Below are 72,089 nucleotides of genomic sequence, written 5' to 3' on the forward strand. Positions count from 1 at the left end.
TTAACATTTTTCTCTCAAGTTTTCCAACTCTGACATTTGTTGGCTCTGTTATGATTAGTATCTAGTCATTCTTGGGCTGAAGTTTCTTTGTGTTGTCTAACATAGTTAAATCACTCATTCTAAATTAAATAGGCTAATTCATGTACTTGTTTACAAAATGATATGTTTTTCATCTTGGTTTTCACAGCTGGTGTAGGTGAATAGGGTTTTTGCTTTAAGCTTGATTCTGATTCCAAAACATCATCCAGCTTTCACTCTTTCTACACCTCAACTGTGAATTTTGCTCTGGTGTTTGCACTTGAGATAGAATTTGGTACAGTTTTTACAAGCTGCTACTAAGTTTTTCCTCTCTCAAGCTTTAGTTTTTTAAAAAATATTATTGTCATTGTTGTTACCAAAAGGAATACTTAGGTAATATAAATACATATGCCTAAGAATTAAAAGTAGGATTTTAGTGGGTTTATTAATAGTTATCTAAATATCTGAAAAAGTGACTATGTCATGGCTCAGGTAACTTAGATACCAAATAAACACATCAAAAAAATCAGAAATGCTTTTCTTTTACAAAGGAAATTTCAGATGTTTTGTTTGTGACAACCAGGGAATTTTTCCAAGTAAAGACTACAGAATTTTATTTCTCCTTAGCGCATTAGGTCTAGTCTGAGCTTCTTTAAATTGTCTACAGTGCATCGTTTTATACTGCCGTTATTTTTTAAAAGTTCTCTATTGATATTGTTGGTCATTTATGACACAGCAATTACTCTTGCTTGTGCTTAGAATTAAATAATGAATCCTTTATATAGCCTAAAAAATATTTTGCAACATGGCCTCCTGCCTTTCCAACCTCATGCTACCCTGTCACTTGCGTCACTTTCCATGTATGGAGTCACACTAGTCTTTCACTTCCTCCAGTAAGCCAAATTATTTCTCACTACCGTTTCCCTGTCTAGGTTGTTCCCTTTGTTTTCTATACGCTTTTCCTCCTTTCAAAATACCACCACTGATCATTTATGTCTCAGAGAGGCTTCATAGCTGCTCCTCACTCAAATATATTTCCTGTTGTTTTTTCCTCCATAGTATCCCGCTTTATTTTACATATTACTTGTTGAATATTTGGTATTTATTGTCTAATTTAATTTCCCCAAAGTGGAATTCTATGGTGACAACAATCATTTTTACTTTCCCATCTCTGTCTCTGGAGCAAAGAAAGGCTCCAATCAGTGTTTGTTGAAAGAAGACTGATCAGCTTCAACTTAATTTCATTGAGTGGAATTAGTGCGGAAGTACATCAGATCCAAGTAAAGACCACCCAAATCACCTGTTTCCTCCAACATTCACAGCTTCTATGGCTAGAAACAGTACTTGGTACTGGTGACTGCTACACCTCTTGTCATCTTGTGAGCACTTGAGCTGGTACCATTTACTGAATGCTTGTTTTTATAACGTACCATTCTAGCCACTCAGTGAGAAATACTTTTAGTTTTCCTAACTTTTCTCCCATTTATCATTTTTATAATAGCCTTTCCTTTATTCCTTTAAGAAGTGTTATTGAATGTTGACATATAAGTCATTGATCAGTATTATGAAATCTAAAATGAATAAGAAAATATAAAAGCTTCAGAGCTGGAGAGGTTGGAAGAAGGCAGAAGACAGAATATAATACCAATTCGTCATTCTATATATGTATATATACACACACATATATACATATATGTATATATATATAAATACACACACATATACACATATATGTGTATATATATGTATATATAAAATTCGGTGCAGATGTACATACATACACGCATGCCTGCACACACACACACACACACACAAACACACACACACACAGAAATACACCCAGAGGTTAATGATGTTTATCTATATGTGCTAAAATTACAATTAAAATGATATATGTTAAAAGTTATTTTTTACACAATTTCCATTTTTCAAAGATTTTAGTTCCTAAATTAAAAAAAAATGTTATCTGCCTTCAACCCTTTCTAGATCTGAGCAAATTACTGAACTATGCTACCTGGAAAATTCAAAGCTCTTGAAGTTTTCATGGTTATAATTTATTATAGTATTCAGATCAGTATTAAAGTCAAAAATCTCTGGAACGTATTAATTATTTTACAAATATTTTTCATGATTATGATGATTATTATTAAGAAACAGGCCCTCACTTTGTTGCCCAGGCTGGAGTGCAGTAGTGCAATTATGGCTCACTGCAGCCTCAACTTCCTAGGCCCAGCTAATCCTCTGGCCTCAGCCTCCCAAGTAGCTGGGACAACAAGCGTGCACCACCATGCCCAGCTAATTTTTTTATTTTTAGTAGAGACAGCATTTTGCCGTGTTGCCCAAGTTTGTCTTGAACTTCTGGGCTCAGTCTACCTGCTTCAGCCTCCCAAAGTGCTGGGATTACAGGCGTGAGCCGCTGTGCTCAGTTATTCTTATATCAATAGCAAATGTAATATTTTACTCTCTTGTCTGATTTACCCTGTAATTGTACTTCTCAGTTACTATTGAGTATTACCAGGCTTACCAAACAAAAATACAGTATACGCAGTGAAATTTGAATTTTGAATAAATGACTTTTTTTATAATAAGTATGTTCTGTGATATATTTGGAATGTATTTGTACTAAAAAAATTACACATTGCTTACCTAAAATTCAAATTAACTGAGCATGCTTCATTTTGCTGTCAACTTTAATTAGTTCAGCACTTGAATAGGAAAGAGGAAAAATAAATTTTTTCACACTCTAACAATTCACTACAAAGATTACTCATAGAAGCTTGCAAATCTTGGAATTTCTAGAATGGCATGGAATATAAAGTTCATTAAAAAAAAGCAAATGTACAATACTTAATACCTCTCATGGGGAATTCAAATGAAGTTTCATTGAAGGTAACTGAATCTAACTTAATCAAGGAGAATTTGGGAGCATATGTGTAGAGTCTTGGAGTAGTGGGAGTGGGTCTCTTTACCCACTCCCTTGACCTTTGAAATCTCCCTTTTAATCCTTTGAAATGTAATGTGATATCCTTGAAGTAGCCTGAAATCTTAAAGGCATGTTTTTTAAGGCATAGCAGAGCCTAGAATTTCTGTAAAGTGTGCATAAAGAATTTTCTGTGGTTTACAGTGGCTAGTATGAGTCAGTATGTAACATAATAAGGTATTTGTGGGTTCTGTTATAGCAAAGTCTATTTTAAGCAGATCTGTGACCAACATCCTCCTGTAACAGTTAGCTAGGTATATGATATAACTCAGGGTAAGTGTCAATGTCCCTTATGTCAGGGTTCTTCTAAGAAACAGAACTGTCAGAATGTATGTATATATCTCATAGAGATTTATATTAAGAAATTGGCTCACAGAATTGTGGGGACTGGCAAGTTCCAAATTTCTAGGGCAGGCCAATAAACTGGAAACAGGCAGGAGTTGATGTAGCTTTGAGTCTGAAATTTGTAGGGCAGGATGTCATACTGGAAACTCAGGCAGAATTTCTAGATTACAGTCTTAAGGCGGAATTCCTTCTTCTCTGCCAAACCTCGGTTTTCCCATTCAAGGTCTTCAACTGATTGGATAAACCTAACCTATGTTATCGAGACTAATCTCCTTTATGTAAAGTCAGCTGATTGTAGATGTTAATTACATTTATAAAATACCTTAGCAACAGCTAGACTAGTGTTTGCCCAAACTACTGGACATTTATAGCCTAGTTAATTTGACACATAAAATTAACCATTACACCAAGCTAGATGCTGACATCCTGCCTTGACCACTATTCCTCTTCCTGGTAGATTTTCCCAGGGAGTTCCACATATGAGGAATATTGAGAAGACAGAAGTTAAATACAACATTATTATTAGCCTGTATACTTCCTGATAACTTTGGTAAGCTTTTTGGATAATCTGAGTCCTCATCCTAAAATGTGACCATTCAGAAGAATAATTTACCCTTTTGGGGTGGAAGGGCTAGAAGAAGATGTGGAAGAAAGTGTGGGAGAAGCTTCAGATGCATGCTTTTAGCAGAGATGTCTATGAGCAGCCTTATGAGGAGACAACCTCTGCGTGCAGGGGTTGCAGAATATAAGTAAAATTAGAATGTATTCAAGACCCAACTTGTCACTGCCTTCCTTAAACAGGCCACTCCTTTTGTAAGACCCTAAATCCAATTAAAACAAGCTAACACATAGAATCCTTACGTTTTTCCTCCTGCAGACCCTCTTTTAAGTCAGCAGTGTGGAGCTGCCTTGCTGAGGGCCTGAGTTCCTATTTTCTTAGTTGAAGATAGTAGGTAAACAGTGGCAGGGATAGGGGTCTTACAGGATATTTGGAGAGAGAAGCCATGGGAAAAAACTGTTTGGGAAGGTAAGAGATTGGGATAGTTGCAATCTGAGTAATAAAGAAAGGTAATCTCATTTTATAGTTACAGACTATTGTGGCTTAGTAATTCCTTGTTTAAATATATGAATCAATGCAATATTTACCAAAGTTCACTATTTCCAGACCACTTTAGTGATTTTCATCATATCCATATAAATCAGTTCTGTCACTTAATCTTTTATAAAATCAAATGCAATTTGATTCCTTTGAAAAGTTAGCCTCATACTGTCTAACAATTTATGTGAAATCATGGGTGATGTTGTGAGTGTAGGCATCACATTAAAACATAAATTTTAAACTTATAAATGTAAACTACCTAAATCTGTATCTCATACAATGAATTGGGAATATACCATACTTTTTATAAAACATTGGTTTTATTTAAGTGAAAATTTAGGTTTTAAACAGATATTTCCTAAACTCTGTCTCAATAAATATCTGTCAGTTATAATGTTATTAGTTTTCCTATGCACTGTAAGTGCAGAACAACTGAGGCAGTCAAAATTCCTGTTTTAATTGAGTTTACTTTTCAAGTTGGGGTAATATACACAAAAGAATATTTTAGGTAATGATATAGTCTATAGAAAATAAAACAGGTTAAGAGGAAAGTAAGTTACTGAGAGGGTGAATTTTTATATTTAATGTGGCTGAGTAAAATCAATATTCCCTTCTTGAAAAATCATTCAGAGGCGACATGAGGGATAAGAAATAGAGACATTAAGTCTCTTCTATAAAAATGAATTAACAAAAGCATAGATGTATTAGCAAGAACTCTAATATATTAAAGAGAAGAAAGGATTGTCCAAATAGTGTATACCAATAGGGGTATAGAGAAAGCACCCTTGTGGTTATACAACTTAATTAAAAAGCCAAAAGCAGGGCTTATTGTTAAGTAACTGGCACAATCCTAAGATTCAAAAGAAACAGTTTCTTGTTTGCAAAATTGGCAATAGGGTGCCTGGACTGATGGGAGTGGGGGTGCTTCTCCAGGTCTGGCTTAGTTTTGAGAATGAAAAGATGCAGAATGAGGAGTGGAAAATCTTACAGACAACACGCAGGCAGGTTAGTCCAGGGGGGATGAGAGATTCTTCACATCATTGTAAGTTGCCTGCCACTGTTAACCTCAATATTTTCGGAGAAGTAAAAGCTAATAAATGTTTCGCAAGCACCAGCCTAGGGAATAAAAATCATTTCCAACCAGCCTGAAATATACCACTGGTGCATCCTTCAGAAAAATCTCCTTCAAATAATCAAGCTAGCAGAAAAATATGTTATTCAAACATGAGTTATCACAATGGAACCAGCAACAATATAAACTCTAAAAATTCCAGGCTACCTATTCTAATCCTTAGAGCAACCCCTAATAATACAACAGAAAAGGTTGGATGACTAAAACGTAAATAGATACATTAAAATAGAATTATAAAACACACTCAAATAATCAAAATGAATAAGGAATAGAGGATCAAATAAAACCAGAATACAAGTAGAAAATAAAGAGTAAAAAAGTCATAGACCAAAAATTAAGTGCATCAATTCCTTTAAATGTGAATCAACTAAACAAATAAAAAGCAAAGGCAAAGGTTGTCAACATAGATTTTTTCAAAAAGGGACAAAATACTACATAATAACCAAAAAGAATGGATTATTGGCAAACTCACATTGAACATTTTTTTTAAAAAAAAGCATTATACTGATTTAAAGAAGGCTTATTTTGTTAGTCTGTTTTATGTTGCTCTAAAGAAATACCTAAGACTAGGTAGTTTACATAGAAAAGAGACTTCTTTGGCTCATGGTTCTTCAGGCTGTACAAGCATGGCACCAGAATCTGCTGAGCTTCTGGTGAAGCCTCAGGAAGATTTTAGTCACAGCAGAAGAGAAGGGGAAATGGTGTGTCACATGGCAAAAGAGGGAGCTAGAGAGAGAGAGAGAGAGACAGGGGAGAGGTGTCACACTCTTTTAAACAATTAGACCTCACATGAACTCGTTACCACTTGTTACTGCAGGGAGGGCACCAAGCCATTCTATGAGGGATCCATCCCCATGACCCAATATCTCCCACTAGGCCCCACTTACAACATTGGAGGTCACATATCAACATGAGATTTGGAGGGCACACATCTAAGTCATGTCACTTATACAAAGGATATGTATGTTCTATGATTATATTCACATCAAATTCTAGAACAAGCAAATTGTCTTAGTCTGTTTGAGTTATTATAGAAAATACTTGAGACTGGGTAATTTATAAACAACAGAAATTTATTTCTTATAGATCTGGAGGCCAAAAGTCCAAGATTAAGGTGTCTAGTGAGGGCCTTGTCTCTGCTTCCAAGATGGTGCTTTGGTGCTGCATCTTCTGGAGGAGACAATTGCTGTGTCCTCACATGGCAGAAGAAATGAAAGGAGATGAACTCACCCCCTCAAGCCCTTTTGTACGGGTCTCATCCCATCCATAAGGACTCCACTCTCATGATTTAATCGCTTCCTAAAGCCCCACCTCTTAATATTACAGGTTGAATATCCCTCATCAAAAACTGTTAGTACCAGGAGTGTTTTGGATTTGGGATATTTTTTGAATTTCAGAATATTTGCATATATATAATTGAGGATGGGACCAAATCTAAACACAAAATTTATGTTTCATATATACCTTATATATATAAACTGAAGGTAATTGATATAGTTTGGATATTTGTCCCTTCCAAATCTCATGTTGAAATGTGATCCCCAATATGGAGGTGGCCTGATGGCTGGTGTTTGGGTCATGGGGGCTGATCCGTTATGAGCATCTTGGTGCTGTCCTCATGGTAGTGAGTGAATTCTCATTCTATTAGTTCCCGCCAGATCTGACTGTTAAAAAGAATCTGGCACGTCCTCTCCTCTATATTCCTCCTCTCACCATGCAATGCCTGCTTCTCTTTCCCTTCCACTGTAAGTGGAAGCATCCCGAGGCCTCCACCAGAAGCAGATGCTGGTGTCATGCTTCTTGTACAGCCTACGGAACTGGGAGCCAAATAAACCCTTTTTCTTCATAAATTATTCAATCTCAACTACTCATTTATAGAAATGCAAATGGACTAAGAGTAATTTTATATAATACTTTTAATAATTTTGTGTATGAAACAGTGTTGACTGTGATCCATCACTTGAGGTTAGGCATCAAATTTTTTACTTGTGGCAATGTGTCAGCACTCAAAAAGTTTCAGATTTTGGAGTACTTCAAATTTCAAGTTTTCACATTAAGGATGCTCAGCCGGTATCACATTGACAATTGAGTTTTAACATACAAATTTTGGAGGACATATTCAGACTGTACCACAAATAAATCTATAATAGAAGAAAAGTAGAAGAGTGGGTGTTTATAGGAAATTGAGGGCAAGAGACTGGGAAGGCCAATGAAGGAAATTTCTGCGTTGTTGTTAATATTCTATATCCTAGTAATAATTTGATACACAGATGTATATGTATATTAAAATTCAGCAAATGCACACTAAATGTTTACGTATTTCATTGTATGCAGACTTTATAACAAAAGGAAAAATACCCTAAACTACAGATAATACTCTAATATATAACATATATCAATATATAGTTATTATATATGCTGATATAATAATAATATCAGTATCCTCATATCTGGGATTTATTTTGAGAAGTGACAAAAAATGAAGTGGTTAATGGATGGCTAAAAGAATTTACATATGATAAATATAAAAACAAGTAGGTTAGAATGTTAATTCTGAAATCGTGGTGAATATATGAGTATTCAATGTAAAATTCTTTCAAATCTCTAGTATATCTGGAAACTTTTGCAATAAAATGTCATAACACAGGCCAACACAAAGTCTATAGGAGGATAACATTTTGAAGCAATATTGATAAATTCAATGTCCAAGTGCATTTTTGGTGAATTAAATTGATATGGAGAACAGAGATAAATACTAGTAAGGATTTAGAAAATTTGAAGAACAGAATTGCAACAGCTAGCTATTATCACAATAACGTCACATAACAGCTCACTGAAAATTTCATAACTTAAAATAGCAGTTATTTATTGTCAGGGATCTGAGGTTGCCTAGGACTCCTTCAGGTTGCTTTAGGTGTAATGGCTTTGCCCTACCTTGGAAGGATAAGTTAGATGGAATATGCTTATTTCATGAGAATGGAAGAAATTACAACAAAACAATTGGGAATTTGTGAGATTTTTAAGGCCTAGCTCCAAACTGGCAGACTATTCCTTCTGCCCACATGGCATCCACCAAAGCAAATTATAAGACCAAGGCCAAAATCACCTGACAAAGACATATATTCTATTCATGACGAGGCCGTGGAAAAGATGAAGATGAAGAGGGGGCAGAGGATTGGGGCTAATTGTGAAGTCTACTACAAACACAACATAACAAACATAGAACACTGCACCCCAAATAGCAGAATACAGATTATTTTTAGTTTCATACATTATATTTACAAAAATTGAACATTTGTTGAGCCATATAAGGCATGTCTGAAGACATTTTAAAGCACCAAAATCATGTGTAATATATTCTCTGACTAGAGGAAGTAAGCTACAAATCCATAACAAAACAATAACTAAGGTAATGAGAAATTAGGAAATATATTTATAAATGACTCATGGGTCAAATTAAAATATTTTGAACTCAATTATAACAAAATACTATATATCAAAGCCCATGGGATGTAGCTAGTCATTAGTAGGAGGAAATTAGTAGCTTAAAGTGCATACATTTAACCTGAAGAAAAGATAAAATATCAAGGATGTAGATATTTATGTAAAGTGTTTAGATACAAGACAGAAAAGTTCACCAAATGAAAGAAGGTAGAAAATAATGAGAATATAAAATTAAATAATAAAATACAAAACAAAAATAGAAAAAAATCAAGAACACTTAATTTGGTATTTGAAAAACTAATCAAATTGACAAATTTCTTATGAATTTGATCGAGAAAAAACGTGAGAAAGGAGACACAATATGAGGGATGAAATGGAAAAAAATTACACTTCCCATAGATGTTCAAAAACTAAATGAAGATTTTTTAGCAAATTTGTGTCAATACATTTTGTTCACGTCTTTCATCATTTGGCTAAATAATTTTCTACGTTTTGTGTCAAAAACATTTCTAAAGTGTTGATTGACACATATTATCTCATTTAATTCTCACTAAACCCCTATGAGGTAGGTAATTTTATTATTTCTACATTAAAAATAAGAAACCTGAGGCATAGAGAGTTTCAGTAATTTGAGATTAACTTGACCTAAGTCACAGAATTAAGCAGAATATAAGCAATCAAAGAAAAAACAGCAAGACAACAGAAGAGCAGAGCTAAGGAAAGCGAAAACATAAAATAAGTACCTAAATAAAGACAAAGTGAAAGCAACACAAAGCAAAGCAAATTCATTATGACAAATAAGAAGGGACAGAGATGCATGAGGAAAACAGATGTATTAATGTGTCACAAACAAAGAGAAGACCGTGATTCCATAAAAAAGACATTGTGAATCAAGCAAAGAGGTTGCATCAGTTAAGGATTCTATTATACTCTATGTAAAAAATGATTTTTCTGTGAAGCTGTAGTAACAAAATGCTTCACCACCTCTAACTTTCTGTTCATTTTACAAGCAGAAAAAAAGATGGAAGCAACAAAACGATGGATATGGTGCCTGTATCTGTAAATCTTAACATACTCTGAATGTTGTCTTCAATTTACATCTCATCGGGCGGACATTATGTGAGGAAACACTACTGCATTGAAACCAGGAAATGTAGCGGGTGGCGGGTATTGGATAGAACATTGCCACACCAAAGAAAATTGCAATTCTCTTAGTACAGAAGGAGAGAATAGATACTGGAAAGAGAATTAACCACCACAGTTCAAGTTAAAGATAGAAGTTAGCAACATGGATGTCCCTGGTGATAATCAGTTCCAGTAATACAGTAGGATTAGGAGCCAAATTAGAGTTACTTGGATTAAAGGAAGGGTAAAGAGAAGTGAAGAAGTGTAAAAAGCATGGGAGGACAAAATTTTCATGAAATTTTACTCTGAAGGTAAGAGTAACTAAAGAAAATCTGAAGTACTGGATGAACTTTAAGCACTACACAATTATACAGACATACAATGTTTCACTTTTATTTGTTTTAGGTTTACAATGTTTTGAATTAAAATTTGTTCCAAAATCTCAACATATGTTTATATATTCTCAAATGGGAACATTTATGTGAACATAAATGTATATATGCATAGACATTTCTGACTTCAGTTGCAAAATTTTCTATCTCTTAAATTGCAAAATTAGGGAAAGTATCTCATGAAATGAAATAGAGATCATGACTGATACAAAAAACAATTTACCACAAATGTTAACTTTGAGAATATTAATGCAGCAGTGGCCTCTGGCCTGCTTGTTGACTTGAAACCACATGGTCTATCGGGGAATCACTTTTTATTTCTCATTTGTAGAAGGGAATATGTGATCCCTACATGAGTATTTTGTAAATATTATGCCTAAGAAATGAAATGATGATGTGGCTCTGCTGCTGTTTTAAAAGATTTGTATTGAAAGTGTCAAATTTTTAAAAATTGGGGAAAGTTGATAGTGACAGTTGGAGTCTTCTGTTGCTGTTTCCCACTGAAGGTAAGGGCTGTGGAACATTTCAAACATGTGGATTGGGAAGTAGGGTGAACTTTTTATGAACTTTATGAAAAAACTGTGTTTAGACAAGTGTTTATGATTAGTAAGTAAATCAGTCCAACTATATCTTTTATTGTAAGGAATGCATGAAGAATATTTAGTTGAGGAAAAATAATTTCCTTTTAATTTTACTGAGCAATTCAGAATTATTGAATATTTAATTTATAACTTAGATTTCCAAGTTAAGCCTTTTCTAGGTTTACAGACAGAAAGGAAGGAAACATTTGTTCTGTTTTGTGTTTTGGTTTTTGAATGTAATACTTTTTCTGACTTGGCATTCAAATCGTGATGCCCCAATTATTTTACTGAAAATGCTTAAAGATAAGAAGGATAATTGTACCCTGTTAGTATCCTATTTTGTATTAAAACCAAATAATTAAATATTTTGTGTTTTACTCTTTATTTTTCTATGCATTATTCTTCTCCTGTGCAACAATACTCATCATTATGCTCAAGATGTTTATGAGTCCAATAAATACTAGCTTATTTGATTTAAATATTGACATATTTTTACTGAACACTAACATATGAAGTTATAAGGTCATTCAGAAGTTTAATGCACATTGGAGTTTAGTAAAAAATAGTACTACAGTAATTCTGTATGAAATTTATTCTATCTAGTTATTCTGTATGAAATTTATTCTATCTCTTCCTGTGTCTAAGTGGTCATTTTTGCATAAGGGTTATCTTTGGTTTCAATAAAAATTTATAATTCTGGAATTGTTTAATTTTATGGAATGAATCGCAGTCAATCCAGGAGTCCAAAATGTTCATTTTAAAGAGACAATTTGTTGGATACAATTATCTTACTTCTCCAGTCCACCTAATTATTAACCCTAATCAAGCAGAGCTACATGCCATATTATCATATTTATAAAATGTCACTATCTTATAGCTGTCGTTGTAATAAGAATTAAGGCACCAATGTATAAACATATTAAACAGACATTTGAAAAGAGTAATGATACATTTGGAATTTATAATAGAAATATAACCAACTGACTTTATCTAAAATAATATTTATTCAACTAGATATGACGATAATGATATTGGCCAAGCCCAAGACCACTTGTAAGGGAAGCAGGTTCACTCAGGGCTTTTATGACAGTGAAAGCCTACACTTAGTTGAGTACAGTGGGACACCACTCCTAAGCAATGCCTAGTTTTGTGCAGTGTGACTCCTCTATGTCTAGTTTTGTACAGTGTGACATCACTCATAAGCACTTATTTTCAGACTGTGACTGAGTGTTGCATCCAAGAAAAGTACATCCGTGAGAGACTATGAGAGTGCTCAGTGGAAAATACTCTGAACAGCAATGTGATCATTGTCAGAATCCTAATTAGGTACTACAGTGTATGGTTGCTTTCTTTTCTTTTTGTTATTGTCTAATAATTATTTCCAGATTTTTTTTATAGCTATAGAACAATCTTACTTATGAGAAACCTGCTGAATATGGTTCAGGAGGGTCTAAAACTGGTCCTGCCCCCACTGCTACAGGTATGACACAAAGATTGGTTCAGAGACAGGCTCATAATATGTTGTGTCAATTAGAGTCCATCAGAATCCTCCTTGAGGATATTACGTTGAAGCAATTGGAATATACATTCCCTTCCATCTAGGTCACTATACGAAATGCAATTCTAGAACTGGTAGCGTCAATCTAGTCCATTACATGGAACAAGCTTGTTTGAGACAGAGAAAGAGATTATTTAAGCCCCTGTTACAACTATTTCAGAATTCAATAATAAACTCTTACATGTCTGTTCTGTACACCAATAAATTGTGGTTTCTGACAATGCTAATGTTCTCTGGGTTTCTATTAACTAACTGCATATATCTCAATTAATACGGAATCTTTATTCATAGGCAAAGTGATCTGAAGCTTAAAAGGCACAGAAACATTAGAAATCATAAGAAAAGCAAAGTTAGGAGGAAGCAGAAGCAATTCAGGAAATAAGTTGGTTCTGGGGAAAGAATGAAGAACAGATGTTTAGAGGTAGTAGCAGTAAATTAAAGGCTAACCAGTACTGAATTATCTAAATCTTCTTAGAATCTACTTCCAGTCTTTGTGATGCCTTGCACGACTATGATTTTTCTTATTCTAAGATTGTATGCCGTAGTTTCATATTAACTCACAATATATTCCCCATTGGATCCTTGTAATAAGCTACCCCCAACCCCACTGTTTGCAGCTAACTTGAAAACTTAAATTTTACTTGCATCTACAAGGGATAAATTAAGATAAATTATTTCAAATTTTTTAGCAAAATACTCAAAATTTCCATACTATGAATTGGTGCCAGTTATAGAAACATTTCAAACAGAAATCGCCATTTTTTCCTGAAAAATTTTATTTGATGACAATTTATAAACAATAAATTTTATGTAAAAATTCTGAATCTTAGCAACTTAATTTTTATCAACATTTTTGTTTACATATTCTTTAGTCAAAATGCTATGAGACAAACAAAATTTTCAATTCGACTCAAATTTATGATTGCTAAGGTAATATTATATAAATCACAACTCAGAGTCCAGAGGCAGGCCATGGAGCAGACTCTGTATGATATATCACTCAATAGTGCAACCAAAGGCCCAGAATATATACAAATACATTTTTAAAAACGGTGTGAAATAAACAAGTACTTACAACATACAACTTACTAAAGACCACAAAAAAAGAAAAAAATGAGAAAATTTAATGGGTCCAAGGCACTCTTAAGTTGATATATAATACAAGCTGGAATTTTGCTGAGTTGAGAAGAGTAAGAAAGGAGATCCTGAAAGAAGGAATAACAGAGAAAAGAGCCCCACATCTGTACATGTATTTCACCAAAATCATTTCCTAACTACTGAGCTGCACACATGCAGGGGAAACTTCAGAGAACACAGTGGAAAGCAACAACTGGAAGACTGAGATAAATGCATAGTTTCAACTGATGCCCACTTCTAGAAAATCAGAATTTTGAGTTTGAACCAAGCAAGTTAATAATTTATTCTACTAGAATAAAAAAAAAATCTTAAAAAAAAAGGTAAACTGCAGTCTCTACAATGTGTCGTTAACAATATTGATGATGCAATGAAAAGGTAGTAGACAGCAAAAAAATATAAATTGCAACTCATATTTAAGAGAAAAAGCAGTTAACAGAAACCAATGGTGAAATACCTTGAATATTAAAATTAAATTGCAAAAACTTAAATAATTATAGATAAAAAAGTTTGAGAACTTGAATGAAATATGGTCATAATAAATAGGTAGATAAGGGATCTTTGCAAAAAAAAAAGACACTGTAGAAAATAACCCAATGGAAATTTTCCAAATGAGCAAAACAATATGTAGTATTAAAAATGCTCCTATATATGGCAGAGTAAATGGTTACTAAGTTTGAGAATATGTGAATTTTAAAAATATATCAGATTTGAATAGGAAAGACAGACGAGAAGCTGGAAATAAAAGAGTAGTCTCCGTGATTTTTGAGATTATATCAAGGGGTCTAAGATATACGTAATTGAAATCCAAGAAGGAAAGGAGAGAAATAACGAGTTGGGGAGATATTTAGAGGACATATTAGTGTCCTTGGGACACAGTACCACAAGTTGGGTAGCTTAAGCAACAGAAATTTATTTTCTCACAATTTTGGAGACTAGAAGTGCAAGATCAATGTGCTGTCAGGTGACGGTAGGTTTCTTTTGAGGCTTCTCTTCCTGACTTGTAGATGGCCATCTTTTCACTGTGTCCTCACATACGGCCTCTTCTCTGTGTGAGAAGAGAGAGAGAGAGAGATCTGTGCTGCCCCCCTCTCTCTTTGTTTTTTTTTTCAAGGACATCAGTCTTATTGAATTAAGGTCCCACCAATGACATTATTTAGTCATTGTTACCTCCTTATAGTGCCTATGTCCAAATATAGTTATATTGGGAGTTAGGGTTTTAAGATATACATCTGAGGAGAACATAAATTAGTCCATAACAGAGGAATGATGCCGGAAATTTTTTCTAAAAGTGGTGACAAACAACTACTGTCATATAGAAGATTCTCAGCAAACCCCAAGCAAGATAAGTACAAACACACACACACACACACACACACACACACACACACCTAGTTTTATTAAGTGATAAACTATTAAAAATAAAAAATAAAGAATATCCTAAAAGTAGACAGAGAAAAATATATCAGATTTGATATATTGTCTAGAGGGGGTGAACAATGTAAATAAAAATGGACTTCTGATAAAAAAAAAAACAATAGAGGTCAGCTGACAGTGGACTGACATCTTTAAGTGCTGAAATGATGTCTACTATGAAGTTAATATACAGACAAAAGTAATTATCCAAAAATACAGGAAGTAAGCCAGGCAGAGAAACACAACTATCACATGCTCTCACTCGTATGTGGGAGCTAAAAAAAAAAATCAAACTCACGAAGATAGAGAGTAGAATAATGGTCACCAGAGACTGGGAAGGGTCATGAGGAGACAGGGATAAAATGAGGATAGTTAATGAATACAAAAATATAGTTTGATAGAATGAATAAGATCCTGGATTTGGTAGCACAATACCGTGACTACAGTTAACAGTAATTTATTATGTATTTTAAAATAACTGAAAGAGTGAAGTTGGAATGTTCCTAACAAAAAGAAGAGCTAAATATCTAACGTGATGATTACCCTGATTTTATCAATACACAAAATATCACATGTACCTTATACATATATGTAACTATCATATACCCACAATAATTGAAAAACCAATGTAAAATAAAAGTAAAATAAAGGCATTTTCAATAAATTTTCAAAAAGGGTAGGTCGGCAGTGTTTAGTACTTCTAGAAGAAGTGCTAATACTTTTTTTTCAGGCTGAAAGAAAAGCTTGAAGCTGGAGAAGGAAATGTGGAACATCATAAATGAAAAATATATACATAAGCATGCAATAATATTTTATTCTACCTGTTTAAAATAATTATATGTGACCCTAAAGCAAAACTTATAATGCTCTTGTATGGGAGTTATAACATATGTGGATGTAATACATGTGATAACAACACACACAAAAATGGGGATAACTAGAACGATATCCTCTGAAGCAAGAATCTAGAGTTTAGACACGCTACACTTCACTTCCCCCATCTCTTTGGTTGGTTTATACTGTATCACTGCTTCTTTTTGTAGTCTGTGAAAAAGTCATTCAACTTTCAAGTCATGCGACTCTATCCAATGCACCTTCTTGAGAAATTTTATAGTAAACAAATGCTGTAGGCTTCATTAACACCAATGATATACTTATTCCATTGTGTTGTAACTACCATACATGACAATCCTCTGCTAGACTCCTTAAGAGCAGGCCCTATAATTTCATTGTTCTGTGTACATGCTGTAGGCTTTATATCTACCTTCTGGAAGACACTAAATATTCAATGACTAAAGAGATGATTAACCGAAGGAAAAAATGATTGAATGAAAATATGCATTATTGATTAAAAGGGAAATTAGCAAGAATAAAGAACTGCTAGGGAAGAAAAAAAGCTAAGTTTGGGCATACTAAATTGGTGGTGCTTAAGTAGCAATCATGTCAAGATATTACAAAAGCTCTGAAATGTGGATTTAAATTATATGAGAAGGGCAGAATTTAGAGATATAGCTAGTGGTGATAATTGAGACTAATCTCATTATAGGACAATAAAGTGAACAAAAAAGAAAGCTCTTAGAAATCTCTTAAAAGTAACTTTCTTTTATCTTTAATCACATGGCTGCTAACCTCTGGCAGCCTAAAACTCTATCCAAAATTTATGCATTTCCCCCAGCACAAAGGATTTTGACTATATAAACTATGGTTGTCAATGGAAAAAAATGTTTTCATATGTTACAGAAGGTTTATTGCCTAACCAGACTTGCTCTGGCTCTTTATTTTCATAAGTTAACTTCCTACTGTTTAAAATGCAGCTTTCTCTCTCTATGAGTTCTTTATTTTCTGCTTTCATGATTAACATCTGGCATCAATAATACGGTATTTTGGGAAACAATTTTAATCATAAGGCTTTCTTGAGGATCTGGGTTTGTTTGAGTTTTTTTTTTTTACTTACACATGCTATCATTCCTTTTCTTTTTCTCTTTTTCAAATTCAAAATGAAACATTGAGTAACTTTTTTTCCAAACCTTGAGGTAATATTGCTTGTACTACATGAACTATCATGAACATTTGTGAACCTGTACAATTACTTTAACAGATGATTTGTCTTCTCCTGTGGAGAGATTTTGTTTTAGCAGTGATAATTTATTCACTTTTCAGATGGTTTCTTGACATTGGAAAAGTATTCTGTTTTCTATTTAATGAAACAAAGTAAATGTGGACATGAAGATTTTTGGGCCCAAACAAGAAAGACTAGAATTATTGTCAACCTCCTAAAAATGTATTTAATCAAATACCCTTGGAACTTAGAACTGGAAGAGCAGTTAGTTTCATCAGTGTTTCAAGCTCACATTCTTTTAATAAAAAAAAATTTCTAAGGCCCAGACAGAAAGACTATTCCATTTTGCTATCAGCAAGTGGCAAGGCCAGAATGAGTTAAGAAACTCAGGTACCCTATTCAGATTCTATATTGTACCTACTACCAGGACAACTTTGCAATGCTATATACGCATTAAAGCACATGTTTTAACATGACATTTTTCAGACTGTACCTTCCCCTCCAGTTACTCTTGATGCAGTCGTGTTCAATTGCCCATTTTATACAGGAGAGAAATTGAATTGGTAAGAATGGAAGTAATTCTATCAAGGCCATAGCTTCTCTACTCCACACTGGATATTTCCAAGAGGCGTCCCACATAGCCTCTCAGACGGCCCCCACTGTGTTTCATCCTCAGCTGTCCAAATTCATTACCACATTCTTCATTAATTTTTCTTGCTTTTCTGCCTCAATTACCCCTTAATTTACTCCAGGGATAACTTACGTTAGCTGTCGACACCCAAATCCTTGTCTTAGAATCTAATTTATGGATATATAAAATTAGGACAAAGGGAGAATGGGATGTAAGTAATTTATCCTTTCCAGTCTCTATAGAGATATGGGAAATAGAAAATGGGATTTGGGAATGGATTTTGGTGTAGCCAATCGACCATTTTTACTATAGCATCTGTTATTAATCACACTTAACTAATGAAAGCATTATAGTCTAGATATGTTATAAGGAGTCTGAAATCAGACAAGAAGTGAGTCAGTGGTGTGACTGACAAATAATCTATTATTTACTTGTCACCAATTATAGGATGTGAAAACACATTCCCTGTGGCTAAAATAAACTAGGAATAGAAGTGGACAGAATTTCTTTTGTCTTATTTGATTCTACAATTAATTTTTTCTCCTTTGAAGACTGAGAATTAACATCTTTGATTTCTTATTTATAATAATTTTATTGGCTTATTTATGTAGTTAAAGGTTCTATTACTATTTACTGGGCAACATGAATTAGATCCATGTATACTTACAAAGTTATCTATACATTTTCCAGTTTGTTTTTGGTGATTAAAAACAGCATTTTTTTATTTAAATTTATTTTTCATCTTAATCTCAGCTATAAACTCAATGACTAGATTACCCTCTTAGACAAGGGCCGAAATGATCACAGGAGTTCTAGTTTCTGAATTTTTAAAATGTCATGTAGGCACAGAATAATATTTTAAATATATTATCTTCTATTCACATTAGACTAATTATTTTCTTTGTTATTCCTGGCATCTTTATGATTTTTTTAGCCACTGTATTACACAGCTTTTCACAGTCCCCTAGACAAAGTATGTAGCTCAATAAATGCTTATTAGAAGAATTGTGAGTAGAGGCTGACTTTCCACTTAGAGAATAAGAATACTGGTCTCTGAATATTTATTTCTTTTCACATATACAGTTAGATGTCACCCTATCAGAAATTAGTATCACCACCACCACCACAAAAACAGAGGGAAAAACAGAATTGTAAAAAGGAATAATTCAGAGAATTTTTTTTTTAAAGAGTTTTATGTGCTTGGAATCATACAATTTTGATAAATGACATTGTGTAATATGTACCATCTGGAATCAAAATACATGCCATTTAATAAAGTAGATAAAGAATGAATAATAGGGCATTTTTACAATATGATTATAGAATAAGTATTCTTCTGATTTTAACAAAACATACATTAAAACAAATTTTGTTTGTATTGTTTTTGGAGGTACATAAAATATGAGAAATTAAATGTAAAACTCATTATTCCTGTGAAATTTTTCTTTAGAGTTGCCAATAATGGAGATTATACAATTCTTTCCAGATTTGCATTGGTTTGATTTTGTTGTATATGTGTGTATGTGTATGTGTATGTGCATGCATGTGTGTGCAGTAAAATATGCAAAATGGGCTATCATTTTGGAACATTCATTCTCATTTACCACTGTGCACAATTTAAATTTAGTAAAATTACAACATACTTTTGGCATGAAGTCCCTGAACTAATTATATGGTATTTAATTGCAAAGCTGATTGGTATATATTTACATGGCATCTGTAAAGATCATTTCAAATGACTGTGAGCTTATTATATTTTCTTGCGAACATGTTCAAATTCGTAACTCCATTTGAGAAGGAAAACCTTGAATATTAATTCATTGCCCTTGGGCTCCTTAGTCGCAGCAGTTTCTTTTATAAACACAGAAGCTTTGATGTGGCAATTCTCATTTTATTCTGTTGAGATCTTTCACCAAACATTTGGACTTATTCCTTGGGGCCAAAATATTCTGTCAGATAACTTAGAAATCATTGAAAAATCTTGATCATTAGTGTTGTTGAAAATTTACACTGATCATTCTTTTAAAAGTTTGCTTAGATTGTGAGGGTAAAAAGCTTCAATTTTCATAAGCAATGGATTGGTTTTACTCACTTCATTAATTAGTTTTATTTCTCTCAGAAATTATGTATGCCTATATTTAAAGTTTGACGTATTTTGTAGGGTTGATAACTGAAGTTGAATCTAGAAGTGACTGATGTGCTTTCCTTTTTCTGGGATGTCTTGCCTTCAACCTTTTGAACAAAACAAAACAATTGTATCAATCTTAAAACTACAGTAACTTAATGTTGTTTGATTGTCCTGTAAGTACTAAAACTTCTAGCATGAATTCTTGTGTATAGTAGTGAGTGGTAATAATTGATCTGCCAAAATATGGGTAATACACACATGTAATCTATCTTTGTGTACATTTGTTAGTTACTCAAAATGCTTACGTTAGTAAGTAAAGGAAATACTACATTTTCGGATACTGTCTTAGTCCTTCTGAGCTGTTAAAACAATACTTGAGAGTGGGTAATTTATAAAGAACAGAAACTCATTTCTCGCAGTTCTGAAGGCTGGGAGTCCAAGATTAAGGTATCAGCCACTGAAGGCCTGATCTTTCCACTTCCAAGATGGCTTCTTGTTGCTGCATTCTCCCGAGAGGGGAACCATGTGTCCTCACATGTTGAAAGTCAGAAGAGCAAGAGATCAAACACTGCTCGATGTTCCTTTTATAAGGATCTTAATACCAATCACAAAGGAGGAGCTCTCATGGCTTAATTGCCTCATAAAGGTCTTTAGAGTGGGTCCAGTTTGACTCTTGTTCTTACAAGCAGAGGAAATTTGAACATGCTGAGAATCCCCAAGGATGGGCATATACAGAAAAAAGACCCTATGAGACAGAAAGGAAAGACAACCATTTACAATCCAAGGAGGGAGGACTCAGGAGAAATCAAACTTGATCCTAAATTTTCTAACCTCCAGAACTGTGAAAAAATACATTTCTATTATTTAAGTCACCAAATCTGTGATAGTTTGTTATGACTGCCCTAGAAAACTAATACACCTACCATATCAAAGAAATCTATGAATTCTAGTGTTTTGAGAAGAAAGAAGCACATTAAACAATATATTTGGAAAGTAGTTGTTTGGAGCTCCATAGATTTGAAGGAAAAATAGAAAGCAACTCAAAGTAGTTTCAATGTTTAACTGAAAAAACAATCTCACAATTAGAGGAGAGAAGAATCTTATTACTATTAGGCATTAGAGAGTGAAAGTGTAGGGAAAGGAGGTGTGGGGGTGGTTGTTGGATTATCAGTGGTACATTTGAGCAAAGCTTCTTATGTAGACCAAGTGGAGCAATAAGACATTTCTAAAAGCATAAAAATAATATTCACTGAAAAGTACTTACCTCTCAGAAGTGAAATTAATATCTACCTCTACATATGCAAACCCAAATGTAGTCAGAATTCATTTAGGTTTAGTCAGCTCAGTTAAGTGACCCATGCTACCATACATAATCCCTTTCCCTTCTCTCTGTTGCTCTCTTTTGATGCTTTACTCCATGCACCTTTACCTTTAACTCCCTACTTTTAAGACTTTCACAAACACTTCTTCTTTTTCCCAGGACTTATGAAGATATTTCAAGCAGGAGGTTTCGAACACCTGCATGGCATTAAGTCTTTAATCAAGGTAATAAAAAACAGAGAAGATGCTGTCTAAACATATTTGCCTCATATTCCTCCTGGAATCCCACCGAAGTCATTGTGCAGAATTTTTATAAGGAATAAATCCATTACTGCAAAGAGAATTGAAGGGGAGGTCAACTGTGGCTGACAGATTTCAACATCTCTTTGGATGATAATGGAAACAAGGTGGAAATGTGTTAATTGGTTAATTAGAGAGCACAAGGCTTCAGTTTAATGTCTGCTAAGCAACAAACACAGAAAAGGGATTCAATCTCCTATTGGAACCCAGGGAAAAAAGAACAATATTTAGATACTCATACTGTGACTGTCCTTTTTTTAATCTTTCATGTTTTAGAATCAGTTTATAGGAAATATACTGCAAGCCTAGTTTATGCTTTAAGACAGTATAAATTTGAACAACTTTGACCATGAAAATAAAGGTATATCTGATAAAAGATGATGACAAAGTAGACAGGATGGTTAGAAAATTAACTCCTCTCACAAAGAGAACAATTGAGATGGTCTTGTAGAGTTGTTGCAACTGGAAATAAGAGTTTTTTCCTCCCAAAGTTTATTAACTAAGAAATTCAAGTATTAACAAAGCTATCAAAATATAGGAAGAAGGGAGTAGATAAGTATACGAGTGCTAAATGATCTTCCATAACAGAATCAATAGAGGTTGCTTAAAGCTGCCAAATCAAGAAAGATAAGAACATATTATTAGCAGTATGTAGATAATTTCATAAAAACAGTAAATACTAAGAACTGTTATTTCTAGGGAGTAAGACTGGGTTAGAAAAGGTGGGGCAGTAAATTACTGTTCTCACTAGAAGCTTAGCTATTTGACTTTTACAAAGCTCATGCACCATTTAGAGACAAATTTAACCTCAAATTGGAAATGCTGTACTAATTTCATAGCATTAGGTTTTCAGAATTTATCAATTCCTGTCACTAAAAAGATATGCAAAATATGAATGAATTATTCATGATAGACTGTTATGATGTAATGACATATACTACAAAATTAACTGGCTTAATACCCCCTCTCCAACAAAAGTTAATTTCTCTCATGTGGTATGCGTTCTTGTATCAGTCAGCAGAGCAGGTATGCCTTATGTAATCTCTCAGGCAGCCAGACTAATAGAATGGCAGACCTTCTGCCATCTGTCACCTGAAACATGCAGACTTTCCCTTTCTCCGCAACAGTGGAAAGGAAAAGAGAGTTGCACCTGAGCAATGCAATTCTTTGACCCGGAAGTAATATCTGTCACTCCTAGTTACTGCACAGTGACCAGAAATATTCTTATGATTTCTTTGTTTTCTTTCAAGGAGATGAGAAAGTATAATTCCACTTTGTGTCCTGAAAGAGATAAAGATGGTCTATGTAAATACTGGACAGCTTCATTAAAATAAAGAAATTTACATTTAAAGATTTTAGGTAAGTATAGTATCATGATCAGTATTTTGAAACCTGTACAAACCACTAGTATATTATGAGGGAAAATAACTCATACATTATCAAGTCTTTTTCTCCCTCTCTATATTTTTTTTTACCAAACTCTTATTATAAAACCTTTCAGGCAACAAACTTGAAAGGATTTTACAATGAATACCTATACACCAAGCACCTAGACTCTAATATTAGCATTTGACTATTGTAACTCTGTCACATATTGTTCCAGGTATATTGCCACCCAAAATCTCTTTGGTGCATCTTTGTTTAAGAAATTCAAATGATGATAATACCAATAATACTAATGATAATAATCTTGTTTATCAGCACCTAGTATATTTAAGTATCTTAACTACACTATTACTCTAAGAGGACTCTCAGACAAAGCATATTATTCTTTGCCTACTATAACTAAATAACCAATGTTGCAAGCGTTTAAGTAACTTGCTCACTTCCTTTAGCTGACAGAGAATTCAAACTCATTTGTATCTGAGTCGACAGTCTCTATGCTCTTCCTGATATACCTCACTATCCTTGCTTTTTGATACACGGGTGTACTAAGTAACTCAAAACATTTTGTCTCTTTCCTCCTAACTATATAAAGACCTTGTATATATGATCTTACTATGCAGAAGTAGCTTATCTTGTGTAGAAATCTTGTTTGTTCCATGTCTGTTTCCATTTCTCTGAAGGCAGAGTCTCTACCTTTGAACCTGAATCATATGCTTGGTTTATACTCCCATTAACCAACAGCTTTGTTATGTCATTTTTAATGCAAGTGAGAGGCCAGAAAATTGAATATATGGCAGAACTCTTGCCCTATTGGAAACAAATCCTGGCACCATAATATACACCATGGATAGCTTTTCAGATGACTTTTGCAAAGCATAGTTCTGCTAGTTATTTTACGGTTCTGATCTTTTTCCAGGACGACTTTAACTTGTCTTAAGAAACCGTTAAGAACTCGAGACAATGAATCTTTTACTACACTTGAATTTTGTTTGCTCAGCTGAATGTCACAAAGAAAGTAATATTTTTGAGAGGTATAAAAATAAATACAAATTTAAAGATAATAATTCGGTGATTTGCCAAATCATGTTATATTTGCTTCACAGTTTTTTCTACAGTGTGCTCATATATTATTTGCTTTCTTTTCCCAGTATAGAAATATTCTTGGCAAAATGTCCTGAGATCTGTCACAGCTGCATAAAGAACATAAATCTCTTAGAGTTTTTGGTAAATATGACATTTCACTGTTTTCCTAAGTCATAAATCACCTTCATTATGTGCAGTGCTGCAGACGTTGTGCAAACTATCATTCAATGGGACAAATAATTTTTAAACAAGTGTTTTAATAATCAATTTCTACATATTTATATGTATTATTCTATAATAATCCTTTAACTTTTTTTTCAGTTATAATGACATATTTTATCATTAGAATTAGTATAACATAGTGGTCAAAAGTAGGGCCTCTGAAGCCAGACTGCTTAGGTATGAAATCCAGTATCTGCCTTTCAGCAGCTATGTGACACTGAACAAGACGTTCAAACTATTTGTTTTCAATAGTTCAAAATTTTCATCATTTTGTTCTCTCTCCTTTCCTGGGTTCTAAAGGAAATCATGATCACTTGCAGCAGAGATTCTTACCAAATCCCAATTCCTTGACCTTTTGACTTGGTGACTTAATTCCCCTTAATTTGGGGAGTTCCATCCCCTGACCACACCCAGAATCTTTTCATCTCTCAACATTGAGCCTCTTAAGATATCTTAAGCTGTAGTCTCCCAGGCTCAGTTACTCTTTTTCTTCCAGCTTATATATGCCCTAATGCCTTTCATACCTATGCTTCAACCTACTGAGCCTTCAGTATTTTTCTCCCAATTGTCTGTCCCCTCCTGATCTTACTATTTTTTCACTATCCAACTTCAACTTCATAGTTCACTAACCCCATTCTATCACCCTCAGCTTCACTTGACTGTTACCCACGCATTGCATGAAAATTTAAAACCTTTGATGTGGATGAGTTTATTATTTATTTTTCTCAGTTTTTTATTCATGAAATGGTCTGATCTGGTGGAGAAAGTCTATGCAATTGTATGTATCAGAGTCTCTCCTAACAATAAAATTCCAACCTATCATTTGTTGGGTATTTTCTATGTGTCAGATGATAAAAGTTTTCTATCTGTTCTCTCTTAATTTTCACAGTAACTGTGTAAGATAGATGATATTGTTCCTTATTTTACAGATGAGGATCCAATGCTTAGAAATGTTAAGACATTTATCAAAAATCAAAGAGTTAGTAACAGCACAGGGTGAATTTGAAACTTTATCTTTTCTCTCCATAGCACAAGTTCTTAACCACTGTACATGCAATTACCAATATATGTAGGTTGAAATGTACAGTTTTACAATGTGCTTTCTACTTTTTTTTTTTTTTAACTTTCTGTTCTTCCCTTCTTTTGGATTCCATAAGTAACTTTTCACTCTTTTTTTTTCCATTGTATTAGTTTGACAGTTATACATTCTCTACCTACATGCTGTGGTTAACTTTGAACAAAAAATGCATCCATCCTTTATAACATATAACCTAACCATAACCAATAAACTTTACACTCCTCCTAGGCAACGCACCATTCTTAGAGCACTGTAAATTTTAAGTATCTTTATCTACCCATCAATCTATCAAATACCCATATTTTGATAAGAAATATTAGTGCATGTATGTGTATATGTTTATGTGTTTGTGCATATATATACATATACACACATACACACACACAATCACAATAATGAATGACACTTAGTACTAACCATGTGTCAGGTGCTGTTCAAGGCATTGCATATTCCAATTCATTTTATATATATATATACACACACACACACACATATATATACACACACACATATATACACACACACACACATATATAATATATATAGAGAGAGAGAAAGAGAGAGAGAGAGATTAATGTTATTAATGTTATGGCCCTTGGTTTCCAGATATAGAACTTCTAAAACTCTTGTAGATGGGAGCACTAGGCTAATCTTTTGTTCTAATATTTGGTTTTTGATCCCAGTTATTGACACAGCTCTCAAGACTCTGTAATTTTCTTTTTTCTTTTTTTTTTTTTTTTTTTTGTTGTTTGTTTGAGACGGAGTCTCTCTCTGTCACCCAGGCTGGAGTGCAGTGGCCCAACCTCGGCTCACTGCAAGCTCCACCTCCCAGATACATGCCATCCTCCTGCCTCAGCCTCCTGAGTAGCTGGGACTACAGCGCCTGCCACCATGCCCGGCTAATTTTTTGTATCTTTACTAGAGACGGGGTTTCACCATGTTAGCCAGGATGGTCTCAATGTCCTGACCTCGTGATCCACCCGCCTCCGCCTCCCAAAGTGCTGGGATTGCAGGCGTGAGCCACCGCGCCCGGTCTGTAATTTTCTGAATGATACGAACACCTGATACAGAGCTCCTAAATCCTTTAATATATCCTGGGTGATTGAAGCATCTTTTGTTCTAATGAGGCAACTCCTTGATAGCCTCTGGATAGAGGCTAGTTGCCCAGGAAACAACTAGTTCGCAAAGGTTTAAACTTCCATCTGCCACGACCATCGGTGAGGAAAGAGAGGCTTAAGGTTGAGTTGACCACTAATGGCCAGTGATGCAATCAATTATACCAACATAATGAAGACACCATAAAAACCCTTAAGCACTAATGGCCAGTGATGCAATCAATTATGCCAACATAATGAAGACACCATAAAAACCCTTAAGCACGCAGTCCCAGAACTTCCAGTTTGCTGATCACCTGGAGGTGTCATGCGGCTCCATGCCCCTTTTTATATACTTATCCTATGCATCTCTCCCATCTGGCTATTCATCTTTATCCTTTGTAATATCTTTTATAATAAATCTATAAAAGTAAGTAAAGTGTTTCCCTTACTCTGTGAGCTACCCTAGCAAATTAATCAAACCTGATGAGGGGCTTGTGGAAACTCCAATTTATAGCTGGTTGGGCAGACGTGTAGGTGAAAATCTACTGTTTGCCTGTGACATCTGAAGTTGGGGCCTGGGGCAGTTTTGTGGGACTAAACCCTTAACCTGTGAGATCTGACACTGTCTCCAGGTAGGTAGTTCCAGAATTGAATTGAATTATGGAATACCTAGTTTGTGTCTGCTAGAGAATTAGTTTTTGGTGGGTGGGGAGAAATTCCCTCACAGTTTGGTGACCAGAGGTAAAGTGTTCTTTTGAGTGTGTGAGAGTAGGAGAAACACTTATTTCTTCCCACTTCTTACACACACACACACATTTTACACTCAATTATTTTGATGATTTACTGAATTCTTTGACACCAGTATTATCAAAGATGTCATCTGGAATTTTTTTCCACCATACCATTTGTCCTTTCTAGGTTTTTTTTTAAAGGGTATTTGGAGAAGTTAAATAAAATAATTCTGTTGCAATGTTTTTACCACCAAAAATCTATCTTAATTTGTTTAAACATCATTTGCAAATAAATTGCTCAGTCTATCCTTGTATATTTCTTTTATTCGATCTGTGCCCTTTTTGCTTGCTTATGAATTAAATTTATGATATTTACCTGGAAAGATTATAGATAATATTTTGTTTTGTTTTGTTTTGTATTTTAAGTAGGTCCATTAAATGATGGATTGAGAGCCATAATTTACAAAATGGCTCGAACTTAGCTCCTAGTTATTACTCCTGAGTTTTAAGAATGATAGTCACATTGTATATAACATCAAGAAAGAAAACAGCATATCATTTGAAAGATTCAGGGAAACTATAGTAGCTTTGGACATATGTCAAAAAAATTGTATGAAGAAAGTGATTCCATTACTCTCAGTTTCACTTGCCAATACTCAGAATGATGTCTGTATTCTCCTAATCTGTTCCCTGTCCGTGACCAGTCTTACCTCATGGGAGTATTAATGTTTAAGTGCAACATTCTTCCAAATTATTGAATAGATTAACAAAATCTAGAAAATTGCATCTACATGTTTATGTATTCATCCAGACCTCATTCAAGAACTTATATGACATCTTCTTCTGGATGAATCATAGTTTGCACTTGTTCAAACTCATGATTCTTTCTAAATGTGTCTCTACTAGAAAGCACACTGCCATCTATTCTGTCATGCAAGCCATAAACTTTAATACCCTCATTCCTCTCACTCCCCTTTGTACAATCTGCCACTAAGTCTTGACAATTTTACCTCCTAATACTCTCTCATTTGTCCACTTCTCTGTAATTCCACCAGAACCTTGTAATCCAAACTTCCTTCTTATATTTTTCTAGCTTGTACTCTAAGACTGAAATTCTAACCAATCTCTGAACATTTAGTTTTGGTTCCCTCCAAACTGTTCTACTCACAGTGCCAAGGAGAAACATACACATACACACAATAATAATAATAAATAACACTTACTTAGTATTTACCATGGGTCAGGTGCTGTTCAAGGGACTTTACATCTTCCAACTCATTTAATCCTCACCACATGGTAGGTGCCATTACCTGTCTCCATTTTATGGATAAGGGAACACTGAGGCATACATGATTTAAAGATTCTGTCCAGGATATGAAGCCAGTAAGTGGCAAAGCTGGGATTTGAACTCAGCAACTTTAGCTTCAATGTTAGTGTTCTTTACTACTGCATGATGTTACTCTACAATGAAAATAATCCCTTATGATTTAAAACTCTTCAGTGACTTTCAAATTGTTCTTAAGGACTAGAATCTTTAAATTCTAGCGTGGAATATTCTTCCCTTCTACCTTGTGCTGCTAAATATTTTTAATCGTTTATATGTTTCCTTAATCATTATTTCTTTAGATAATCCTTCTCTCAAATCACTATTATTAATTCCTTTGCAGCATGCAGCTCTCTGTTAATCATATTTATCATATATGAAATTGTACATATTTTTTGTGATTTTCAGTTAATTTGTGTCTCACTGTAGAATAAACCATAAACAGTATTATTTCATCTGTATGTAGTACAATCATATATATGGTACTCAATAAATATTTAAATTTAAAGAAGGAGGGAATGTAGTAAATTCCTAGAGCTGAAAAGTTCTTGGAGAAACATTTCACGACAATGTTGCTTCCACATTAGGACTCTATTTTATACTATTCCTCTTGAATTATCACTTATTCACTGTTTGAAGAATTCCAGAGGTGGGTAACTTTACCTCAAGAAAAGTACTTCCATTGCCGGGTGACTTGGAACAACTTGGAACAATTCTTCCTTATTTGGTAAGAAAGAATTAGAAAATTCTTTCTTAACTAGAGTCAAAATATGGCTTCTTATCAATTTTACCCCTATGTTCTACTCTTCATTTTGGGACTTCCTGGCATATGTTCTGTGCCCTTTTCAAACGGCATGTTTGCAAATATTTAAAGTTATATTCCCCTTCACATATTTTTTTCTCAGTCTAATGATATCTGATTGCTTCTATTTTATGACATAATTTTTATAATTTTATTTATGTGCTTTGAGGTCATTTAAAACATTTTTCTTTTTGTTAATGTCCATTGAATTGATTTATTACTTTCAGCCAGCATTTTAAAAACTACGTTCAAAGTTTGTTGATTGGTTCTCCTTCCTCACACTCAAATAAGTTTTGGTGTAAAAATCAGTAATAAGTTTGGTGTAAGTTCACAGCAAGGATTGGTTCTTCTTCACCCTCAAATAAGTTTGGTGTAAAAACATAGTTGCATATTATATTATTTTCTTGGAAATTTACATTATAAAAGAGCATATTAAGTTTCTGAGAGGCTTTGAAGTAAACTATTGGACATTTTTAACCTAGTGTTTTACAAATATATATAATCATTTTTCTGTGGAAACATGCCAGATTTCTAGAATTTTTAAGAATACTGTTAGGAAAATATATATAAAGGCATACATTGATCTTTATATACAGATTGCTTATAGCATATGCTTGCAAAGTCAGAAGGCTAATGTAAAAAACATGGTACTTTGTTACTTCATGAAATTCTGTTTTTTTTAATTCACAAAAATCAGAAATATGTCAAGTGATTAGAATGACTTTTTTTGTGTGTTTTCTAGAAGAAAATGAAAATGAAGGTAGGAGTAAATATATTTGCATATATTTATGCCAGAAAATGAAAATAATTTTTTACTACAACACATTTTTATTAAAACATGTTCTTCAGTTAAGCTTGCTGTCTTTGAAATATTGTGTTTTGTTAGAAAGCACTCAATATTTTTGTTTAGAAAATCCAGAAACCACAATGAAATATGAAGAACAATTTGCAATTTAAATGGATTTCAAATGTTAAAACACTAAGATTCCACAAGAAATGTATTATAATAAACATGGAATTTAGAACTTATAAGAATACAGAGGACTATATCTAAAAACAACAGCTACAAGAAATGGTAATGAACTAGAAATGACTGCTGTTTCATTATTTGGTATTAAATAACAAGAATTATTTAGTGATTAAGTATTTGATTCATTCCATACCCATCCTCAAGCTAAATATCAAACTTGTACCGCCGAAAGTTACTGAGCAATCTGCAATTATTTTATTATGATTACAATTAAGGAATATCTTATTTTCTCATTTTCTTCAGGTCATTCTCCTCCTGTTTGATTATTACATTTATACTGTAAATTATAGTATCTGCATAAGTAATTTTAAACATACACAAATATGTCCTTTTTATTATATAAGAATATAATTGTGTTATTTAGTGTTGATAAGCTATGGAAGAGACCAAAATACAACTATCTTTGAGTTGATAAACTATCTTAACTCTGTGTCTGTTTTATTAATTAAAAGAAAAGCAAATTAATGCAGGTTGTGCTGCATGTAACTGGCAAAAGCATCTTTGAATAGAAAAAAATACACTGCACAAATGAAAATGGTGGCCGAGAGCAATGGGGAATATTACTTGTGTCCTAAGCCTATTAATGGTAACCATATTTCATGTCAGAAACATTAGCTCATTAAACTAATTTTAGATTTGGTGAGAATGTGTTTAAATAATGACAGCCTGCAGAAGTCTGAAGCAGGTCATTAAAGCCATTGGGACTGGTGGTTTGATTTCATTTCCATCCAGACGGAGGTAGCGAAGATGAGGTCCATAACTGAAGGAATCTCGTTCTGCAGGCAGTGTGGATGGGCTGGGACATATTACAGAGACATTCACACCTACAGAGACAAAGAGCATAGATGAATGAATTGGAACACAAGAGAAACTAACAGTGGGAAGACCAAAAAACTAATGCCATGGTCCTATGGAGGGCTTAGTGGCCTAATACTTGAAAATGGTGGTTATACAAAACATTTGGGTCAGTGAGAGATTGTGCCTATCTGTTTCATAAAAGTAACCCCAAACAAATGTTCAGCAAACTTACAGTCATCTCAGTCCATGTTCTGCTACTTAGTATAGAGCACTAGTAAGGAAATACTGTTAAGATCTGTGATAGAAACAAAGGGGTATAAGACATCTCTTGTTTTCTAAACCTGCAGGTAAGATAAAGCACATTTAGATTGCTGTAGGTAGGATTTAGGGCATCAGAGCTGGAAACAACAATTCAGATTTGGGACTGAAAGAATGGGTAAGTACAAAAGTGAATGGATGGATCCTGGATGGGTAAGTAGAAAATCAATCTAATATAAAAGAAAATGCTTGAAAATTACCTTAAAAGATGCAAAATAGTGTACATAACATGATTTTAAAAGTAGAATTAACATCACGTTACATAAGCAATACAGAAAACAAACTTGAATCTTCATCTTCAAGTTTACTTAATTGGAAACAAAAATTTTGCCAAGAATTGAATGACAAAGAACTCAAGCCAGAAAATATCCCAGCAGCCTTTTCACATGGTTAGGATGGGAGTAATTGTGCACCCGCCTTAGATCAAAGCCCTTGGCACCAATGACTATGCTGAGAGTTACGAACATCCAGGAGAGAAGGCCAGTTAAACTAGCAAAATTCACAGGGAAGTCTGTAAAAGCTGATTTCAACCATGAATCCATATATTGCCTTTAAATTCCTTTTCAAAACCATTCGAAACAAGAGATCTTCCCTGATTAGACCCACTGAACTTGGGCAATGCCCCTCTTCTATGGTCTATTGTTTTATACAGACTCATATTGTAGTGAATAATTTTATATTTCCAGCAAGGTTGCTTTGCTTTGAATTTATGCCATTTTGTAAAATGAATTTAATAAAAATAATGACTCATTTGAATAGCAGTTTAGTTGTTAAAAAGTCAGGTTCCCTTTTTTTACATACATTCACGTATCACCTGATCATCTCACAGGCTTTATCAGGCAATATTATCATTCTCCCCACCTGGGCATTTGTGGGAATTCTGGTTCAGAGAAATAAGGAAATGTACACAACGTACTTCAGCAAATAAGTGGCAGAGCTGAGACCTGGCCTATTCTTTCTATTTCTACAATGGGTCTCTTGCCCAAGAGAATATGTCCCTTTCAATGTGCAATCCCCTTATCCTCATCAAGCTCATGTCCCATAATCAATGTATGTCTGAACAAATGAATATAAAAAAGAAGTATTCTAAATTTAATTACGTTTTCATAACTTACACTGTTTCTCAAGGAACACCAGAAAGCAATGTAGTTGAGTAAATAACATTTTTACCTAATCTTAAATCCCTGAAAGTTTTCAGAAGAATGAATATTTCCATCATATTGCTTGAGACAAGTTCACTGTCTTGTAAATTTTGATTACTTTTCATATAAGAGGTATGTTTCTTGGAGAATACTTTGTTACAGCCAGAGTAGATTATGTGGCAAGAAGAAGCAAGTACTTAAACAGTTTTGACACAGTGTGATTTTATTATGTCAATAATTCTTTCCAGGGAAACTCTTGTATTTATTTTCTTAAATATTGAAATAACAAAATTTGATATCTACATTAAAAAGTAAATAACTAGATTTCTCTTTGTTGCTGTTCTACTGATAGAATTTTTTTAAATTTTGCATTCCTGACACTGAAGGAGAGTATTGTTATTATACTGTCTGAGTGAAAAAAAAAAAAAACACACACACTTTAGGCTCAGGTTTTGGCTATTGCATTTACCCTTTGTCCTTGGGCAAATATCCTCCCCCAGCTGATGTTCAGTTTCTCTTTCTTCAGAAATTCCTAATAATATCACACAAGTTTCTTGTAAGGATTAAATAGTAGCTCTCAAATCATGAGCCAGCAACATGAATACTATTAATACCTGGGGACTAAACTGTGAGGCCCAATCTCTGACCTAGCAAGTCAGAAATTCTGGGGGTGGGAAACAGCAGCCTGAGTTTACAAGATCTCCAGGTGATTCTGATACACACTAAGATTTGAGAATGATAGAAATATATGATAAAACACTTTGATAAAACTCTAAAATGTGGGTCTATACTACAGACATAACACTCTATAAGCTAAAGTCTTATACTTCTCAAATGTGTTTTAAATATTGCTACCTCACGCTTAAACACCCTAATTCACAAATGCTCAGGATGAAATGCTTAATTCATAAGCAAGGGCTCTATGTGGAGTCACTTGAAGTTTACTTCCCATATCAATTGTACGTGGGGCTTTTAAGGAACGTACCTGTAATATACCTGTAGAAGCACAGAACACTTGTCAGGAAAAATTATGTATTTAGGATAATATTGTTGTTTCACTGATTCAGCTAAACAGATTCATCTCTTAACATTTTTTTTCTGTTGCATCTTTTGTTTTTGACTACAGGATTAAACAATACATATCATCACCATGGAAAAATAACCACTGTGGTGGCAAGCTGCCATTTAATTCCTGGATTGTAGGCTCAAGTACACTGTTATTTAACTCCCCCCACCAAATAAAAAAATATATTAAATAACTGAGCAGTACCCAGTGGAAAAATAGTCTGTTCCTATAAATTATATGTTTATGGGATTATTTGCTTAAAAAGCTTTAGTGAGTAATACCCAGGCAGCACAACCTTTTGACAAATTATCTTTGTTATTCTCTTACAAACTATCCTGACTGAATCTCAATTTGGAATGCATTTTCTTAGGTTGTCCTGGAGAAATCTCCCCAAAGTTATTTTTAAAGGGTCTACTCTGAGGTTGAAGATGCATAGATAAATGCCATGCTACGTATCTCACCCCCGTGGCTGGACCCATTTTTACACCAAATCCGGCCTGGTCTCATGCATAATTGTGAAGAAGCCAAGTTTGTCTCTAATGTGTCCAACATCTGCTTTCTATAATCACTTCTTCTCTTGATGATGCCTCTGCCTCCAAAAACTTTGCATTCATCTGTTACTCTCTTATGAAAAGTTCTTTCCAGGAAAGAAGAGAGTATTCTACCTGTCTAATGCCTATAAGTCCTAAGGAGTTGCCAGCTACCAGGGAAATTTCTTTCCATTTTAATTATAAAGCCTTAAACTATAGTAGTAGTTCTCAATGTGTAGTTCCCAGAATATCAACTGGAAGGCTGTTAGAGATGAAAATTCTCAAGTCTCACTCTACGTCTACTGAATCAGAAATCCTGGGGATGGAGTCACCAGCCTTTACACACTTTTTTGAGACTCCCAATGTAATTAGGGGAGTTTAATTAGAGACTCCAATTAGGAGAGTTTCAGGCATCAGCTGTCATGTAGGGTTCAGGACAGAGATGCCTTCCTAATGCGTCTTAAATCATATTTTCTTTATTACTAGTTGTGAGGTTGTTTGTGCCTGGTATGGTTTCTTAAATAAACCTACCCAATGGGGCAGAAATATTGGAATCTCCTGGAGTAAAAGAAGATAGAGGCATTTAGTTTCTCTAATGGATAATAGTCCTCTGTAGATGACTCAAGTCCACTCTTTAGTCTTCAGTTTGAAGATTTGGACTTCTTGGTTCATTAAGACTCTCTGTGTATAGACAAAAATTTAATACTGAAAATTGAAAACACACTAAAAATCTAAAGGAACATTAGTGGGGGAGGGGGCAGCACACTTGCTCTTTTTAATGAAGATAAAGATACATTTCATGACCATGAGCCCTTTAGTCAAAGACATACCCTGCAGGTTACTTACTTTTAATTTTGTTATGATCAAGGTGAAGGTGCTGAAGATGGGCACTGATTCGGGGAACCTTTGTGAGTTGATTGTGTGACAGTTGAAGATCTAGAATTGATGATACATCAAATCCTCTCGATGGGAGACCCTCATCTGATAATTTGTTGTGATTTAGTCTCAAAAAGGCCACTTTAGGAATCACATTAAAATAATTTTCTGGTATTCCTTCAATGGAATTGTTGTCTAAAAACAATTGCATTGTATTGGCTGGTAGTCTTGGAGGCATATTCCTCAGGGCATTCTTGGCCATGTTTAGCTGCATGAGGTTCTTGAGTCCTTTAAAAGTGTCTCTTTGAAAGGCATTGTCCACTAATTTATTGTTCTGCAGGTCAAGAAGGGTCAGGTTCTCCAGATTGCTAAAGGTCCCTTGAGGAATTCTGGACACCTTATTTCTAGCTAATTGTAATTGTTCTAAACTTCTTGGCAATGGAGAAGGTACCTCCTCTAGCTCATTATCTTCCAGAAATAAGAAAAGCAACTTCTTCAGCTGGCTTAGGGCTCCTTTTTCAATTCCATAGTTGGTTATTTTGTTCTTGTTTAGATTTATCCATCTTAACTGGGTGGCATTCTCAAATGGCTTTTCAGGAATGGTTTCTATCAGGTTGTTTTGGAGATAAAGATACCAAATTCTTGAAGGAATAGCAGGAATTTCTTTGAGGCCTCTATTTTCACAATATAAAGCAGTAGGAAAACTGGGTGGGCAGAAACATTCCACGGGACACTCGAAGTCATGAATAGTCCAATCATCTGAATCGTGTACTTCATAGACCTGCCTCACACTTCTAGTCCACACAGTGTCTGTTATGAATAACACCCACAAGATGAAACAGATTGTGCCTGCCATTATAGCACCTACAGAAAAAGGAACACAACCATTAGATATTTGAAGATCTTGACCCTTAGATAATTTTATACATCAAAATGATCAGGAAACGTTGCTTCTTCAGGGAAGAGTGAAAATATGTCAACATTTCATACACAGATCTTAATTAATATACATTAATTAGTAGGCACCATATGCAAAGCATTTTGCAAACACTGAGAATAATTCACCAACTTGTAGCTTTCTGGTTGTAACCCAATCACAATAAAAGCTGAGAAATGGAAAGAAAATTTTAGCAGCTCTAAGTGTTTTTCCATTTCAAGCTATTTAATTTAAAGAACTGAACTGAAACCAGTAGTTGAATACGAGAGTACAAAAAAGTGATCTTTTTAAAACCCAAACTGGGAATCTGTGTTGTTCCTGAGAGGAAGGCATATGCTTTTACTTTTACTCCTAAATGAGGAGAACGTCTGGATGAGATTCCCTAGGCCTTTTGGCCCTTGAACCAAAGGAATGAAGACATCAAAGAACATTTTAGCCCTTTATGGTAAAGGAAGGTTCTAGGATCTGAATAAAAGTGTGATTAATCTGTTATTCTGTAGCTCAACTTCTTAGGTAAGTTTTTTGAGGGTGGGGGAAGATGTCTATAATTTTAAGCACACAATTAAGCTGTTCAGCCAAGCTACTGAATTATCAATTCTCTCTCTCTCTACTCACTCTCAGAGAATATATATATTCTGTCTCCACAAATGTGTATATATGTATGTATAGAGATAGAGTTTATTATATAGAGTTGAATACATTGTGATGTATAGCACAAGTACTTGAGTATTGTATTCAACTATGGCATTATTATGGTTGATAAGAAACAACAACAACCAAAAAATGTATTTAGGATACAGGTAGAGAATTTCTTTATATTCACATTATCAGTGTGGATAATAGAAAGTAGGTTAGCATTTAATAATATTTGGTACATTTAAAACACATCAACCCTCCCCACTGATCATCAAAGATTATTGGTACAAATAATTATTTTAACAGGAAATATACATATATAATATATTTTAACCATTTATTTATAGCATAAATATGTTACATATATATTTATATATATATATCAGTAACATTCTGACAAATGTACATTTATTGAACTGATTGATAATAGGACAAAATAAATTTTACTGATTCCTTAGGAAAAGATAAAGTCAACTTCATTTATGAAATGCTGATCATTCAATTTTGCCATTAAATTGCAGAAAACAAGTGCAGAGCTGCTTCTGCAAGCTGTCAAATTTTCTAGGATTGCAGAACGCTGCTCTGGCCATGTTCCAACAAAGAAACATTATTTTTTTTTCTTTTTCCGAATAGGGTTTTGGTTTAGTTATTGAAGTTGCAACCCTGCATCTGTTGAATAAGTACTTTGCATGCTTAACTTTAAGAGTTTTTAAAAGTGCAAAATAGTTTACCTTGCCTTCCAGGAATACACCGTTGAGTCCTGTGTCTGAGTCTGAAGTTTGCTAAAAATCAAAAAAAAAATCTTTCACGAAAATAATTTGTTTTTACTTTAAGCTGTCAAGCCTGCTGTGAGAAACAGTGAAACCTACTCGTACCATTCACCATGAACACCTTTGATCTATTGTTTCCACTTTGACAGGGCTTCAGAAGACTGCTTACCTCAGCCTTCTTGGATCTTCTTCTTCCTTTTCTATTGGTTACTGCTTGTACATGGTAATGGATTGACCCAGACTCCACTGTCGTGTTTTTATGAATCCTCTGTAATATATATGCACTAGTATATCCAAATTTAACCCCTCCAACAACCACAGAATGTCGGTGCCTACACAAGCCAGCAAAGGAAATTCTTACTTTAATCCTAAGAACCCATAAAAAAAATTCTAGACAATTTTCATTCCTAATTCACAATTCAGTTCATCAGTACATGTTGTTATGTACTGATATCCAGACCTTATTTACCAACAGGCAACTGAAGGCAGTTTTAATTTCAAGTATAACAAAAAGATATTTTAGAAGATTTTAAAACATTTTCCCGAGATGATCATTTCTTAAAAATTGAATACAAATAATTAAAAGCCAATGTCTTCTGTTTATATGGACATATTTTATCAGTTTCTGATATAAAATAGATGCTGTCAAGTGTTTGATTAAGGGAAAAATAAATAAATATATGTATTTGAAAAATTTAAACATGATATCTGGAAAGTGCTACCTGATTTTGTTGCTAATCTTGGTATTATGCTTTGTTTCAGAGAAATAATTTTTGTATCCCTAATTGTTAAAAGAAATAACAATTTATTCCAAGTACCTGCTAAGGTGGGATAATTTTTTCATTCATTATAATATAACACATATTTTGCATATAGTTCCTTATGAGACATTACACTGTTACTTTTTTCTTTAACACGTATCTAAACTAGTGTGTCCTCCACTTCTGATATTTGATGAAAAAAAATTATGCTTCTTGAGAAAAGATGCAAACAAAAAAATATCTCATTTAGGTATTATTCTGTGGATTGATTGTTACGCTTTGTTTTTCAAAATCTGTCTTATTCTAGCTTCAGTGAATGCTATATGACTCATTTAACAGCTCACATGAGTATTGTCAAAGAGCACGGTGAAGAGGAGTAAGCGTTGGATTCAGAAGACCTTTTGTGAACCACCTCTTTCCTCTCTCCTAACCATAGGAAGGTCAATTAGAGTTCAGTTTTGTCATCTATAAAACAGTAATGGATTGCTTCACAGGGTTAGGTCTAGTTCGTTATAAACGATTACAGAAATAATCGCCTTACTTTGGAATTAGCCCTACACTCTCAACTGGAAAATGCATTCACATTTAAGGGTTTTTATAGATTAAGATCCTATTTTGACATGATTTTTTACTACTCCCATAGGTATGTAGGTGTACTCACATCACATTTTAAGAAGACAACCAAGTGTTATTTACTTTCTCACAACAATTGTCTCCTCTCTCTGTTGCATTTCTTCTCCCTCTCTTTTCTTTTCCTAAATCCTCGCGATTTAAACAACAGATGATCTTCAAATCTGCATAGCCCTTTTCCAGCTATTGTCTTACTGTTAATTTTTTTAGCCTAACTGATTTTAGTCATTTTATAATTTTCTTACACAAATGTTGCTACATGTTCATTGTAGGAAAATTAGAGTAGCATACTGGCTGCCTCCAATCTGTTTCCTCTTCACTATTCCACTCATGATCTGCCAACCAAAATATGACTTCTAATTCTGCTTCCCTGAAATGGTTCTGACAAAAAATAAGCAATGATCTTCACATTTACTAATCTGTTGAAGTCTTTTAGTGTTTAGCACACTTGGCCTTTGACCATACTGACCCATCCCCTTTTATTAAATATTTGTCTTAGTTGTTCTGACATCACTCTTGCCTAGTTTTTCCGCCCCTTTTCTGGTGACTTCTCTCTGTCTACATTCCAAAGCTCTAGTTCCTCTTTGTAACATTATTTAAGATTGTTTCCAGCATTTGCAAGCCTTTGAGATTCTATCCTCTGCTTTACACTTTTCTTGCTCTATACACATTTCCTGCATGATTCTGTGGTTCCAACCATCTCCTCCATCATGGTAACTCCTGAGTCTGTATCTGCAACCCAGCCTCTAGAATAAGACCTGCTTTCCAATGTGTGTGCATTTCTGCTTTCTAGATAGCTCCTATTGCATGTCTCAAGGGCGTATATGTAAAATGAAATTCTCTGTCTCCTTTTACTTCTAACTGCTCTTGTCATTTTCTACCTTTGAGACTTTTGTCATATTCAGTCTCCCAAACCACAAATCTGGAAATCATTCTTAAGTCTTCTCTCTCATTCTGCGCACATATGAGAACAATCACATTTTAAGGACTTTGGGAGACATGATACAAATAAAAATGATCATCTACAATGCTTGCCAAGTTTGAATATCATTGTCTCCAGACTAAAAACATAGAATTGTTTCCACTGTCAGGGTACTCACTATCTGTGTCTTGATTTTTCCTATAACATTCTAATCTACTTTTCTTTGATTCTTGATTCCTGAAGAGTGGGTACTTTAACTCTTCTCCTGAACTGTTTTAAGTTTAATAAATTTCAGAAGTTAGTAAGAATGTCTGAGTCATATGAACTGGTATAAAAATTAATAAAAGATTCTGGCTAGTCCTCTCTGATATTGCAAAAGGGTAGAAAGGAATCCTAAAGTTTAATAATGTGGCTATGGCACTATCTAGTGACAGTTTGATATTTTTAAAGTCTATGAGGCTTTGCACATAGCAAGTAGTCAACAAATGTTTACCGAAGGAATAAATAAGCAAATAAACATATAAGGCACTTGCATCACTTTTATAGCCATGAGTTTTTGATCAGCATAATTGTGTAAGTAGGAACATAATGGAAAGCCTTAGATATTTGATTTTTTTAAAAATGTGAGTTTGAATTTTCCTTTTGCAACTTAGTAGTTGCTTGGCCTTGCATAGGCCATTTAACTGTCATGAGCCTAAGTCTCCCCATAATATACTTGCCCTGAGAAGTGCTCGAGGTCATCTGAAGATCAAATGAGATAATGAAGGTGAACATGTTGGATAAGTATAGACAACTTTCATAGTGAAAAATTCAAAGCTCCCAGGATCTTACAAATCATTTCTTCAAACTCTTTCCTTTCACATATGAGGAAATGATGCTAGAAATTTATTTCAGAAGAGAATGTGCCTTCCAGAGATAAATCCCTTCAGAAATTTGAGAGGAAATAAAGCTGTTGTTCTTGTTGTATTTTTTGTAACTTCCTTCCTTTCTTTTTTTTTTTTTTTAGTATTTTTTGTTTCAAATTTACTTATGTTGCTTCTACTTCTTCCTACTAAAAAGGAAGACACTTTGCTAAACTGTCTCTCACTAAGGAATTAAGCTAGTCACATTCTTGAAGATTATTGACATTTAAAAGAGAAGACAATGCATGAGGGGATAAAAGACATGAAATTTCACATTTTCTGGCACTGTGTCTGACACATCTGTTTTCGGCGATGGTTGGATAGACTCCTTAGCTGCTCCTGGGAGCTTTGTTTATTTAGAATTGATTGAACTTATGCTAAGAAAAATAATTTTCTCTTAATAGATCAATTTCAGCTTTGTTTGACTAAATTTTGTTATATAATTTTTTAATATAAAAGGAATCCACTAAAATATACATCTAATACACTTATACACACATATATATAAAATCTTAAAAGGTCAAAGTAAGACATTTAAAATACTGTAATGATGCATTTAAAAAGTCAAGACTACCATAAAACTCATAATGAAGATAACAATTACCGACCCCATCCACTTCAGTGTAAGTCCTGCTCCCAAGAGGCCATTATTTTCTACTTTATTCTAAAGGTTTTTATAGTATTTGTTTAATATTCCAGCATATTATTTTTTAATTGCTCAATGTAACCTTTTTAGTTAAATTAACATTTAACACGCTTGCTCAGTCCCATATATGCATATCACAAAATTTTGTTCAATATTTAGTGCATACTTTTTTATATAATATAAACATTGTCTACTACTAAAACATTGCAAAAGTACTATAGTTTCCTTATTGTAGCACATTTATTTGCTTTCTCTCTATATATGTAACTGTACATAACACATTACATATACAAATATTTCATTCACATTTTCCAAATTCTCAAACAGAATTGTAAAATTATTTGAAAAATTTGTTTCCACTAAGTGAATAGAGGGAAATGGCATGGTGGTTAAAGTCAGACCTGCCTGGGTTTGAATACATCTCTGCCATTTAGTAGCTGTGAGACCTTAGACAATTATATTTCTAGTTTTTCTCTGCCTTAGTCTCCTCATCTTTAAATTAACAATAATAACAATAATGATACTAATATGTGCCTCATAAAGTTGTGGTGAAGATTAAATGAAATGACTTAGAACATTTTACAAGTGTTGATGTTAAAAAAACAGACATATTGGATTCATTTTTTTTTCCTGGGAGATAGCATTTCACCTGGGATGTCACAACTTCTTACTTCAGTGTGATTTCCTTGCTGTTGCAAAGTAACCTAAGCTAATTTGATAAATCACAGTCATTAGGTTCTTTATGTGACATTTCAGTTGCCTTATAGTTATCAAAGCCTATAAGAATCCTCTCTTACAACCTACGTGGAGGTGCTTTTATAAAAATAAGTGCAACTCAATTGTATGTCATGTAATAGACATATACTTGCAACAGGCATTAAAATAATTCATGTAGTAGGTCTTCATTATAAGGTTTCTTCCAATGTTAAGTAAGCTTCCCTAAGGTATAAATTAAAAGTAACACAAAAATAAATCACACTGTTTCTCTTGAACTACTGCCTTTTAAAATGAATGTATGGGTATTATGAACCCCACTTTCTGGGTCTGTCGGGCATGGTTATGGTCTTGGGTTTCCCTTCACCCAGTTCCTATGTTGGATTCCTTGTTGCTTCTACCATCTTGTGTTTTCTTGGTTAACTCCAGAATATTGGCAGATTCCATCCTCTAATCGCTTCACTTCCTGTTACCTGGGATATGTTTTTGCTTTTTTTTTTGATAATTCACGTTTTAAAATGTGTTTATTCAGCCTACCTTCCTACTTGGTATTTTAACTAAATAGAATTTTAATTTAAAATCGTGTTCCTTCAAAAGTTTGACAATATTCGAAGAAGCGATTGTCTTGGAACTTTTGGAGTTGAGATTGAAAACGTTGATAAAATGATGACCCGAGTCTTCAGAATGTGACCCCTTTCCGTCTCTGAAAACCCTTAGGATTTTTTTTTTTTTAATCTTCACTTTCTGTAATTTTATAATTGTGTGCTTTGAGAGGGTGTATTTTACTCACTAATGGGGTATTCAAAGAATTCTTCCAACATGGAAGTTCATGTTCATATAGTCGATCAATTTTTTTCTATTCTCTTTTTCTAAGGCTTAAAGTAAACCTGGCTAGATTGTCTAATTCTAGCGAGTCTTTTCTAATTCCCTTCTCAAAATTGTTTATGATTTCTGACAGATTTCATCTTCTGATTTTTAAAATTTTCTATATCATATATTATACATTTACTCCTAGGATACATCATCTTGTTCTCTGATTTTTTTTTACTAAAGCATTCTTTTGTTTTGTGTACTTACTATCTCTATTATCTCTCTTAGGGTTTTAATTAAAGAGTTTTGGTGGCAGTGTGAGGTTTTTCATCTTCCTGTAATAATTTTGTTTTCTTTGACTTTTTCCTTGGTTTTACTTAACCTCTAGAGATCTTTTATATTAGAGTTTCTCCTCATATGTCTGTTAGTGCTTTGCTGAACATAGATTCATATTTAAAAAGAAAGTCCTTATTAAAATATCTGTGAGAATTGATAGCATCTATCAGCTTTACTCTAGAATGAGTAGGTATGGACTTTGCTATTTTATTGGGGCGAACCAGTCCCCAACTCAGTATCTATATATCTTTTTTTTTGTGACTATTCAATTTCTCTAGAAAAATGTTCTTCTCTTCCGCTACACACACATACACACACACACAATGTATATACATGCTTATATACATACATACACATGTATATTGTGCAATCATACAAACATATATGCATGTGGGGGTCTGCATATACTGAGTATAAATTGACAAAGAAATGTCAATACTTTGCCTTTCAGTGCACTTTCTATCACTATGATTTTTTATTAATACTGAGAATAAGAAATTTTTCTGTCATTATGAATAAATAGTAAATAACCTTCTGTTTATAGCTTAGTCTTTGTGTCTAAACCATCCTGAGGCTGTGCTGATTCCAAAACTAATACTAAACTAGTTATAAACTCTGCCACTTCTAAGCTAGTTATATTTTGATTCAACTTATATATTTATAACTCTCTTGTGCCATTTGCTCCAGGACTCCACAGGAAGGCTTTCATTAACTAATTACAAAAATGAATATAGCCTTGTGATTTGGGGGAGAGCTCTGTTACCAGCTACCCAGATCACTCTTATCTAGAATTGTTTTTTTCCTGCTTCTCAAGTTCTCTACATTTCTACCAAGTTAGCCTTAGTACCATTGGCCTTCAGCAGATATTACCACAGGAGGCTAGCAGCTTAGATGCCGATCAGTTTAAAGCTCATCTCTAAAGCACCTCAGATGAGCTCTCTTACAGGACACAATGTCTTCCGAATGCTGAAAAAAATATACTATTAGATTCATATCTCCAATAATGCTGAGGAGACTTCACTGAATCCCAGATGCATTCCTGTATATCCTTATCCTTGTTATGTTAGCATCTTAACTTCTTACAACACTGGCCTTCTAGGCCATCCAAAATCAGAGCTATATTTTTACAATCTATTCCTGCATATGATATCCTATCAACTATCATCTAATGGTATTTATATTCTTTTAAGTAGTAGAGAAAGCCTCTACGGGGTCCTAAGTGTGATGTATCAGAAAGGCAGCAGTGCTATAGGACTAGAATCCATTTGGCTTCATTCCCATTTATATCATGTACTTGCTGAATCAGCACTGCTGGGCAATTCGGATTAGGCTAGATAGACCAGACAATACTGAGTTCACGGGAAGTTAACATCAAATTATTGTTCAGTCTCTCCTAAGGTCCAGTTTCTCAAAAGGATAATAATTACTTACTAAAGATAGCATGCTTTTATTTTGGAAAGCTGGAGGCTGAATCCTCCTATTAAGGCTTACCACTGGCTGCATCTAGCTGCCATATACTCTTCGAATATCGTTTAATCAGATGGGTGATAACCAGTAGGATCACTGTGACCACATCTCTCTGGAGAACTACTTCTTGTCATGGGACAAACTGAAAGCTTATCCTTTCTCAGTAGTGGACTCGCATGTGGTTATATGTGGCCTCCACAATTCAAAGAGACTCTCTGTGTTTCTAGTGGTAATGGATGTAGGGTTCAACAAAATGTCTCCACTGTGAAGAGATATCTCAACTTGCCCTAGACCCTAAGCCTCTATAATAAATCAATGAGTTGGCCACTTATAGCCTTCTATTTTATTTATCTCCAACGTTTCTGACGTTCAAGTGTCTTACCAAAGTATCTAGCTAATACAGTTTATCTGGTTGATTGTGTCACACGATGTCCTGTAAGAGAGTATTTCTGCAGACTAAAATATGGCACAAAGTCAAGGAATTAGCACAATCCAGAAATAGTATAGCAAAATTATATTGCTGTTCTTGTCTGGTAAAAGAAAGCATACTGCTTCTGGTCATTTTGTTTATTGGAATAGAAGGAACAGACATTACTCAGATCATTTGCTTCATACAAGGCACTAAGAGTTGTAATGATTTAGACCACATATGGCACAGCAGTTGCAACAGGAGTTGCCATGTAATTAAACTTTGGAAAATTCATTTTTATCCTCTAAGACTATTTGTCTGCTGTACTGCCAGGCACTAGTTTAAATGGAAATCTGCTGGGAATCATTAATTCTGCATTTTTAAGTCTTTGAAGGTGGCACTGATATGTCTATTTTTTTACAGACATGATCTTGCTGACAAGAAACCACTGTCTATAAATAAGAAAGAAGCTCCTGCCTGGCGCTAAATCTGTCAGCACATTAACTTTGGACTTTTCAGCCTCCAGAGCTACAAAAAAAATAAATATTGACATAATCCAATATTTTCATAGAAGTGGGGAGCTCTGAAATATATGACTTTTTTTCCAATCAGAATGGTCCTTCATTTATGGCTTACAGAGTCATTATGAGAAATCTATCAATTTCAAAGCTCATTTATTTTAATTATACATATAATGACTTGGGAAATATAAATATGAAAAGGGTATAAGCTAGAACAAGATAAATTATTAACTTGTCCCATCTTGACACCAAACAACCCTTATAAAGTGACTGATGACCCCAGGAATTAGTTTTGCCTCAAAGCCATATTTTCCTCTTCAGGAACTAGGTTTTAAAATATGTATAGTAGCAAACACCTGTGATATTACAAAATACATATTTAAGACAAAATGCTCTATCCTTAATTCTGGCATTTCTAGGTCCGTGATTTGACTGAGGTTTAAAAATTCAATGAAGAGCAGAAAGTCTGCCTCGTATATTATAATGACTCAATTCAGGGCTTTGATAAGCGATTCTGGAGTTTTACAAATCAAATAACACGATGGCAAATTTCGCTTCTCCTTTATCACTAGAAATCTAATTTGCAATTGGCCATTATTAAGTTCTCTTTGTGACAGGTGATTCTAATTTCATGCTGATCCTAATACCTATAAATAAAAAATATACTTATTTTGCTCATTGCCAGTCACGTGACACTACTTGATCTCTTCCACGTCTGGTTTGCTCCTTCTTCACTGAAATGAGACCAATTTTCACGGTTCTGCCTTCTACCTGCACTATGGTCTGAATTTTTGTGTCCCTTGGAAATTCATATGTTGAAATCTTAACCCCCAAACTGATGGCACTATGGAGTGGGGCCTTTAGGAGGTAATTAGGGCATGACAACAGATAAATTGGATTAGACCCTTATAAAAGAGGCCTGAGAGATTCCCCCATCTCTTCTGCCTCGTGAGGATACGACAAGAAACCACCATCTATAAATAAGAAAGAAGCTCCTCCCTGGCACTAAATCTGTCAGCACCTTAACTTTGGACTTTTCAGCCTCCAGAGCTACAAAAAAAATGAATTTCTATGGTTTATAAGTCACCCTGTGTAGAGTACTTTGTCATGGCATCTCAAATTAACTGAGACAGCCAGCAATCCATGGACATCACTAAAGTCTTCTAAAAGATGCTGGTACTCCGTTCTCTAATATCTGTGTCAATCCTTGGTGAAGGTATAATAAATATCCTGCAAAATTTCATTTTGAGAAAGTTCTGATTTTGTGCCTTTATAGTCTACCAAAGGATCAACTTCATTTAATGTATGATTCCATTGAGTTCCATTTTGTGATAAGTGGTGCACAAAACTATCAGAATCCCATCTACTTAAACTAATGTAATAAATCCAGAACCTATAATATAATACATCCAGAACCAGAACCTATAAGTATGCTCTTATAACTAAAGCTAGTCTGCTCTATTTTTATTACTCTCCCTCCTTGGTTGAGTATCCTAAAGATCTATATATCTTTCCTAATGTGTAGCTAGAAAATTCTTATAGCTCATTTAGAATAATGTTTTCATCCCTCAATTTTACTTTTTAATTGATACCCTGTTGCTACCTCTCATACTGAAGATTAAGGGGATGGGGCATGACAAGAATTATGTTTCCCCTAAAGCGAATGCGTGCCTGAGTTGAGAAAACAGTGTCTGAACAAGTAGAAATTGCTTTACAACTCAAGAAGAGTGGGGCTTTCCAGCAAGCAAAGGAGTCTCAGTGAGGACTGGGAAATCCTTGGCACAACATTGCATCTGAATCTTATTGTATAATCCCTATTCCTTTTCTTGGGAGGGAGGCTGTGTTTCCAGATCAATGCTCTAACTTTTTATAAAGAGACAAGTTGAGTAGTGCATTCATTGCAATTCAGAATAGGCTTTTTGATTTTAGCTCTCTCATCCTGCAATGGCTGAAAATAAAGCCTTTACAGTTTAAAAATAATTTTATAACCTTCTAGATTTATAAAATCCTTAGATAAAGCTCTTCCAGGACTTCCTCTCTACCATTATTTACAAATTCACCACTACAACCTTATAAAGCATTTTGCAATTTTCTGAACTTGAGCTGAGAACATAGGTATCTGAGTTTCCCTTTCTCTTTTTTTCCAGCTGTTCCATGGGCCTTTAAGCAACTACTCTACCTATTAATTATTTCATGCCCTTCATCTTTTTCTGTGACTATAGATATATTGTTCCTCAAAGCCTTACCTTTAGGAGTTGTGTCTTTTGAGTAACTACAGGCTAGATGTTCCAATTTTATGAATCACTGTTTTCCAGACTTTCATTCCTTAATAATTTCAGGGTTTTAACCATCTTTTACCCAAGCTATGCAGATAACCAATGTTGAAGTCCCTACATTGGCCAACAATCTGATGTATTAGACTATTCTTGTATTGCCATAAATAAATACCTGCAACGGGGTAATTTATAAGAGGTTTAATTGGCTCATTGTTCTGAAGGTGGAAGGTGAATCAGAACCTTGCACATCACATGGCAAAAGAAGGAACAAGAGAGAGAGGTGGTGGGAAGAGGCGCCACACACTTAAAACAACCAGATCTCACAAGAAATCACTATCATAAACACAGCACTAAGTCATGAGGGATCCTCCCCCATGACCAAATCACCTCCCACCAGGCCCCACCTTCAACATTGGAGAATACAATTCAACCTGAGGTTTCCTGGGGACACAGAGTCAAATCATATCAGACGTCAATAACCAATTTCTGTTAATGATATCCTTGTTAAACAGACTTCTAGAATATAAACACCAGAGGGTAACTCAATGTTTTCATCTAAAAATGAATTTCTTTGAAGGAGATTAGTGGAATTGAATAAGTGAAAGCCTTTCCAAATACAGTCTTTCCAGATAGAGTCTTTCTTTCCAAATGAAAGTCTTTCCAAATACAGTCTTCTGGCTGGAAGACTGTATTTGGAAAGCAGGCAGGTGACAAAGAGACTCTTGACAAAGAGATAATCTGACCAGGCAGTCAGTCATTACTACTAAACATCACTGAGACTAGAAGCTCCCACTGACAGTCTTCACTGGGGGCCGCTTCAGATGAATCCTAAACCAAAAACAAGCACCTGCCACAAGGTTTCACCCTGGATTTACAGGGATCAAGACAGGAGAAATATTTGTGGGCTACTGAGTCCCAGTAAGACTGCAAGCAAGGTCAGTTCAGTATGCATAGAAAGAGTTTGAAGCTGAGACAGGTAAAGAAGTGATGGTCTTCTACCCAGAAATATATAAAGACCCAATTAAAAAATAATCATAATAAACTAGACTTCTTTTTTTGTGTGTACAGGAATCTTCTCCCTGTTTGCCCCTCCAGGGCTCTTTCCTGCCCACAACTACAGGTCTCCTGCTGCAACCTTATCAAACTTTTTGCAGTTTTCTGAATTTACTGGTATGTCCTCGGCCCCAAGCCTTGGCTGCAATGAAAGTTCTGCCAGAAATTCTCTTACCACCCATCTGTCCGCAAAACACATATTTGATATAGCAATACTTTCGCCATGAAGGTTTCCAATATTTTCTGTCCCCCACTTATAGAAATAAGCACATACTCCTTTCAGAAAATACTGTAGACTAAACTAATTCCAACTAAAACAATTTGCAGTTCATTCCACATATGTCTCCTAGATTGCAAGCTCCTTAAAGCCAGGCTTTATTTTTTAACTTTTTTTTTTTTTCAATGACTAGCTCTGTGCTGCCCTGTCATAGGTGCTTATGTAATGAGGAAGAAGAATTAAATTTGGCAATAACACATAGCCTTAGTCAACCTTTACGTTCCCCCAACAAAATAACTAAGTTGCCTGTCCTCTTGAATTTTAAGTATCTAGTTTCTAACTCTTTCCTCTATTGTGAGAATTGGATGTAAAAAATAAAATTATTTAATACTATTAATATTTAGCATATTTATTCTTTGTTCCAACAGGAGTTTGCAGTTCCACTGATTACAACCACTCTTTGAAGCTGAATATTCTAATTAATTTATTTTCTATAATTAGGTTTTCTTTCTTTCTTTTGGCTAAGTACATCTGTTTCTTCTTTCTTAAAAATTTTAACACAGATCTCACCTCTGAATAGGGACTTTTTGTATTTTCCTCAATAATTTAAAATATATTTGGGCAAATTTGTTTCAAATAAAAATATTTATGTACTAGTTTGCTCATTCATGGATAAGACAGTTAATTTTTTTTTTAAAAGACAGATAGCTAAAGATACTATACAATTGAATATTTAACACTTACTTCAGCTATACACAGAATTTCAGTGGGGGCTGTAGTCTAAAAGTTAAAGCAGGTATCCAGAATCAGATGGGTAATAAGCTTGTGACCTTGGATAATTCACCTAATCTTCTTCGTTAGTAAAATAAGGACAATGATGACACTTACCTCATTGGATCATTTTTAAGATTAGGTATAATTCAACATTTAACAAGTTTAGAACATAGGTAATCATCAAAGGTTAGCTTTTATTATTACTACTCTCAGAAGGAATAAGAGAGCAGATTGCTAGGGAAAGTAAAACCTCTGACTGGAGTTGTGATGAGAATTTGTCTCAAGATACATCCCTTAAAACATACCTTAATGAAAGCAGTTTTTCACGTTCGTTTATCTAGACATAACTCAGGCATAGATGATTGTGATAATTTTCCAGACAAAGCTCCTCTTTTGTTTTAATGATGTTTTGCATTGTTAAACATTCTTTTTTTATTTTATGCTTCTCCTCGTGCACAATACTTTTAGTATATTTAAATACATCTTTTTGTTTATATAGGTTCCTGTAAAATGTTTATTTTTAAAATATATATATATAAATTTGTATATTTTAAATTTATATAAATATTGTTGTTTATATCTCATTGGTTTTGTTTTCAACCAGAATTTATTTTTATGTTTGAGCCTTGCAATGTGTCCATCTGGTCCATTACCTCTAATTGAGAACCTGATTTTTCATGGAGGTATCTTTGAGAAATAGCTACAATATTGTATGGTAATTTTCTTTTCAGTTTCTTGTTGGAATAGTCATTCATATTGCTGGCTAAAGATCACATCCATATTTTCCATATTCATAATTTTGGATAAGACATGATTTTTTTTCTATTAAAGGGATACCCTTCTTAATTGAGGCATTAAGAAAGATGTCATCTAAAAAACTATACAGAAAAAATGGTGCTGTTGTATTACCACAGTAACTAAAGATGCTGAAGAAGTATATAACACAAATCTGCTTTTCTTGTGTGTAATTCTTGAATAGAACTAAGCAAAGTATGTGTTTGTTATTCTGTATTTGGTGCCAGTGGATAGTAATGGAAATTCCAGAAACCACTGTGAATTTCATTTGTTGAATCTGAAGAAATAAACTGCACTGATGGTAACACAGCCAAGTTTTCTTCACTCTCTATCTCCTAAATTAGGGAAGCAGAAGTAAAGTGATTACAATTATATTGTAAACACCTGAATCTGATGCCTTTTGTTCTGCATACAATTTTTTAAAATAGACATTTGCTAGTAGAATGAAGGAAAAGTTATCAGTGAACTTTTTGTTCACTTCAATTATCTCATTACTAGTATTTACTGCTCTTAGGATGAAACTAATTTCTATAATCTTATATATAGTGTAATTTTTTTCTGGTGAAAATACAAACAAATTAGTATATAAATGAATAGAAGAATAAAATCAGGAAAAAACACTGTGTGATTCAGGGATTCAAGAAAAGAATAATTTTCAGTATCGGCACCTATCTGTGTTTAACACTTCAGAAAGTTCAAGGAGAATAACAACCTTGAAATAGTTGTTGTCATTGGTCATTTACTTTGCTCATAAGTAATTTATCACTTGATGGTAAATGATGGACTTAAAATTGTTATTTAGCAAAGAAAAACAATGTGAAGGATTATGGTAATTTAGCAAGAAATTTGCAGGGATTATGTGGATAACTGGAGCATGTTTGTAAGAAGGCAAATTTGACAGTATTTTAGTTCTAGATCAATATGGACTGAAGTCAATGATCATTTACAAACAGCTATTGTATAACTTAGTAAGTGCTGTAAAAGGCAGTCATATAGAAGAGATGGCCTACTAGAGTTCATAAAAATTCAATTAGGTGTCAAATTACTCCTCCATCCATTTGTCAATTGATTTGATCTCTCAAAAAATAATTTGTTGTAATAAACTCACTCAAATCTCTGTGTCGTAATTTGCATTTAAGGCTGTGATAAAATAGTTACCTGCATCAGTACAAACTGTGTGCTAGTATATCAGATGAACTTGGAATAAATCTTACGTGAGACAATTCTTACATTTTATAGCCTTGAAATGTCACACAATCAAAACTTCTCCCAAATATAGTTCAAACATTTGGATTTTTTAATATTTCATTTTTATACTAGGAAGAGTCCATGGAATTTTATCTATGACATTGTTTTAACTGTGTCTATCAGTTCTGAAGATCTTATTTCTAGAATCCTTAACATTGCAGTTTTTGTGTGTATATGCTATTGCTATTACTATAAATAGGTTTCACTTACTGAACAAGAAGGAAAAACGCAATATCAAATTAAAATTTTATGCAAGTTTACACTGTAATTCTGTCTAGGGAAACATGATCCACTAGGCCCCTGAGATTGCACAGTATCAAATGACCATCTGAAGCTCTTTGAAATATGCTTTGCACAATGAAATCAACCACAACACCTTAACTAAAGGACCGCTAGAGAGGGTTTTTAAAAGATATGTTTTCTTGCTTCCAAAAACCACAAAATACTTTCTTCATATCAGTTGAAATTTTGTAGTGAGCTCAAACATTTTGTTTATAGAAGTCTGTATCCAAAATAGCACAACCTTTATTTTCACCTTGTGTATTTTCTATTATAATTGAAGTTATTGTTATATCTGCTTAAAATTTGACTAAAGATTATTAAGTTTTAGAAGGAAGAAAGGAGGGAGGGAAATTGAACAAGAACGCACATTTTATAGAAAAGAATTCTTGTAAAGTAAAGCTGTTGGATTCTAAAGTGACTTGGCCAGGAATATGTACCACTAAGCACTTTTTTCCCTCATGTAGAAAGCTGCAGATTTTATTTCAAGTATTTGAAAGCTAGAAAAAACTGGCCACATAATCTGCTATACATTTTACAAATTTCTCCAAAGCCAGCAACTTAATTCTAAACATTGTTTTCAGCCAAAGGGCAATAAATTTCTTCACTGTTAAATTTATTTTCAACTGCTGAAAATGGCCTTAACCTGTTGGCTTCATGAGTTGAAAACTCACTGTCTACACTCATTTCTAGGATTTCTGCTCGACTCTATAAACTTTATGCAAGACTATTTGAATTCTTTGGCTTTTTAAGTCATTTAATCGCCCACTAATTGCATTACCTTTAACCTATTCCCTCTCTTCATGTTGAACAGTGCCCCAAAGTAATTTTCACCATATTCTTTACCCCTTTCTGAATCCTTAGAAGACAAGAACAATAATCTAAACTCAGATTTCCAAAACAATGTATTCTAATAATAATCCCCACAACAAAAAGAAGCCAATTTTTAAATTAGGGTTCCTTCGAGAATATTTTAATATCCTTTCACTGCCCTTATCTGAGGATTTCTTCACATTTAGAATCGTCCTGACAGCTTGTGAAAATTTCATGCTGCTGAGTCCGAATTTCAGAGGTTCTGACTTGGCAGGCTTGAGAGGGAGCCCAGAAACCTACACTTTTATCACGGCCCCGTGGGGCTGCAGATTCAAATTGGCCAAGCGTAACACTCTGAGGAAATCTGCTCTACATTTCTCACTGAATCATGATTTCTGATCTCAACTCTTTTTCCCACTGCTTCCTGGGAGAGCGGATCCTAGGGCAGAAGTATTCAAAGCTGTTCTTTCTGCTATATTACAATATGTTAGGAAGGAGTTACTTGAGCTTGAAGTGGAGGGCAGGGAATAGAATTTCACTCTGTCACCTCTGAAATACAGCCTTGTTGTCTTTTAAAATTTAGAACTTTCCATAGTCTATGAGATGGGAGAGAAAAATTAAAGAAACTCCAAATTTACTCTGCTGCCAATCGGCTGCTATGCCAGTGTGAGGACGGTGATGAAAAACCCGTGTTGTTTTCTTGCCATTTTCACCAGAATGGCCTCCATCGTAACAATCCATTTTTTTAGAAAAGCCCCTCAGGGTGGGTGGGGTGAGTCGTAGACAAACTGTCAGCTCCAGTGTTGACAAGATCCTTATTTCTGGGAGTTGCATTTCTCTCTTGGGAAACTCATAACCACTGTTGCAAAAGCTATTAATTAACCTTTACTATTAATTCGTTACACTCATTTATTTGTTAACATGAGCTTATTCCCAGGGCATAGAGAAAGGAAACTTTACTCTTCTCCCAACTGGTCTAAGGTAACAGATGCCTTAGCACATTTAGCAGACTTGAATTGCAGGTAGAAAGCCACTTTGTGTCCCCCAGACCTAGCACACTTTTGGCAAAAGTCTTCTCCTCGGTGATCATTTGAATAAATGGGAGATAAACACCACTTCCATAAAACTCATATTCTAAATGGGTGAATAAGAGATGTGTAAACAAACTTCACATTAGGTACAAAGGGAAATGTGGCATGAAGCAGGGGTAAATACTATAGAGTTCAGATAAAAGAAAAGAAGAAAGAGAGAGAGGAGAAAGAGGGCAGGAAAAGGGAGGGAAGAGAAGGGAAAGGAAAAGAAGGGGATGAAAAGGGAAGAGAAGAAATTCAGGACAAGAGAAGGTCATTTGATTTCATAATGGGAGACAATAATGACTTCATGGAAAAACTGGCGTGGAAAGCGACCCTAACGTGTTGGTACAAGGGCCTGGGAAAGTGGGAAATATTAAAAGTGATGAATGGTCAGACTGGATCTTTAAAGGAGTATAGTTAGAATTATTGCTAATAAACACCTCACCAGATCCTGTATTTGGTTAATCTGTATTTAGTCAAGTAGAGGTTCTCTAGGGCATGGAAATGGCTTTATTGGGCTGAAGGGAGCCAGAGAGTATTTAAAACAAAACAAAACAGTTTGCACCAAGCACCTTGAGAGTTTGTTATAAAAGATAAACTTCTCTTATTTCACTTACCTAATCATTTAAGAGACCCAGTGAAAAGTTTTCTTTACTTTCTACTCAGAAGCACAAAAAGCAGGCTAAGGTCATCTCTAAAAAACAAATCAAAGGTTTTTTTAAAAAGTCTTGCAAGTATTACATTTTCCCTCTCTTCTAGGTGTGTTTCAGCTTCTAGGAAAAGAATACATACCTTGGTAAAATTATCTTAATTATCACAACCTATAGATACTATTGTAGTTCCTGTAAGAAGAAAAAAATTGCATAGGTTCTCCCCAAACAAACACAAAGTTTTATGTCATTTTCTAGAATTTGTACACATTTAATTTATGCACAAATAAATTTTATTTATTTTATTTATTTTTATTTTACTTTATTTCTTTTGATAGACCTTCCTTGCATGCTTTTTCAATAATGCAAGAAAACACATGGAATAAGGAATCTGGCCTCTATCAAATTATTTCTGTTTATTGTAGATTTTTAACATTTGCTTTTCCTTTTAAGTTTTCAATTTCCTGTATCCAAGGAGAAAAAGATATTGAATGATGGCCACAACCGAGGGATCATCCTGTCTTTATTCTGTCCTGCATTCCACTCCTCTTCTTCACTCCAGGAATTTGGAGAATAAATGCACAGAAGTCAAGAGCATACAAATACACGTTTTTGAGACTTTTTTCCCCCCAATGTTCCTCAGTACCAATGTTGACCTACAGAGAAAGCATCCTTTTCCTACGTTATAGGCAGGCATCAGAGGCCAATAACCCTAAAGGCAGCCCTAACTTTTCCCAAAGACCACACCTAAATGTTACTTTTCTATTTTATATTATTATAAAGGTGAAAATGGTGAGCCCTAGACAAAGGTCTGGAAGGGAAAATTTCAACCTGTGCCATCCCACTGAGTTGTCAACTTATAAGAAGGCAAACTAACAGAGAGAGACAGGAGACAGAGAAGACAGACTATGAGGAGAGAAGAGGAGGGAAGGGAAGTGCAGGGGAGAAGAGGAGGTGAAGGAGAAGGGAGGGAAAAGGAGGAGAAAGGAAGAGGAGGATGAGAGAGGAGGAGAGAAGAGGAGGCAGGAAAGGGAGGATGAGGGGACAGGAGAGGAGAGGAGAAAGAGTTCCTTAAGAGATTAGAAATCCTGAGAGATATAAATCATATCTCAGTACCTTTAGTACCATAAATGTCTACAGATCTAACAAATAACTCCTAAGTGAGTGCCAGAAACTATTCTAGACCCTGAATATATAGCATTGAGGATAACAGACTAAAATTTCTGCTTCCATAGAACTTATATTCTATTAGGAGTAATGCAATAATAAGAGAATGTAAGTAAATAAAATGTTCATGTTAGATGGTGACAAGTGCAGGGCAGTGAAACAGAGTGTGAAGGGGTTTAAAATTTAGTTAAAGAAGTCCAATTAGGGTGACATTTTATAATTATACGAATGAGGCAAATCACAAATCAATTTAAGTTTTGAGGGGATACTACCAAAATCAACCCTAAACATAGAGGGGGGTTTATTAGGAAGATACTGAGGTCAGTTGCGTAAGTAAGGAAGATAAATCAAAAAAAGCAAACATGTAAGACACAAATAAAAAGTAAACAATTAAACAAAAAATATTCACAGTTGTAGAAGAAACCACCAAAGAGACATCTGCAGACTTCTACCCTGAGACTTGCTAGACTTAGTTTGCTGCTTTGGAATGGCTTTCATCTCTGTGTCTCCTATGGAGTTTTATATTTCTAGAAGCGAAAATATTACTGACTCATTTCAGGTCATAAGAAAATCAGTTACAACCAAGAGAGACCTAGAAAGTCTTTTATTGGGGTGAGGAGGTTCTGCAGGGATGAGGTCACTGAAAAAGGGTAAGTAATCTGCACTAGGCCACTGAAATAAGGAAGGATAGAAACCAATTTTTACCTGCAACACTGAGTTATGTGTTTCTTTTTCAAAAGACGGAGAGGGGAGAAGAGGGTTATTTTCTGCCTAGGGTGTCTTTCTTGGTATCTCTAAGCAGCCTTCAGGTAGGAAGGATAAACTTACTAGAGTTTGAGCAGACAAGTCTGGAAGCTATAGAGAGAGACAGTAAAAGGGGACACGCCCCATGACACGTAAAAAGGAAGTCAGGAGTCTAGCACTGTTCTCCAATTGCCTGGGTTTCCTCTGTCTCTGTTTCCTGCTTATCAATGGAGAAAAACAATCAAGATATCTGGTGATCTCAATATCTATCTCTGTAGCCTTGAATACACTAAAGAGCACAGAATCTTAGAACCCAAAGGAATGTAGGATCTAGTCCAATCTTTTTAACTTATGGATGCCGAAACCAAAGTTCACAGAGGTAATCAGTCATGAACATAGCGGTAAAACTGTGACTATAATCCAGTTCTCTTTATTCCTCACTTAATCTTCCTGCCAGTCTGAAACCACCTGCTAAGCCAGGAAACCCTGCTTCGTTTTATTTTGTTTCAAAAAATGTGTACTAATGTCTGTGGAACAGTTCATAGTCTTTGGGATGAGATTGAGCTGGGTTTAAGTCTTAGCTGCAAAACTTACCATCTGTGTGGAATATGACTGATTTAACTCTTCTGAGCCTCAAAATTCTGGTTTGTAAAGTGAAGATGAGATCTATCTCTTAAAACTTGTGTGATTATTTAAGGAAATAATCATACGAAGGTTTTGAGGAAAAATGTTAACGATTGAGAAAAAAACTTCTTTGGGTTGTTTGGTATAAACTGAATTGTTTGTTTTGTCAATATTGTTTATGTTTATTGTCATATCTAATATAGTCCTTGATAAAGTTGAAGGCAAAGATGAAGATGAAGAAAAAGGAGAGGAAGAAAAGGAGGAGGAGGAGAAGAAGAGAGAGAAGGAGGAGGAAAAGGAGGAAGAGGAGGAGAATAAGAATAAGAATACAATGAAGAAGCAGCCATCATCATCAAAGCTCACACTTTAGATAAACAATTAAACCTTTAAGCTTTGTACTCACTCTAAACTTGAGATGGAAAAGGTATGAATGAAAGAGGATTTTTCTATCTTAAGCTAAACATTTTCATCTTCTCAGGAGGGAGACCTGGACTCAGGCAACTGGAATTTGCTTATCAGCTCAGCAGGTGCTAAATGGGTTTACTTGGGAAACAAAGAAAGCATTTAACTTCTACAGTAAAATAATTATTTGGAACCTGACAGACTGCTGCCTGATATTTCATCTCTGAAGTAAGAATTAGATACAGTTTAGGAAAAAAAATTCAAAAATAAAAGACTTATCTGGAGCCAAATGTAGAAGAATCTATCATGGTTACAAATAGCACTGAAGTGTACCTCCAATAGCTTTTTCAAGGTCTCAGTGAAATCTAATTCCACTTGTTTCTTATTTCTGGGGAAAGATAAAGAGACTAGAGATAAAGGCGAACTCAAAATGGTTGTCTTGTTTGAAACTCAGAATATTTCAAAATATATCTATTGCATAAAGGTAAGCTAATGCTCTCAACTTATTTTCTGGCATGTGTTAGTCTTATTTTTAGGTACTTTTTAATGTGATTACCTTTTAGCTTAATAACTCAAATAATGAAATGAAGTTGGTAGAAAAAAACACAGTAAATGTGCTTTTTGATGTGTTTTATTTTGTTTTTTTTTTTTTGGAGGGAAAATACAACCAAGAAATAACTAAGAAGGCTAGCAATATTTCAGAAATATCTGGCCTTACATAAAAATAATATAATGCACTTTGGGCACTGGGTGAGGCAAGAGGGGGAGGGGGAAGAATGGGAGGGGGCTGAGGGATAAAAGACTACACATTCAAAGAAATTTAGAAAAAGAATAAATATTAGGTACCTAGGAATATATCTAACAAAAAGTATGTAAGACTTTTACATAGACAAGTGTAAAATATTACCTATAAAATATTACATAGACAAGTATAAAATAATGACGTGTTTAAAAGTCTAAATAAAAAGAGGAATATACCATGAGAAAATAAAAAATAAAAGTCTGGCCTTAGCAAGAACTGAACCATCAATGAAAATGGTCTTGTATTGGGAGAAAGAGGTAATTTTCAAGAATGTAGTCTTTAAGAAACTCTCCTGCAAGACTCTTTTAAGATATATATCTAGAAAATATTTCAAATGGGTATGTAAGTTTCTGAGAGTGTAGCAATTTATTTGTACCTGTGACAGTCTTTCTTGTTAAATTTAAAATGTGTATTTACTGGGCAATGTCCCTCACTCATATGATCTGATTTATGGCATCTAAGGCATGACTAGTAAGTCTAGCAAATGGTATTCGATTTCCTGTTTTTTTTTTTTTTGTAATTTAAAAACTCCTTTATTTTTATTTTTATTTTTATTTTTTTTGAGATGGAGTCTAGCTCTGTAGCCCGGGCTGGAGTGCAGTGGCCGGATCTCAGCTCACTGCAAGCTCCGCCCCCACAGGTTTACGCCATTCTCCGGCCTCAGCCTCCCAAATAGCTGGGACTACAGGCGCCTGCCACCTCGCCTGCCTCCTTTTTTTTTGTATTTTTTAGTAGAGACGGGGTTTCACCGTGTTAGCCAGGATGGTCTCGATCTCCTGACCTCGTGATCCACCCGTCTCGGCCTCCCAAAGTGCTGGGATTACAGTCTTGAGCCACCGCGCCCAGCCAAAAAGTCCTTTATAAGCAAGTCTTGGCCAAGAATTTAGGCAACACGTTGACATTTCAAGAATAGGCATCTGAACACTTCTTCATACATCCCAATAGCCATGAAGTCATGTTTCTTCTGGTTTCCACCTTTGACAAATAACGTCATTGTTTTCTCAGGACAACAGAGGTTTAATAATAAACTTAGTATTAAGAGGTTTTTACTCAGAATTCCAAGCCATTAAAAAAAACATAAAATAAAATTTTTATCCCAGATTTTTTTTCTGGGAAACTGACAAGGAATCAAACTGAGATGACGTATGGAACTTTTATTTGTATTTGTTCCATGCCAATGAGTTGATAAATCTGAAAAGTAACTGCAAATCTTGGAAAGCTTCAGTCTGACCTAATCTAAGAGAAAATAAGACACGTTCCTGTCAACAAAATGCTCAGGTTGCATAAGAATGGGCCAGGTTTTCTGTCTGTGTACTTGTCTGCCAGAGTAAAGCTACTCAATAGAATAATACTGGTCAAATGTAACCAGCGAAACAAATGATCTCTTCAGTCCTCCCAATCATTTTCTTACAGCAATATGTAAGACCAAACTGATGTAGAGCAGGAATCTACATGACACCTAAAGGAGAGTGAAATGCCTCATGATCTGGTCATTTCAAGCCAGGGCTCTGTTGGTGTATGAGGGACTTTAGAAGGAAAGATTCCTTGGGTAGTGCCCAACGCAAATATGCCAGTATTGCTAAGCATTGGCCCATGAAATAAAACAACTCACCCAAGATCTTGTTAAGGAACAGAACTAACTTTGGGAAGCTGATAGGGACCGTGTATAAGTGGTCGAGAATATAGGTGCTGGACCCTGTCATTACAGAGACCTCCAAATAAAGCCATTCTGATGTTCTGGGAGTCAGGACTTCAACACGTGAATATATGAGGACATAATTCAACTCATAATACGGAGAAACAGAAGAAGCAAAGAGACTTCAAAAACGTTGAGGTCATTCGTGTCAGATTAACTGAAGATGGCACTGGAGAGGTGGATTAGCCTATTCTCACACTGTTATAAATAACTGCTTGAGACGGGGTAATTTATAAAGAAAAGAGATTTAATTGACTCAAGTTCCGCATGGTTGGGGAGGCCATGGCAAAAGAGGAAGCAGGCATGTCTTACGTGTGTGATGGAAGTGAAGAGGAAGAGCCCCTTATAAAACCATCAGATCTCCTGAGATCTCACTCAATATCACAAGAACAACATGGAGGAAACCACCCCCATAATCGAATCACCTCCCACCAGGTCTCTCCCTCGACACCTGGGGATTACAATTCAAGATGAGATTTGGGTGGGGACACAGAGCCAAACCACATCAGGAGGTAACGATGGAGACGGGGAGAAATAAATAGACAAACTTGGGATCTATTTTGGTGACACATTCATTAGGAATTGCTAACGAAATGAATGTGAGGTATGCGAGAAAGAGAAGAATCAAGGATGCCTGCTAGTTATTTGTTTTCAGCAACTATTGAATGCCATGTATTAGCTGCGCAACTCTAGACAAGTTACCTCATCTCTTTGTGCCTCAAATCATCATTTGTAACTTGCTGATAACAGCATATATAATGCATAGGGATGTTGTGAGAATTAAATCTGCTGATGTATGTATAAAGTAGTAAAATACGTATTTGTATTAGGTATTATTTTCTATTGATTTCTGATGCATAATATAAATTCATTATTTTAAAAAAATATAATAGCACTCATGGGTTCAACATTCAATTCCGGAAACAGAACGTTGCAAGTAACTTCCATCTGCCTATTTCCATCTCCTTATGGCATCGTTCTGCTGTCCATTCTCATTATGAAAATATTACCTTAATTTAGTGTTTATTGTGCTTTTGGTTTTGTTTTCATAATTGCATCCTTACTAAAGGAAATAAAATTTCTTTCTTTCTCATTTTGGGTTCATGAAAGGGGCCTCTATAGTAAAAGACAGATTAACAAGAGAAAAGTGTACAAATTTATTTCATATAAATTTTACATGACAAGGTAGCCTTCATAAGGAAATGAAGACCTTAAGAAACAGATAAACCTGTGTATTTTTGCGTATGTGCTAGATTTGAGGAAAAGGAGAAAGTACTGGAGATATATTATTAGAGAACAGAAGTGTAGGATCTAATGGTAATAAACTGGGGAAAATTATAAAGTCCTGTTTGTTCAGGTTCCTCGTGGCATCTATATGTCTTTAGCTCTTTTCCTTCAGGTATAGGGAGAGCATCTCTTGAATAACTGTCTTATGGCTTACTTCAGGTGAAGATCAGAAAATTCTTCCTGGATTTTATGACCTGCTTCAGGGAAGAAGGGTGACCTTCCTGCTTGTGCTGTTTTCTCAAATGCCAAGGTGCCAAGGTGTCAAGTGCTATATTGTCCTGAATCTCATCATACCTATACTTATGCATAAATAAATATGTCTTAATTTGTTTAATGCTGAACTTTGTAAAAAGTGTATATCATGGTATTCTCAGGATTGTTTATTAATTCAGTGTTTTATTACCAAGATTCATGCATGTTATTGTGTTTAGTCACAGTACATTCATTTTTACTGTAGTATAATATTCCACTGGACAACACAATTTGTAAACTATTCTATTAACAAACATTTGGATTACAGTCTGTCTTTTGCCATTTCTAAGGGGCTGTTATAGGTGTTTTGTACACATCTCACATCATCTGTTGCCCAAAATGCAAAGTTTGTATTGGGTTTATCTTGCTACTCAAACTGTGGGTTGACAGGCTGCATGGGCATCACCTGGGAGCTTGCTAAAAATATGTAACCTCAGGTCACACCTGAGAGTTTGCAATTTAGCAAGATCCTTGGTCAATTAATACACACATTAAAGTTTGAGAAGCATTGTAGTAAGGGAACTGGTGGATTACATCATATATGAACTTTAAACTTTATCAGATAATACCTAGGGAGTCGTACCAATTTATACCAGGTAAGATTGTTTACCTGGGTAGTTGTACTAATTTATACCAGATGAAATTGTTTACACCTCCTTCAATGTTTAAATTGCCAGACTTCTTAATTTTTGGTAACTGAATAGGTAAAAATAATATAATTTTGTAGTTGTTTCTTTGCATTTCTTTAATTTCTAATGAGCTGAACATCTCTACTCTTTTTGGTCATGTGTGCTTTCTCTTTGTTCATTTTAAAATTAAGATGTTTCTCTTTTTCTTATTGTTTGGATTATTGTTTTTAATGATCTGTAGATTCTATTTATTATAACTATAATCTCTTAGCTTATGTCTTTTCATCTGCTTTATAATATTATTTGATGAATGGAAGGTCTTAATAGCACTGCAGTCAAATTAATTAATCTCTTCCTCGATAATCTATCTTTGTTAAGAAATCATTCCTTGCTCTACATTGGAAATATAGTTATGTATCGATTTTTTCCAAATATTTTAAAGTTTTATTCTTGATATTTTAGTCTTTGTTGGGAACTTTGTGAGTAAGATAAAGAATCCAAATTCATCTTTTTTTTTCTTTTGGATCACCAATTTGTCTAGTTATAGTTATTTTTATTGACTAGCTCCTATATTCCCTAGTAATGTGCAAGACATGTCTCTGATGATATGCAAATTTCCATATACATGTGAATATGGTTATAGATTTTCTATTCTATCCAATTGGTTAACATTTTTATTCTTTGACAGTATCACTTTATCTTAATGGCCATAATACTCATTAAATCCTACAGTAGGACAAGTTCCCCATCATTTCTCATCAGGAGTGTTTTGGATATTTTTGGCCCATTGCTTTCCACATACATTTTAGAATTAGTTCCAAACCAAATAACTACACTGAAAGTCCCTTTTCTTCTTTTATCTTTCAATTTTCATGTAGTATCTTCCCGGTCCTTTTTCTTCTTTTATCTTTCAATTTTCTTGTAGTGTCTTCCCTGACATACACCTGCTGGCAAAGGCATCTAGGAATAATAGTTTGCAAAGTTCCGTGTGCAGCATCACAGAATATAAAGATACAGATTTTAATCTGAGGTTCTATAGATAAGTAAATGGCACTTGCATTTATTATTTCTCATAATGCTTTTAGAGTCTATTGTGTTGTTTATGTAGACAACCATAAAATTGGCAACATTTGCAATAATTCTTTTCTTTTAATTCTTTATTTTATTTATTTACCTATTTATTTTTATTATACTTTAAGTTCTAGGGTACATGCACACAACGTGCAGGTTTGTTACATAAGTATACATGTGCCATGTTGGTGTGCTGCACCCATTAACTCGTCATTTACAATAAGTATCTTACTTAATGCCATCCCTCCCCACTCCCCCCACCCCACGACAGGTCGCAGTGTGTGATGTTCCCCACAGTGTGTCCAAGTACTCTCATTGCTCAGTTCCCACCTATGAGTGACAATATGCAGTGTTTGGCTGATGCAGTCCATTTACAGGCATTCACCATAATATCAACAGCAGACTGCATAAACATTGGTCCCATGAGACTAATAGAATGTGTATAGAAGCTTAATAAATGACACTTGATATTAACATTGCAGATCATTAGGAAAGTAGGGAAAATGACTGATATTCAGTAATGATGCTGAGACATTTGGTTTACCATTGGAAAAAATATATATTATATACATATAAATAAAAATATATAACATCTAGGTTAATGTAAGTATACTCTATGATATTCACAAAAAATGAAGTTGTCTAATGACGTTTCTCAAAACATATTCCTATGTAAGCAATGCATGAATGATTTTTTCTTTTCAAATTGTGTTGCCAAATTCCACCAATAAACCGTTGAATAGAAGAGGTAATAGTGAATATCTTTTCTTTATTTCATATTTTTTTATTATACTTCAAGTTCTAGGGTACATGTGCACAACAACCTCACCAGCATCAGTTGTTTTTTGACTTTTTAATAATAGCAATTCTGATTGATGTGAGATGACACCTCATTGTGGTTTTGATTTGTAGTTTTCTAATGATTATTGATGTTGAGCTTTTTTTCCATAGGTATGTTGGCCACATGTATGTCTTCTTTCAAGAAGTTTGTGTTCATGTCCTTTGCCCACTTTTTAATGGGGTTATTATTACAACATGCAGGTTCGTTACATGTGTATACGTGTGCCATGTTGGTGTACTGCACCCATTAACTCGTCATTTACATTAGATATATTTCCTAATGCTATCCCTCCCCCCTCCCCCCACCTCACAACAGGCCCCAGTGTGTGATGTTCCCCTTCCTGTGTCCAAGTGAACTCATTGTTCAGTTCCCACCTATGAGTGAGAACATGTGGTATTTGGTTTTAGTAGATAAATTTACTGTCATTCTAAATGATTTTTTGTAAGTAATTTTTTCCTGGATTAATAAATTTGTATTTTTACCAACTGAAAAATTGCTATATCTTTAGATATTTCCTCTTCTGCATTATCTCATTTATTTCTTTATAGGTCTTCATTTAGAGCTATATCAAAAATACTTGGTCTAGTTTTCTATGTCTTAATCCTTTTTTGTTTTTGTCTCCTTATCTCCTTTAGCAGAGCGCTGCATAACATTTCTGTTTAAATATCTTGTAAGTCATTAATTTTCTTTCTAACTGTAGTTAATCTGCTCTTAATTTATAGAGTTGTTTTAAGTCATATTATTAGTGAACACAGATAATTTGACTTCCTCTTTTCTAATTTGTTTGTCTTTTATTTCTTTCTCTTGCGTGATTGCACTGGCTAGGACTTCCAGTATTATATTGAATAGATGTGGTGAAAGTGGGCATCATTGTCTTGTTTCAGTTATTAGAAGGATTGCCTTCACCTTTTCCCCTATTTAGTAAGATGTTGGCTATGGATTTGTAGTACATGGTTGATGAACATAGATGCAAAAATCGTCACCAAAATACTATCAAACCAAATACAACAGCACATCAAAAAGGAAATATGCCATGATCAAATGGATTTTATTCCAGGGATGTGAGGATAGTTCAACATATGCAATAAATATGACTCATCACATACAAACAGAATTAAGGAAAAAAACACATGATGCCCTTAATAGATGCAGAAAAGGCATTTGATAAAATTAATATCACTTCTTAAAAAACTAAACTCAAAAAATTAGGCAGAGAAGGAACATAATTCCAAATAGTCAATCTATTTTAAATCATCAAGTATTAGTAGCAAGAGCACTGCTTTTATTTAGAAACCCTAACAACAACAAAAGAGTTAAGAGTGGGCTTCATTTCTGCATCTCAGTGGTAACATCATGTTAGCAGATTATTTTCTCTCCTCAGTTTCAATTTTAAAGTTGTGATGATTCTTACTGGATTGTGAAAGATGAAATGAACACATATAGGTGAAACTGTTCCACAAAGTATAAAGTGCCACATAAATCGAAGATTGATTTTCAATCCAACAAAAAATTTTGAGACCCTACTGTGTGCAGTCATACTTCTGAGCACTATGGATTGATCTTGTGGGGAGGAAAAGCATTTGCTTTACTTGTGTGGAATTTTCTTTGGATTGTGACAATATGAATAATATACACACAAAGACACTGTGCACAAAACAATGTCAGATTCTAATGAATACTACAACAAACAAAGAAACAAAACTAAAGTGGGGTAAAGGGTAGAGATCAACATGGGGTGCTTTTTTATATGAAGTGATTAGCGAAGAACTCTAATTATTTTGAAGAGAGATCATAATTAAGTGAGGAAATGAACTATATCACTAGCTGGGGAACAGGCAGAGATAAATGCACAAAAACCTGGAACAAGAATATATATCTGGAATTTTCAAGAAACCAGGAGACCAGTGTGATTGGAGAGGAGTGGGCAAGAAGTGTGATAAGGGAACATGACCTTGGAAGTTATGATAAAGGCTTTTAAGTTTGATGAGAAGACATTTCAGGTATTTAAGATGAGACAGAGCATGAACTGATTGGTATTTTTCAAGACTCACCCTGAGTTTTGTTTGAAAATTAACTGTAAGATTCCATGCTTGAATATTTTCTGAAATCAATTTGGAGGCTACTATCTTAGTACAGAATAGAGGTAATAGTAGATTGGACCAATAGTGGTGACTAGTAAGATTTGTGATATATTTTTACAATACAGCCCAAAAATTTGTTGATGAATGCTATGGTTTGAATGTATCTCTCAGAGTTCTTGTGTTGAAAATTTGATCTCAAATGTGAAGGTGCTAAGAAGTGGGGCCCAGTAGGATGTGTGTGGGTCAGGAGGTCATCACCCTCTTAAAAGAATTAATGCTGTTGTTTCAGGAGTGGTTTCCTTATAAAAGAATGAGTTTGGTCTCCTTTTGTCTCTCTCTCCATTTCCCCATCTCCTATGGGATGATACAAAACAAACAAACAAACAAAAAAGATCCTTAAAAAATGCCAGCCCCTAAATCTTGGAAGTCCCAGCTTCCAGAACTGTGAGCCAATAAAGGTCTGCTTACTATAATTACCTAGTCTCTGGTATTCTGTTAGAGCAGCACAAAATTGGGCTGAGACAATAGATTAGATATGAGTAAATAAATCCATATGAATTAATATGTCTCTATTCAGTATCCCAAGTTATGAGAGTAGACAATATTCTCTGAAAAAAAGATAGAATGCTAACATCACAGTTAATGGTTAAAAACTGAAAGCTTTTCTTTGAATATAGAAGACAAGATAAGTATGCCCATTCTCACCAGTTCTGTTCAGTGTAGTACTGGAAATCCTAGCCAGAGCAATTAGACAAGAAAAATAGATAAAAGGCATTCAAACTGGGGAAAAGGAAGTAACATTGTCTCTGTTTACAGATGATGTTTTATATAGAAAACTCTAAACATTTCACTAAAATAAGTGTTAGAATTAATAAACAAATTCAACAAAGTTGCAGGATACAAAATCAACACACAAAAATTGGTAGCACTTCTATACATTAAAAATGAATGATCCAAAAAAAGGTATCAAGAAAACAATACCATCTATAATAGCTTCAAAAATACTTAGCAATTATTTGCTAAGTGTTTTAGCAAATACTAAACGGTGTTTAGTATTTGAACGGTAGTTTAGTGTTTGAATGGTAGTTCAGTAGTAAATACTGAACGGTGGCTCATGCCTGTAATCCCAGTGCTTTGGGAGGCCAAGGCTGGCAGATCACGAGGTCAGGAGATCAAGACCATCCTGGCCAAAATGGTGAAACCCCGTCTCTACTAAAAATCCAAAAATTTAGCTGGGCGTGGTGGTGCACATCTGTAGTCCCAGCTACTTGGGAGGCTGAGGCAGGAGAATCACTTGAACCCAGGAGACAGGTTTCAGTGAACCAAGATTGCACCATGGCACTCCAGCCTGGCAATAGGGCAAGACTCCATCTCAAACAAAACAAAACAAAACAAACAAACAAAAACAAACCAAAAAAAAACACTAAAATAAACTTAGCAATTAATTTAACCAAAGAAGAGAAAGGTCTGTACATTGAAAACTGTAAAACATTAGTGAAACAAAATTAAGACACAAATATATTGACAGATATCCTGTGTTCATAGGGAAAAAATTTAATGTTGTTAAAATGTCTGTACCACCTATTTTAGTCCTGTTTTGTGCTGCTATAACAAAATACTTGAAACTGTGTAATTATAAAAATATATATATTTATTTATGTATTTTATATATTTATAAATTTTATTTGTAATAAATTATTTATTGCCACAAAAGAATAAATTTATAAAAATGTAATTATAAATTAAAATAAATATGTCAATTTTATTTCTTATAGTCCTGAAGACTGGAAAGTTTAAAGTCAAGGAGCTCACATCTAATGAGGGCCTTCTTGCTGTGTTATCTCATGTTGGAAGGGCAGGAGAACACATGCACATGCACAAGTTAAGCCAAATTCACCTTTATAACAAAACTATTTCTTCCAATAATAGCATTAATTCATTTATTTGGGCAGAGCCCTCATGACCGAATCACCTCTTATTAGGTCCCATCTCCCAACATTATTGGATTGAGGGTTAAGTTTTCAACATATGAAATTTGGGGGATGCACTTAAACCATAGTACTACCCAAAAACAATACAACACAATCCATATGAAAATTATAATAACACGTTTTACAGAAATAGAAAATAATTTCTAAAATTTGCATAGAACTAATCAAGACCCCAAATAGTCAAAGCAATGTTGAGCAAAAAGTTAGAGGTCTCACACTATTTGACTTTAAATCTACAGTAACCAAAAGAAAGTGGTACTGGCATAAAAATATACACATAGGGCAAGGAAGCTGAATAGAGAGCCGCAAAGTAAATCCATGATTTTATGATCAATTAATTTTCAACAAAGTTGCCATGAACACACAATGGGGAAAGAAGACTCTTCTCAACAAACAGTGTTAAGGAAACTGGATATTCACATATAGAAGAATGAGATTAGATCCTTAGTTCACACCATATACAAAAATCGACTCAGAATGGATTGAAGATTTAAACATAAAACCTGAAATTATAAATCTACTAAAAGCACACACAGGAGAAAAACTCCTTGACATTGGTCTTTGCGAATATTTTTTGGATATGAACTTAAAAGCACTGGCAATAAAAGCAAAAATAGGCAATAGACATTACATCAAATTAAAAACCTTCAGCCCAGCAAAGGAAGCAATCAACAGTGTGAAGAGACAACTTATGAAATGGGAGAAAATATGTCCAAACCATACATCTTATAAGGACTTATCCAAAATATAATGTATAATACAATAGCAAGGAAACACATAACCCAATTAAAATACGTGCAACGAATCTGAACAGACATTTCTGAAACAAAGGCATACAAATGACCAGCAGATGTATTAAAAGATGCTTAAAATCACTAATTATCAGAGGATTGCAAAGTAAAACCACAGTGAGATATTGCCTCGTGCCTGTTACAATGGCTATTATCAAAAAGTTGAAAGATAAGTGTTTGCAAAGATGTGGATAAAAGGGAACTCTTATACACTGTTGGTGAGAATGTAAGCTACCACAGTCATGACAGAAAACAGTAAGAGATTCCTAAAAAATTAAAAGTAGAGCTACCATATGATCCAGCAATACCACTTCTGGGTATATACCAAAGGAATTGAAATTAGTATGTCACAGAGTTATCTGCACTCCCCTGTTCATTGCAGTATCATTCAAAATAGCCAAGATATGGAATCAATGTAAGTGTTCATTCATGTATAAATGGATACAAATGTGATATATATACAGATGGCCCTCAACTTAGAATAGTTCAGTTTATGATTTTTTGAGTTTATGATGGTGCAAAAGTGATGCACATTCAGTAGAAACCATATTTTGAGTATACATTCAACCACTCAATTTTTAACTTTCAGTACAGTATTCAAAAAATTACATGAGATATTCAATACTTTATTATAAAATAGGCTTTGTGTTAGATGATTTTGTCTATCTGTAGCTAATGTGAGTGCTCTGAGCATATTTAAGATAAGTTGTGCTGGATATGATGTTCCATAGGTTAGGTGTATTCAGTGCATTTTTGACATATGATATTTTCAACTCACGACAAGTTAACTGAGATGTAACACCATCATAAATCAGGGAGCATCTGCATATACACAATGGGGAATACAGTAGAACACTATTCAACCATAAAAAGAAGGAGGTCCTATTTCTGGAATAACAGATGAAACTGGAGAACATTCTGCTAAGTGAAATAAACCAAGCACAAAAAGAAATATATTGCATGATGTCGCTTATATGTGGAATTTAAAACAAGCTAAACTCATAGAAGCAGAAAGAGTAGAATGGTGGTTGCTAGGAGCTGAGGATGAGGGCTTGGTAGATGGGAAAATGTTGGTTAAAGGGTACGAAGTTTCAATTAGGCAGGATAAATAAGCATGGGAGATCTATGGTATATGGTAACTACAATTAATAATAGTGTGTTGTCTACTTGAAAGTTGCTAATAAAAGCAGATCTTAAATGTTCTCACAATAGAAAATTATAGGAATGTGAGGTAATATGCTTGTTAATTAGCTTTATTTAACCATTTCACAATGGATACACATATCAAAGCATCATGTCCACTATAAATATATACAATTTTTATTTGTTAAGTGCAGTTTAATGAAAAAATATATTTAATAGATAGATGTTGGTAGATAATCCCATGAATTGAAGTAAATTGTAATGTTTTGTGTGATGTTAAAGGGAGTAAAGCAGAAGCAATTGTACTGGAGCTCACCAGGAGAGACCTGCCTCAAGACTGACCTTTGTAACTTGTTCCTTCCGACCACAGCTTCATTCCATTAATGCTACTCAGCAACCATGTCTGGAAAACTTACTGCTAGTCCCTGAGTTTTGTCAGGGCTAAGATGAGGAAATTTACAAACACACATGTAAACACATCTAAGCCCCGCTTAATGCCATGGGAGCTTACTGAGTTATACACTCTGAGAACAGAGATCTGGTCTCAAATGAGAGTTACAACACTTCAATTCATGTCTGATCCTACATTCCGGTTTTTCTCCCTGCCTAAGTAGGAATGTACCTTATACCTATTATTTGAGCTAAAATAATACATAAAGAACATTCCTTGAATAATCTAATGTATCATAACATTTACATTAATGTCCAAACATATATTATAATTACAATTAGGTCTGCTCCCCCCAAATTTTTCCTTGTTACCCAAAAAGATCACCACTCCCTCCATTTCTTCATGGTCTTTCAGGTCATTTATTTCTTCATAGCACTTATGGCTACTGTTGTCATTTCATAGACTGTGTGTTTATCTGTTGATTGAATCCCCTATAAATGTCAGCTTTGTTAGGATAAGGATTTGTTGGTCTTGTTCACTACTGTGTCTCCAGCACCTAAGTCATTTCTGGAGCGTAGTAGAAGCTTGATTTTTAAAAAGTTGAATGAATTAATGGAAAAGGTACAGATGGATGCACAATGAATAAAGGGAGTTGTTAAAAAAAAACACTTTGATAAATGATTTTTATTTTTAATAGATGTTATTTTTGTAATACAGGATATTAATTCTGTATGAGAATGTTCAGAGGAGATATTCTGCTGAAGGGTTAGAGTAGCTTAAGACGAGTCTAAAGAGATGTTTATGTGTTTCCAAGTGAAAGGGGCATGAGGGGATTCCAGGAAGAAAGGTGTTTTCGTAGACACCAGAGCAAATGCAGCTGCAAATTAGTAAGTATAGTTGAAACAATTCAAGCAATTTAATGTAGTGCATGACGAGGTCTGACAAAACCTGGTAAGAGATGAGTCTAGAGAAGTAACTAAGGACCAAATTGCAAAGGACCCTTGGTGCCCTGGAATGCCTTTTTTGCTGTTCTGAGGAGCCTGGATCACATCCTGAAAGCAATGGTGCATCACTGAACAGTTTTAAATAGAGAAATAATATGGGACCAGGTATATATGTCAGAAAACTTTCTCTCATAATACACTTGATGATTAAGTTAGGCAAAACATGAGAATTTTCAGATATCTAAGTGAAAATTCAGGAAGTCTTGAGATGAAGACTTGGCAGTGAGGCTAGAGAGGGGCTTATCTGAAATGCAATCCATAGGGTAAGGTTACTACTAAGGCTCTTGAGTATTTTTAGAACATACTTTTTAAAAAATAGAATATCAGGTACATTGTAATGAGACAAGACACAAATATAGACGATACTCTTTGGGCCAATCAAAATTTTA

At 34.4% G+C, this 72,089-nt stretch overlaps 1 protein-coding gene across 1 annotated transcript; it reads right to left on the minus strand.

Annotated features, from left to right (window-relative positions):
* Positions 1–30,210: 30,210 nt before the first annotated feature.
* KERA (keratocan) lies at positions 30,211–38,056 on the minus strand. The gene is made up of 3 exons (XM_011933607.1): positions 37,450–38,056; positions 35,116–36,009; positions 30,211–31,239 (listed from the first exon to the last, which is right to left on the minus strand). Exons 2-3 carry the CDS (start codon positions 35,999–36,001, stop codon positions 31,067–31,069), a joined length of 1,059 nt encoding a protein of 352 aa, XP_011788997.1. The 5' UTR covers positions 36,002–36,009; positions 37,450–38,056; the 3' UTR covers positions 30,211–31,066.
* Positions 38,057–72,089: the final 34,033 nt, after the last annotated feature.

The sequence above is a fragment of the Colobus angolensis genome, unplaced genomic scaffold, assembly GCF_000951035.1.
Source record: "Colobus angolensis palliatus isolate OR3802 unplaced genomic scaffold, Cang.pa_1.0 Scaffold10, whole genome shotgun sequence".
NCBI classification, from domain to species: domain Eukaryota; kingdom Metazoa; phylum Chordata; class Mammalia; order Primates; family Cercopithecidae; genus Colobus; species Colobus angolensis.

What these genes read in the sequence shown, in the direction of transcription:
- KERA (XM_011933607.1), bottom strand. Translation starts at nt 36,001, where the DNA reads ATGGCAGGCACAATCTGTTTCATCTTGTGGGTGTTATTCATAACAGAC. An exon ending in TGATCATAACAAAATTAAAA is followed by an intron (nt 31,240 to 35,115) that starts GTAAGTAACCTG and finishes TTGTCTCTGTAG; the next exon opens with GTGTGAATGTCTCTGTAATA.